Raw genomic sequence first — 72,089 nt, forward strand, 5'->3', positions numbered from 1 at the left:
TATGTTGAAAATGAACATCATTTTTACTTTCTGAAGTTTAGGCTGGAATTTCTTGAACACTCTTCTTAGAAGTCTAGCTAAGAAACTTATATCTAATGACAAGAAGAATTGTCCAGAGTATAGGATGCTTGAATTCTTGACCCAGCCTAACTTCAAGCAGCAGTGAGATCTTCGACAAGATCTTTGGACCTCAATTTCTTCGTCTGTAAAATGAGTGAATGGGACTAGCACAGGGATGGCAAGAATGTTGTCTGTGTACTGTCATCTCAGTTTCCCTTCCTTGGAAGATATTACTAATCAATTATGGAACTCCTTCTCACTGAGCCTAGACAGGGTCTCAGAATCCTTATTAATACATTTCTCCAGGCAGCTGCCTCCTACATGTCAGAGTTGTCATGTGGAAGACATCCATTTGCCTCTATTTGACCTTTAAGGTTCATGTAGCCCTGACATTTGCAAACTAACTACAAGTACAAAATGTCTGTTCATGTCCTTTCAGTTACACTTGAACACAAAATCCAAATACCAACAATTAGAAATAATAATTATATTGTCTGTATTAAGCCACAGGAATTGTTGGATCTCAGTAATGAATCAAATATCACTTCAATGAAAAAGGTACTTTTGAATCACTTATTGATAAAAATGAAATGGTGTTTGTAGCGCTTGGCAGCTGTCCATTTTTATTATCAGCTCAGAGACATAACTTAAATAGCAAGTTTGTTTGCTGTTTGCATGCCTACTCCTTTGTGAACAGTAGAGGGCAGCACAGTTGTTTTCAAGTGTCTTCATGGGGAGCCATTTGCGTATGTACATCAGCATTGGACAGAATGGATCCATAGATATGGGCTGTGGTGGGTTGCAGTGGAAGAGTAAAGAGTATATTCACATGTCAAAAGAGCCACCTTAATCGAATCTTCTAGATTCGAATTGTCCTCTTTAAGGCTTTCAGAAATTACCATTACCCTCCTTATAGCATGTTTACACGTTTTAGCATTTCATATTGATTCTTTTTATTTTAGTCTTGCTGGTGTTTTTTTCTCCTCTTATTGCTTGTCTCATGTGAGAGGCAGTTTTATTTAGGCCAAAAGAACACAGCTTTTGGCTTCTGAAGGTGTAGACTTGATTCCCAGCCCTCTCTTGCAGGATCTGTGACTTTGAGCCAGTCAGCCTCTCAAAGGATCAGGATTCTCCATTGTTAAGCAGAGACAGAAATGCAAAATCTTTCCTACCATCTCGTTGTTGTAAATATCAAATACAATCAGTACCTGTGAAAGCATTCTTTTTTTTTTTTTGCGGTACGCGGTCCTCTCACTGCTGTGGCCTCTCCCGTCGCGGAGCACAGGCTCCAGGCGCGCAGGCTCAGCAGCCATGGCTCACAGGCACAGCCGCTCCGCGGCATGTGGGATCTTCCCGGACGGGGGCGCGAACCCGTGTCCCCTGCATCGGCAGGCGGACTCTCAACCACTGCGCCACCAGGGAAGCCCTGAAAGCATTCTTAAATATAGGTTTTAAAAATAATTATTAATCTCTTATGTGCTATCATTGTTAATATGAACTTAGCTTTTAATTCAAATGGATTATAAACATAATTTTTAGAATTTCTTTTTGAATTATAGGATGGCACCTATAAATGGGTAGTCTTGGCAGCAAGGCATACTGGGGCATCCTCGGCATGGAGGGAGCAGGTTGGCACGAACTGGTGTAGCTGTAAGGGCCGAGTCCTGAAAGGGTGTGCCAAGGATGCATAGGTTATTGTGAATGTTTATCTTATCCTGAATAAAGGCTCCTATTGATATCTCAAACCTATCGCACCTAACATCTCTCTCCAACAGATATTTGGTAATGCCCACTTTACTTTCAAAGATAACACAATTCATAGATAGTAAAATCTAGCTACACATATCATTTCACACAGAAAATAAATTAATATAATGCCTTAATTTTAATGAAAAGGGCTAGCAAATATAACTTAAAATAACAATAATCCCATTGGATGTCCTAGGTATTTTTCTATATTGAGTGACAAGCAGTTTAATAACACAACTGCTGACATCCAGTGCTGCTAATGAGATATTTCTTTAATTCTAGGACTGAGTAGCTTGAGCAGGTCAAAGAAGAGGCAATGTCTTCAGGCATTTTGGTGCATAATGAAGTTTACTAAAATCTTTACTTTTAGGAGTGGCAGCTATGCTTCTCCCTGATAATTCATGAGAATAACAAATTGTGACAATAAGGCTGAGAAGCTGAGGGTTTGTGCAGCATTAATTTTAGTTTACTGTCTCATTGCATTTTTTGTCAGTAGCCTCATTTCCTCTCATTTGCACACTTAGCAATGAGTTTAACACCTTTATAACGGATTACATGCCCGGTGATGAAAGAAAAACCAGACATTTTCTCCCCCATACACTTAATACGTCTAAATTATACCTAAAGATCTACCTTTGGCGGCCACCCTTTATGAGCTCTAAGCATGTAACAAGATCTGAGTTATGAATCTGACTAGGTGGAGTTTTAAATCAATGCCAAAGCAGTTGTATGTGAAAATCTTTGGAAAACAGTTAGGACTTCATCTGAGTGGAAATGTTCCCTGGGGGTTTCAAATCTGAAAATTATTCTTCCATGTATGAGTTATACATGTGTCTATTTCCCTTGAGGACTTGTACTATGCATGTTATCTGTCTATCACCCTTAGCACTTAGATTTTCATCTAAAAAGTCACTCATTCTTTCGCATGTTTATCAAACATACAAGTATCTAAAGGTCTGCTTCCTTTGAGACCTTCACAGATGTGTTCAGAAGATAGACATGTATGTAAACAAATAAATAAAATGCTCTTTAGCAAGAGATACAAAAATTGGAGCACAGGGCCTCCCTGGTGGCGCAGTGGTTGAGAGTCCGCCTGCCGATGCAGGGGATACGGGTTCGTGCCCCGGTCTTGGAGGATCCCATATGCCGCGGAGCGGCTGGGCCCGTGAGCCATGGCTGCTGAGCCTGCGCATCCGGAGCCTGTGCTCCGCAACGGGAGAGGCCACAACAGTGAGAGGCCCGCGTACCACAAAAAAAAAAAAAAAAAAAAAAAAAATTGGAGCACAAAGAAAGGAATAATAAACTCTGCTGGGAGGTTGGAGAAGTGGTAATTTTGGAGCTCCATCAGGGAGAACAGTGGGGCATTGGCATGGAGGAAGAGGGGAAGGGCTTTCCTGACAGGGGGCACAGCTTGGATTAAAGCAAGTGGAACATGGTGATGCCCTTTAGAAGGCCTGTGAAATGCAGAGATAATTTACATTGTACAGCTGTGAGGCTGCTTTATCATATTAGGTTTGTGTACAAGCAAAGGCTGTCTTGTTCATGATGTGGAACGTCTTTCATGCTTTATGTTTGCTGTTTCTCAAACATGCTATTCAAACCCGTGCCTTTTTTCTCATGGTTCCTTCTGCCTAGAATATCTCCTACTCATCTTTTGGGGCTTAACTCCCCTGTAAAAACTTCTTCCCACTTTCTTGGCAGAAATTATTGCTCTCTGTTCCATGTTCAATTTGCTGATATTGCTATGCAGTTACCATATAGCTCATTGTTTATGATGAGTTTTTCCTTGCTAAGTTCTTCAACTTAGCAATTGTGAGTTCTGCAAGTGTTAAGACTGTATACTGTTTCCTTTTTGTATTCTTACTGTCTATCATACTGCTTGGCAAACTGTGCTCAAAAAATGTAGAATGAATATAAGAATGCCCACTAATGCTCCAAACAGAATACTTTTTAGAGGAGAAGCAGCTTGGTGCAGTGGGAAGAGGTCTGATGAGGATACTGGAAACAGAAATCTAACTTCACGTTGCTTCTTGGTGCTAATCAGCTGTCTGCCAAGAGGCCTGCCCTTTAACCTTCTGGGGCTTCCTTTACGCTCACATGGATAGAGCAATACCTTATCAGCATAAAGCCAGCAGAAGTGAAATGATCTCTTGAGGTTCCTTCTAACTCTAACAGCTGTGATTTTAAGACCTATCTGATGAGTCGACTTTATATTTACTCACATTTTCTTCATTTTCCTTTGAAGTGGCAGGAGGTTTTATTATTTACCTGCTTAACTGTTCTTATCAATTATACATGGAGGTTTTTTTTTTATCATTAGGTATTAGTGAAGGGAGCTGAAATCCTAGGTTTGTGCTCTGAAATAGTCATAGGGTTAGAAGGGATGTGGGATCATCTTTAGAATATCTCACTGTTTCTAGGCAGTTCTCAAACTATGATCTTATGCAAAAGCAATCGTATGTTGTTTTCTCTGCACTGGTGTTTTAACATTATATGTCCAAGAACTTTCTTTTTGAGTTGAATTTTTAATGAATTGATTAGCAGACAGATGACCAAAATCTAGGAAAGTGAGAATAAATCATTTTATCAGTATTCACAACCAAAGTCCTTTGAAATTCACAAGGCTAAAGGAAATAATTCAGGAATTCTTTTTCATCTGATTTTCATTATTAGGAAAACATGTTTAAACAAGTATATCAGGTAAGAAGAGATGATTTTGTAAAACATGCAGTTCATCAATGAAGTATTGAAACAAAGCAAATATTAAAGATACTGCTTTCCAATATGTACAGCAGTAATGTTATCTAACTGTTCTGATATCTGGGCAGATTATGACTCTGTTCTTTCCTTGAAATGCATTTTATTATTAAGTGGTATCATGAACAGAGCCCTGTAGTAATTAACATATACACTAATGGTATAGTTTCCTAACTGTCAGGAGTCATGGGTATTTGAAAGAGGCAATGGTGATGAGAGGGTGAGAATGGGACCTGTGGCTTCAGGGCATTTAGGTGTTATTCAGAACTTTGGAGAAGGTGATGGGCAGTGAGGATAGCAGGTCAGAGCCCACAGAGGGCTGACTGGGCAGGAGGGTGGAGGAGACCATCTTTGGCTTCACTGCATTCAGTGGTATATGGCAGGTTAACCTGACTGAGAAACTATTGGTGTCTTTGTTTTTTTTTTCTAATTTTATTGAGAAATAATTGTCAGACATCACTGTATAAATTTAAGACATATAACCTGATGGTTTGATTTAAATATACTGTGAAATTATTATCGCAACAGCTTCAGCTAACATCCATCCACTCATTTAGATACACTATAAGAAAGAAGAAAGAAAAAAAATGTCTCCTTATTATGAGAACTCTTAGGATTTCCTCTCTTAACAACATTCCTATACATTATACAGCACTTTTAACTATAATCATCATGTTATATATTAAATCCCGAGTACTTGTAACTGAAACTTTGTACCTTTTGACCACCTTCCTCCAATTCCCCCTCCCCCCCCCTCCTGTGGTAACCACACGTCTGATCTCTTTTTCTATGAGTTTGGGTTTTTTGTTTTTGTTTTTTTAGACCCTACATATAAATGAGATCATACAGTATTTTCCTCTCTGACTTATTTCACTTAGCATATCTTCGTGGTCCATCCACGTTATTGCAAGTAGTAGGATTTCATCATTTTTATGACTGAATAATATTCCATTGTGTATTTATACCAAAATTTCTTTATCCATTCATCCATCATTGGACACTTAGGTTGTTTCCATGTCTTGGCTATTGTAAATAATGCTGGTATGAACATGGAGTGCAGATATCTTTTCAAGTTAGTGTTTTTGTTTCCTTTGGATATATTCCCAGAAGTGGAATTGCTGGATCATATGGCAGCTCTATTTTTAATTTTTTGAGGAACCTCCAAACTGTTTTCCATAATGACTATGCCAACTTACATTCCCACCAACAGTGCACAGGGTTCCCTTTTCTCCAGATCCATGCCAGCATTTATTTTCTCTTGTCTTTTTGATGGTGGCCATTCTAACAGGTTTGAGACGATATCTTATTGTGGTTTTCATTTGCATTTCCCTAATGACTAGTGACGTTAAGCATCTTTTCATGTACCTGCTAGCCTTCTGTATATCTTCTCTGGAAAAATGTCTATTTATTACCTTTGCCCATTTTTCACTTGGGTTATTTGTGGTGGGTTTTTTTTTTTCCTGTTGATTTGTTTAAGTTCTTCATTATTTTGGATATTAACCCCTTATCAGACATACGGTTTGTAAATATTTTTCCCATTCTGTAGGTTGTCTTTTCACTTTGTTGATGGTTTCTTTTGCTGTACAGAAGCTTTTTAGTTTGACATAGTCACACTTGTTTATTCTTTATTCTGTTGCTTATGCTTTAGGTATCATATCCAAAAAATCATTTTCAAGGCCCATGTCAAGGAACTTTATTCCTATGTTTTCTCTTAATAATTTTGTGGTTTCAGAACTTATATATTTAAGCCTTTAATTCATTTCAAGTTAATTTTTGTGAGTGGTGTAAGCTAAAGGTCCAGTTTCATTATTTTACATGTGAATATCCAATTATTCCAGTACCATTTATCGAAGAGACTGTCTTTTCTCCAGTGAATATTCTTGTCTCCTTGTCAGATATTAGTTGACCATATAGGCTTAGGTTTATTTCTGGGCCCTCGATTCTGTTCCGTTGGTCTATCTTGGCTGTTTTTATGCCAGTACCATACTGTTTTTATTACCATAGCTTTATAGTATATCTTGAAATCAAGAAATATGATGCTTCACGCTTTGTTCTTCTTTCTTAGGATTGCTTTAGCTATTCAGAGTCTTTTCTGATGTCACATAAGTTTTAGGAGGGTTTTTTCTACTTCTGTAAAAAAATGCCATTGGAATCTTGATAGGGATTTTATTGAATCTTTAGATGGCTTTCAGTAGTATTGAAATTTTAACAATATTAATTCTTCCAATCCATGAACACAGGATACTTTCCACTTATTTCTGTCCCTTTTGATTTCTTCCATTAGTGTCTTATACTTTTCAGAGTAGTGATCTTTCACCTCTTTAGTTAAATTTATTCCTAAGTATTTTATTTTTTCTGAATGCTGTTGTAAATGGGATCAATTTCTTTTTTCTTTTTCAGAAAATTCATTGTTAGTGAATAGAAATGCTACAGAGTTTTCTATGTTAGTTTTGTATCCTACAGCTTCACCGAGTTGATTAGCTCTAACAGTTTTTTGGTTGAGTCTTTAAGATTTTCTGTATATATAATTATGTCATCTGCAAATAGAGACAAGTTTACTTTTTCCTTTCCAATTCTGTTACCTTTTATTGCTTTTTCTTGCCTGATTGCTCTAGCTAGGACTTCCAGTACTATGTTGAAAAGTAGGGGTAAGAGTGGGTACCCTTACCTTATTCCACATCTTAGAGGAAGACCTTTCAAAGTTTCACTATTGAATATGATGTTAGCTGCTTCTCTAACCCTTCTAATACAATCTCTCTTGGTTCCTGTGGTGCAGGGGGTGCTTCAGCCTCACCTCTGTGTTCTAGGATTCTCTCAGTGGTGTCATGTTCTTGAAGAGTTGTTAGTTATTTTTGTGAGGGGGACAAAAGTCAAGGACACCTATGTCACCACCTATGGTGATGTTATGCCCCACTACTGATGTCTTGAATGAGAGAGACCTGTCTTTTTTCTTTTTTCCTCTCCCTCTCAAAAGAGAGTAGCTAAGTTACAGACCTTGATATTCCCTTGCCCCAAGGGAGAGTTTAGAAGTTTTTGTTTTGGATATTCCAGTGTTCTGTAGAGATAAAGAAGGCTGGGCTCCCTCACCTCCACTGGGTTTCTAGGCTTTACCACCCTGCCCCCCTGCTCTACTAACCCCTCATTACCTGGGCCAGGGTCTAGCTAGAGTTACCCTCAGCTGGCTCTGATCTTTTCATATGTGTAATTTAAAATATTTCAACATTTTTATGATTAAAACCCAATACATTATTATTTTAGAAAATGTGGGAGATAGAGACCAGGAAGTATAAACAAGAAAGTAAAAGCCATCCCAAATCCCACTGCTGAGAAATAACCACTGCTAATATTCTATGCATTTTAACATAATTGAGATCATAGTTTGTATATAATGTTTTTCACTGAACATTAAATCATAAGCACCTATTAAGCCTTTAAAAATGCTTCTTAAGTATTTTTTAAATAGCTGCTTTACATGAAAGAATATCCAGAGTTTATATAACATATCTCCTATTGTTGCATATTTAGGTTGTTTTAAGATATTCCTGTGTATATATTCTGTCAAGAAGAATGGTTTTCCACCTAAAGTTTCTTCTACTCACTAGATTATATTAGTAGGATAATCTCCTAAAATATAATTATCACGTTGAAGGATAGGAATATTTTTAAGACTCCTGATACATAATATTTTCATAGAACTGTTGTGGTGCCATATCCTATTTAACCTTTTGAGTCTCTTCTTTCCACACTTCACAGATAACATGCAAGATATTCTGACACCGTAGGAATGACTTTGGCCCTCTACTCTAAGCCTTTGGTGCCAAACAACCAATCAATGAGGGCCTTTGGCATTGATTTAGACCTTGAGATAAGAATAAGAAATGAAATGTATAGTTGTATGTTATAGAAGTTTATAATCCAACTGAGATAACAAATGAGGCATATGGAAAAATTAACAAATAATTTAAAACAGAATCTCTGTAATGTTTCTTTGTAAGCCACCTCTCACATTTGGAATCTGAGGTCTCTACAATATAGGTCTCTATTATTAGTATGATCCCTGAGCTGAGCCTGGGCCTCCAACTGCTCTGGGTTTCAAGGGCAGGAATTTATTGTCCTTTCTTCTCAATGAATGGCATCTTGATACACTAACAGTTTCTAATCCCCACCATCTTCTCCTGGATAATCACAGTAATGATGATGCCTAGTATTTACTGCGCATTTACTGTGTGCCAGGCATAGTTAAAATCTTTATGTGCATTATCTCATTTTATCAGGCCAAAACCCTGGTGAAGTGATAGTATTATTTCTATTTTATGAATGATAAAACTGGGACTTAGAGTGGTTAAGAGGTTTCCCCAAAGTTACACAATAGACAGGGACAGAGCTATTATAACATCCCAGGTCTGTCAGTCCAGGGCCCATTATGCTGAACACAATGTCATACAGCCTCTCTTATTGGAAGGGCTGAGAGGCTGAGCTGTGACTGGGAAATGTTCCTAGCGAGACCCTCTAGCTAGAGCCCAGCTGCTTTCCACAAAGGCAGCTCCAGACAAACGATTTTCCTATTGCTTGTGGCCTCGGCCTCAGGAGCTGTTCTCCTTGGTGTCTCTCCATGGGGGTGTTACTGGTTGACGTTGCTCCCAGGGGACTCTCCTGTCAGGGCAGTCTCACAGACTCTTTTTTTTTTTTTTTTTTTTTTTTTGTGCAGTATGCGGGCCTCTCACTACTGTGGCCTCTCCCGTTGTGGAACACAGGCTCCGGATGCGCAGGCTCAGCGGCCATGGCTCACGGGCCCAGCAGCTCCGCGGTATGCGGGATCCTCCCGGGGGCACGAACCCGTGTCCCCTGCATCGGCAGGCAGACTCTCAACCACTGCACCACAAGGGAAGCCCCTCATAGACTCTTTGATGTCTATTGGAGTCTGGCTTTCTGGGCTCTCAACTGCACATTTGAGTGTACTCTTAGCATCACCTCAGGGGAACATCAGCACTGCACCCACAGCTCTGCATCAGTTCACAGCCCTTGGGAGGAATGAAGGAAGCCACAAAGGCCCCTGTCCTCAAGGCCTGAGTGCCCAGACCCTTGGTTCATGGTGAGCACTTGTTTTTCCCCAGGATGCCCTCTACAGAATTGCAAAGCTTTAGAATATTAGAGACCCTATTGTTCTCTCCTTGCAGTATTAAAATCCAGTCCTCTTAGATTTGACAATAGCCCCAAATTCCTCTTCTTGTGCCCTCCCTGTGGGCTTGCAGAACGTATGGAAATCAAGCTGCAGGAATATTTTCCCAAGCTAGATATGCAAACTCAACTCTTGCCTGGATCCCATGTAGGAGGTACTAGGTATAAGCTTTATAGGAACTCCAAGAAAATGCCCATAAAGGCTGCAGTGACCAGGGAAAATTCCTTGTTAGAGGTGAAACCAGAGGTGAGCTTTGAAAATGGCTAAGATTAAAACAGCTGAGCTGTTCTGGGAGGACGTTCTGAGTGGGAGGACTCTCATGCGAGATGTCAGGATAGAAGAAATTGTGTTTACCAGAATGTGAGAAAGCGGGGCTGACAGCAGATCCATGCTATGGGCACAGAAATTATTTAACCTTCTCTTTTGTTGCTTACACCCCACAGCTGCTCTATGTAATGCGCAGTTTACAAGGCCAACGCTGAGCATCTCCAGGTGTGACAGCTCTTATATTAGGTGCTTTTCCTAGGCAGATCTTGGCAGCCCCCTCTGAATGTTTCTTTTGCAGGAAGGTTAGCTAGCTGCATACTCAGTACTTTCTAGTTGTTATTGAGGCAGGTGTTTAGGTTTTTACTTATTGTGATTTTGTTGTTGTTGGTTGCAGATATCAGAAATTCAAAATAGCTCAGATATCAAGGGAAATGTACTGGTTTGTGTAACCAACTGAAAAGTTCAGCTTAGGTTTCAGAGGTAGCTTGATTAAGGAGCTCAAAGTTTCCTTGTTTTTATCTTGCAACTCTTCATTCCTCTGTTTGGTCTACTCAGAGTCTGGCCATGTTGATGGCCCTGGAAGCTTCAGCCATTCTTCCTTATGGGTCCAAAAAGAACTTTTTCTTCCAGTCAGTTAGAAAAAGTGTCATGGGTCTGAGTCTCACTGGAATGAATTGTATCTGTTGCCCAACTCGAAACCAATTACTGGGGCAAAGGAGATAAGGTACTCCGATTGGTCAAGCCTTAGTCATAATCTCACCCTTGAAGGTAGAGATGAAGTACATTCACCCAAACCATACATACTGAGACTAGACCAAGTGTGGTTCCCAAAAGGAAAATTGGGATGATGTTAACATACAGAAGAAAATATATGCTAGGTGGTAAAAACAAAAGACCATCCTCTAGTCTAGTGAGTCTCTGAATCCGCAAATATTAGGCTGAAGAGTTTCACTGGCCCAAAGGATTAGGTGTTTTCTTTGGAGGCACTTTGGTTCTGCCTGTATTACCTGGCAGGCCATATAGCCACGCTGCTCCTCGAGGGATATGCCTGCCTCACGTGGCCACTGTAGACATCCTGGAACTCAGTGAGAAGGTTGAAGAGTCGCTTTGATCTCAACTGAGAGGAAGTGATGAATACTCTGGATGCGCATTGGATCTTGTGAGAAGGAAAAGAGGATGAGTTTATAATCTGACTTGACTTTGTTGGAAGTGAACAAGCAAAGCTGCTTAACTCAACCTTTCAGAGGCATTTTTGTCAAAGGCAGGAGAGCACAGTGATTAAGAACATTGGCCTCTGAAGTCAGACTGCCTGTGTTTGAACCTAGTTTCTTAATCTCAGTAAGCCTCCATTTTCTGCCTCTACAAAGGGGTAGCCTGAGGGTTCAGAGAAATTATGCATGTAAAGTACTCAGCACAGTGCATGGCACATACTCTAGTATGTATATGATACATGTGAACAAATGCTCTTTGCCCTCGCACATAATGTCACAACAGCTGACGCGCAAGAGTCTGTCTATCCAGAGACCAACAAAGTGCAGGGCATATTTTCTCTTGCTGGATATGAAGTCCTTTCTTTCATCTCCATTTGATTTCCTGAGGGGCAAGCAAGTTTGACTTGACTCTTTCTAGTGCTCTGTGCTCTGACAGCTACTGGCTTCTGGGCGTCACTGTCACACCCCCTTTCCCCTCCTACACCAGTGAGTCCCTGAGTCCTGCCTATTCTGTCTCCGAAATATTTCTTGAGTCTGACCTCCCTCTTCACTTCCTCTGCCCCTGCTCTAGCTCACATGCTCTTCTCTCCTGCCTGGTTAATTCAGGAATCTCTACCTTATTTTACTTTCTCTTGTCTCTTCCCATCTGGTCTGTTCCTTTCCTTTGCTATTTTCCCTTGCCTACAGAATAGTGTCCTGACTCCTTAGCAAGACATTATTTAAAATCCTTTTCGGTCTGATTCCAGCCTACCCTTCCATCTGCAAGAATCTCCCCCATAAAACATCCATAGCCACTGATCTTCATGGTTCCCTGAAAACTCCCATGCCCCAGCACCCGTGAAGGCTTTTGCCCATGCAGTTCTCGCTGCCTGTCTGCCTTTACCTCTTCTCTGCTTGGCTAACTTCTGCTTATCTTCCAAAGTTCAGCTCCTCTCCCCTGGGTCCCTAGCCTTGTGCTTTCATAGCTAGATGTACCGGCAGCATTTAGCACACTGTTTAACAATTGGCTGCATACCCGTCTCTATGCTTATATGCACCATAAATTCCTGAAAGAAAAGGGATATTTTTATGCACCCAGGGCCTAGAAAAGTGTTCAAAAAAGAGCATATTTTCTACAATGAATATTGTCCTTAGGCTGTAAACCAGGAAGCATAAAACACACTACTATGCCTTTCTCTTAATATAGCACCATTTTGTGTAGTACTTAGGACTTTTTCTTTCTACCTTTTTTCAATATTTTTTATTACACAGTAATAAATATGGGAATTTATTCTTATTAAAAAGTATATTAATTTCCTCCCCCAAAGTAACCACTGGTTTAGCTTGATGGGTACCCTTCAGGATTTTTCAAAATTATTTATTTATTTACTTTTAATAACAGCTTTATTGAGATAGAATCCACATACCATAAAATTCACTCTTTTAAAATGAACAGTTCAGTGGCTCTTAGCATTTTCACAGAGTTGTGCAACCATTACCATTATCTAATTTTAGAACATTTTAATCACCCTACTAGGAATCACTCCCCATTCCTCTCTCCCACTTCCCCGCCCCGCCCACCAGCCCCTGCCAACCACTAATCTACTTTCTGTCTCTATGGGTTTGCCTACTCTGGATACTTCACATAAATGGAATCATGCAATAAACCTTTTGTGCCTGACTTCTATCATTTAGAATAATGTTCTCAAGATTCATTCATTTTGTAGTGTGTGTTAGTACTTCATTCTTTTTTATGACAGAATAATTTTCTATTTATGGATATACCATATTTTGTTTATCCATTCATCATTTGGTGGACATTGGGTTGTTTCCACTTTTTGGCTTTTGTGAATAATACTTTATGAACATTCCTGTATAAGTTTTTTTTTGTTTTTTTTTGTTTTTTTTTGTTTTTTTTGTGGTACGCGGGCCTCTCACTGTTGTGGCCTCTCCCGCTGCGGAGCACAGGCTCCGGACGCGCAGGCTCAGCGGCCATGGCTCACGGGCCCAGCCACTCCGCAGCATGTGGGATCTTCCCGGACCGGGGCACGAACCCGTGTCTCCTGCATCGGCAGGCGGTCTCTCAACCACTGCGCCACCAGGGAAGCCCCCCTGTATAAGTTTTTATGTTGACATATATTTTCAATTTTCTTGGGTATGTACCTAGGAGTGGAATAGCTGGGTAATATGGTAACTCTATGTTTAACTTTTTGAGGAACTGCTAAACTGTTTTCCGCAGCAGATGTCCCATTTCACATTCCCACCAGCAGTGTATGAGGATACCAACTTCTCTAAATCCTTGTCAACACTTGTTCTTGTCTTTTTTACCATAGCCATTGTAGTGAGTGTGATGTGATGTCTCATTGTGATTTTGACTTTTATTTCCATAATGACTAATGATCTTGATCATCTTTCATGTACTTATTGCCATTTTTGTTTCTTCTTTGGAGAAATGTCTATTCAAATCCTTTGTCTAAAATTTTTAAATTGGTAATTTGTCCTTTTATTGAGTTATAAGCATTCTTTATATATATTTGATATAAGTACCTTATTAGATATATTATTTATTAATATTTTTTTCACAACCTTCTTATATACATGTAAATAAATGTGTGTTTATTTTTGTGCATATGTTTGTATATGTAAAGACTTAAATTTAAAGGTTTCTCTTTTTTGTACATGTGGGGTTATATTGTTTGTATTGTCATGTAGATATCTTCCTGGGTCATTGTACATATCAATCTACTTCATTATTTTCAATTTTTGCATAGATGTACATGTAGCCATTCCCCTGATGATGGGCATTTTGATGAGCCTTGATATTTTTATCATTCAAAACAGTGCTATAGTCAGCATCTTTTTTTGTTTAAAGGTCCTTTTCTGCACAGGTGCAAGTATCTCTCTAGGATACATTGAAGAGGGATCACTGAGTTTACGGGTATCTGCATTTTTTATTTTAATACATACTATCAAAATGTCTGTTAGAAAGACTGTACAAATATGTTCTCACAGGAACATTGCATGGAAATATTGTTTGTTTGCATACTGGCCAAGATTGAAATTTAAGCATTTTTGCCTAGTTGATGAGCAAAAATGGTACCTAACTGTTGTTTTAATTTGCTTGAAATAGTTTCAATATCCTGATTTTCATAATTCCATTATTTGATGTTCAGAATAGAACCCGTCTTTCATCTAATTCTGTAGATATTCCATTCACATGGGAGCCCCTACGTGACATGGAAAGGAAATGATAGATGGGCTGGAAGAGTCTGGATTTATACTTTAGCTGTTATGCATGGTGAGGCCAGCTGGAGAAAAACATGGTTCTTAAAAGACTTTCCATTGTTTGGGGCTGACCAGACTTTTAACCACAATCCAGAGACTTTTATCTTCACCAAGATGTGACATTTTATTTTAATAACGTGATTGACAGTTCTCCCATTTCTAGTGAGTTTTCAAAAAGTGTCTTTTGTCAGCAGAGAGCTTTTATTAGCTAATGTAACCCTGCTGTACTCCATGTTAGCAGAGAGAGAAAAGAAGTGTCCTTGGGTACTGAATATGGAAAGTGTGCAAAAACTCTCAAGGGCAAAGAGGTTGTTCAGCCTTTTGAGGCTACATTTGTCACTCTGTGTTGTATCTTAACTAAGAATAATAAAGTTCTCCAAAGCTAGTGTCCAGAAGGTAAAGCTTTACAAGATTATGCCTCCAATCTGACAGTTGTATAAAAAGAAATTACAGAGGATTAATATGGAGAGACCAGGTAGAAGCGTGGCCTTAGCTGTGAGCATAATAACTTGGATAGGCTCAAGTATGAATGCCTCTGGTCTGATCCCCTGAAAACAGGGAGTTAGGCAAGAAAATCTAGGAGTGAGAGTAATAGGCTTGGCTATGAAATGGGGTAGCTAGCTGGTGAGGGCTTACTTTGAACCATTACTGATAAGTGAGCAGCACCAATAGACTGGAGGATCATGGGGCAGACATACAGTCTGTGGGCTCTGGGCACAAGTCAGGTGGAGAGTCAATGGTGTGGTTCCAATAATCAGTCCTTTGATGTAAGCCTTCAGTCAGTAGTGGGGGAGACTGGGGTTAGGGGCTTAGACAGGTGTCAGGACACTAGAAAACAGATTGGAATTCTGGGACAGGTCCACTGCAGTGTGGGAACTGATGTACTGTCAGGACAGAGCTGTCTGACCTCACCCAACATGGTAGGAATGGAGAAAGTTGCATCTCCAACAGAGTCTGTACAATACTTCAACTGAATGACTTAATTTCTAAAGCCATGAATGGTTAAGGTAGGACAGCTAATGCCTCTTCTGCTCTGTTAGGGACTGACTCACAAACTGAGGAGGGCACCTAATGGATACCTGTGGACTTCATGCTCAGAGCAGAGAGTCACCAGAGAAGGCAGGAAGGATATTCTGATAACACTGGCCCTGAGTTCCCTGATATTACTATAGATTTTCTCTCATCTTTGCTGGGAACCGGTAGGTAGTGGTGCTTGATGTCTATTAGATCCCAATTCAATTCTGAAGTCCATAATTCAGTGAGGATAGATATAAAAAAGGGTTCTTTTTTCATCAGAAGGGTAATTACCTAGTTATCAGTGTGTTAGAAGGATGAGAGCTTATGGATTTTCATAAAATCATAAGTTCATAATGGGCTGGGTGAAGTCATTTCGTTCTGTCTTCAAGGAGGGATGAATTTAATTCACCCATGATGGATGGGATGCTGTTTCACAAGAATCTCTAAAGAGAAAGGGTTGACAACCATTAGTATTTTAACAATTTTCAATTGCAACATTCCTTCTGTCTTAGTGAATATGTTGGCATAGAATGGAAGCCCATAATATTTTGTGTCCTCTTTGGGTAGAGAGAACAGTATTATAAGTGTCTTTCATTTTCATTAATTCAAAGAACACTTATTGACTACCTACCATGTGCTAGATTTGGGTGATACGGTAGTGAAACAGTAGGAAAGACAGATTTGATTCTTGTTGGCATTTAGCTAAGAGACATGATGGATAATAACCAATAACCAAATAAATATGTGATTACAAACTGTAGTAAGTGATGTGAAGGAAACAAGGTACTGCTGTAGAGAAGAGCAGGAGGAAACTTTATGCCTAGTTTAGATGGGTGATTAGCAAAGGCCTCTTTTTATAAGTGACATTTACTGCAAGCCCTGCGGTATAAAAGGAACAAGCTTTTTAGAATGTAGAGAAGAACATACTTGACAGAGGGAGCACCATGTGCAGAGGTTCTCAAGGAGAAAGAGTGTTGTGTTTGAGGAATTTGAGGTTAGTTTGGCTAGAGCAGAGGGGTCAAGGGAGAAGAGGGCATGCAGTGAGGTTAGAGAAGGAAATAAAGGGCCAAATAATGTCTGAACTTGTGGACAATGATGAAGGTTCTGATTTTATTCTAAATGGAATGTTTCTAAAAAATCACCCTGGGTGCTGTGTGGCAAACAAATTAGCAGTGAGAATATCAGAACAGAGAGACCAGTTAGGAGACCATCCAGGAGGGAAATGTTGGTACTTTGGACTGTATTGGTGGCAGTAAAAATGGATAGAGACTTTTTTTTTTTTTTTTTTTGGCGGTACACGGGCCTCTCACTGTTGTGGCCTCTCCCATTGCGGAGCACGGGCTCCGGACGCGCAAACTCAGCTGTTATGGCTCACGGGCCCAGCCGCTCCGCGGCATGTGGGATCTTCCCGGACCGGGGCACGAACCCGTGTCCCCGGCATCGGCAGGCGGACTCTCAACCACTGCGCCACCAGGGAAGCCCGATAGAGACATTTTTGAGATGTACTTAAGGAGTCTCACTGATGGGTCGGATGTAGTGTAAGGTAGAGGAGATACAGATTCTACGCTGACATCTTGGTTTCTAGGTAGAAGAACTGGAAAGAGTAGTATAGTAGATGGAGAACAATTAAGGAGGAGCAGGTTTATAATGGGAAGGATGGGAATTGAAAGTTTGCATTTGTACATGTTAAGTTTGAGATGCCTGTGAAACACACAAGTGGAATTGTTGATTCAAAGTCTGGAGTTAAGAGAAGTTGGCAGTGGAGAAATACATTTGGGTGACACTAATCTGTCCATGGTAATAAAAGCTATGGGAAAGGATGAGATTGTGAAGGGAAAGAGGAAAGAGAAGGAAAGGGTCCCCAGGTATGAACCCTGAGAAACTCTGACATCCCCCACGGCCTTGGGAAACAAGGAGTTGAGTAGAGACGGCACCAGACTGAAAAGCCTGTGGGTTCTGATCCCATTTCTGTTTTAAACTTGATGACCTTGAACAAGTCACTGCCTCTCTCTTGACTGTCAGTATCTATTTCTTTAAAATGAAGAGTGTGAGCCCTCAATTCTTTTCAATTGCCAATATTCTGTGATTCAGCTCTCATTCACTGTTAGGCTCATTTCCCAATTACTTTGGCCATTACCTGTTACTTCCTTTACTTACCTAGGTTTAGCATATCCAGAATACCCTTTTCTAATTTACTCTTCTAATTTTGGGTGCATTAAGTTACCCTAAATCTTTGCCATCCCCTGCCAACTTGTGCCTCTTTGGGCAGTTTGAGTTGTTACGTTCCAATTCAATTTGGGCGTGGGGAAGTCTGTAGCACTGTGGAGACTGATATTGATAGGCTTCCTTTTTCATTGAAAATTAGTCCCTTTATTTTTACTATTCCTCTTCAACTCAATTTTCTGGTCTCTTTTAAATCAGCTTTAGAGATTTGAGGAATGACAGGGGTTAATGTTTGTGTTTTGTCCATATCATAAAGCAAACCAAATTGACTGCCATTGCTCAGTACCCAATAGGACTTACAACCCAGGTGAAAATTTGGGTTGAAAGATGTATTCCCAACTGCAATGCAGTGGATGTGTTTGTAGCAAATGAAGTTTCAGAACATTGCTTAAGGATCTCAGGGTAGTATCTGTCCTAGATATTTTTTTCTTAACAAATTAACACTGTCAAACTACTCATGTTGGAATGATTTTTCTTAACAAAGTGCCTTTGTTGCCCAGTTATGATGCTTTATTGTTGATTTTTCTTGTGAGATGATTCTCCCTGTTGCTTTTGCTTTTGTCTCACAATGTACCATCTGAACCTGCTGAGAGTGTTGGAAAAAAAAAAGAAAAAAAAAAGAGTTCAAGCTGAAACACAAGGTTATTGGTTAGTGAAAAATGATAGATAAAATAGCAATTAGAAGTCTCATTAACAGACGTTCTTTTTTACTAAAAAAAATACTCTGAAACTGGCATTGGGTCATCTCAGGAAAGAAGGAATACAATTATTAATAGTGATGACAATCTTCCTGACATAGGTAAGGCCTTGTCAGCAATTTATTTCTTCTGTGTGTCACTCTTTCCACGATTTGAGGCTCTAGTCATGGCTGATATGGTTATTATCGTAAAGGGATAGAAGGGGTTAGATTAAATGAAAACAATCATTCCCAGTTATGTCTTGGGTGATTCAACTTAATTAACAGTAGTGTTAAATGTGTAATGCAGAAAGTGGTGAGAAGGTGTGAGCCAGTAACATGATTGCGCTTGGATGAAATGGAACATTACCAATCTAATTGTATTCTTCCTCATGCTCCTAGAGTTCTACATGTAAACCCTTTCAAATTCTCTAAAATACAGCCAGCTGAGGTCAGCCTCGATATCTGTGTTTATATGAGCCAAACATTTCCAAACTGTTATATGATTTTGGCTGTATAATTTTTCCTTCCCTCTTCCCACTGTAATGAGTTGAATGTAGCCCCCCATCAAAGATATATCCAAGTCCTAACCCCTAGTACCTGTGAATGTGACCCTATTTGGAGAAAGAATCTTTGCAGATGCACTTAAATGAAAGATTTGTAGATGAAATCATCCTGGATTAACTGGGTGGCCCCTAAGTCCAATGACAAATGTCCTTTTAAGAAGAAAAGATATAAACACACAGGTAAAATAAGGTCATGCGTAGACAGAGGCAGAGATTTGAGTGATTTGTCTGTAAGCCAAGGTACACCAAGGAAGACAGAGCAGAGATTGGAGTGATTTGTCTATAAGCCAAGGAATGCCAAGGAACATCAGAAACTAGGAGAGAATTATGGAATTGAATCTCCCTCTGGGCCTCCAAAAGCTTGCTGACACCTTGATTTTAGATTCTTGGTCTCTAGAATTGTGAGATAATACTTTTCTATTGTTTTAAGCCACCTAGTTTGTGATAATTTGCTACAACAGCCCTAGGAAACTAATATACCACCTTCTATTAAGCATTCTGTAGGAGGCAGCCTGCTCTAATAGAAGGGCATTGGACTTAGAGTTAGGAAACATAGGTTCTGAGCTTAATGCTGTTACTAGTAGCTGTGTGACCCTGGGTGTGTCACAGTCTCTCTCTGTGCCTCTGTTGCTTCATCTGTAAAATGAAGATTTGGACTTCCCTTTCAAGTCCTTCTAAGTCTAGCCTTATTCTCCCACTGTTAAAAAAATTAAGAAACTGTATAAAACATAAAATAATGCTTTTTGGTTATTGGACAACAGGCAGTGTAGGAATGTGTTCACTGGGAGAAGCAAAAAAAGAAAAGACCCCTACGATTACTCTAGCTTTTGGCTTGCAGGCACTTTCTGCGCTGTGCCTCAGAGAGGGTGAAAAGCAAAGCCTGGCAGTGTTGCTGAGCTGATGAGAAAAATGTTGGAATTTGTGGATGACAGGGACACTGAAATTTGTGATAAAGAGCGTCAGAGGGAAGCGAATTATGTAGAAAAATTGCTCCAGAAATCTGCATAGCATTTACCTGAATCTTTGCACAGTACTAAGATATAAATGCATATGGTGAAACTACATAATGTCGGGCAATGGAGTGACTTGGTAGTTGTGAGCTATGTGGCTTCCACATATCACATAGCCTGGGGACTATTTCATTTCCAACCAGTCATATTGGAGAGACTTCATTGAACACCTGGCATGTCATTAGAGACCCCAGAAGGGTTATGTCTTAGTAGTAGGACTAAACTAGCTTTAAAGTAAAGGCTGCTCTTGACCTACCTTAACAGAGCAGAAAAATAAGCCTTGAAAAGATCAGGCTCATTTACCAGTAATGTTAACTGCCTTTCAGAACAGACTTCAACACTCCTTAAAGGAAGACAACAAAATCCAGATACTCAGTAATATAACTTTCATAATATCATTGATCTAATTAAAAATTACTGGATATTCTAAGTAGTAGGAAAATGTGACTTATAGCCAGGAGACAAATCAGTTAGTTGAATCAAACCTAGGAATGATAGAAACAATGGAATTATAATAGATAAGGATTTTAAAACAGCTCTGATAAATATGCACAGAGATTTAAATGAAAATATGAATGTAATGAAGAGATAAATGGAAAATGTAAAAAGAACCAATAGAACTTCTAAAACAGAAACAATAGCAGAAATGAAATGTTAACTGAATGAGTATAACAGCAGATGAGGACCCCCCAACCCTCCCTACCCGCCAGAAAAAGAGACCATAGAACTTGAAGACACAGCAGTAGAAACTATTTAAACTGAAGCACAGAGGGGAAAAAAGTTCTAAAAATAGTGAGAGAGTCTCAGTGAACTCACGGGATCATAAACGGTCTAACATATGTAATTGGAGTTCCAGAAAGAAAGGATGGGACAGGGACATAAAAAGATAATGGCTGAAAAATCTCCAAATTTGAAGAAATCTCTAAGTCCCTTGATCCAAGAAGCTCAATGGGCCTCAAGCAGAATAAACACAAAACTATGCCAAAGCATATCGTAATGAAATTATGGAAAATCAGTGATTTTAAAAGTCTTAAAAACCGCTAAAAAAAAATGACACCTTACACACAGAGGAACAAAATAAGAAAAATTTCTTACTGGAAACAATGCAATCCAGAAGAAAATAGAATGGCATCTTGACTATGCTGGGCAGAAAACAACCATCAACTTAGAATTCTATATCCAGTAAATATATCCTTCAGAAATGGATGTGAAATAACGAAATTTCCAGACAACAAAAAAAAAGCTGAAAGAATTAATTGCCAGCATATTTGCACTTCAGTAAATGCTAAAGGAAGTTTCAGGATGAAAGAAGATAATGCCAGATGGAAACTTGGACCTACAAAGAGAATGAAGGGTTCAGGATATGGTAAATATGTGAGAAAATACAAAAGACTCTTTTCTCATGTATATATTTCTTTGAAAAATAATTATAGTAAAAATAATATATTATGTAGTTTATAACACAGGAGTAAAATATGATAATAGCACAATGGATAGGAGGGAGAAATGGACGTATTCGGTTGTGAGAGTCATACATTATATGTGAAGTGGTTTAATTTCATTTGAAGGTAAACTATGATAAAATGAATATACATCCTGCATTCCCCAGAGCACCAAAGTTGTCTTATAAAAGCCTCCTAACTAATCTCCTTACTTCCATCCTCAATTCTGCAGCTAAGTAAGATCATATCACACCTCTGCTCAAAACTCTCCACAGACTTCCCACATCAGAGCAAAGGCTAAAGGTTTATAAATTTATACTTAATCTTGTCTAACATGACTTCTCCGACCCCATCTCTAACCTCTGCCCCCATCACTCACTCCATTTCAGCCGCACTAGCCTCCTTGCTGCTCTTTGAACCTGACTGGCAAGGTCTCTCCTTGGGGTCTTTGCACTTTCTCTTTATTTGGCTCTCACCCTGCTCATCCTAAATAGCTGGCTTACTCTCTTCTCTCCTTCAAATCTTTTTGCAGACTTACCTTCTCACTAGTGTCTTCCTTGAACACCGATTTAAAATTGCAAATCTGCCATTTGCTCCCCTTGCTCTCCCCATACTGCTTCCTTTCCCTACAGTACTTATAATACTTCTGTTTTCTTTGTTGTACTTTTCCTTGGCTTAATTTTCCTTGTAGTACTTTTTATTTTCTAAGGTATCATACACTTCACTCATTTGTTTTATTTATTGTCAATCTCTCTCCGCAGAGTCCATTACCATATAACCTTTATACGAGCAGGTTTTCTTTTGTGTCTTTTGTTTTGTGCACTGGTGTATCCACAGGGCCTAGAATAGTGCCTGATATATAGTAGGTATTCAATAAATATTTGATTAAATGACAGGATCTGCAACCTAAAGCTTGGGCACTCCTGGAAAAGCACTAGGACTCCTTTTCTTTGCCATCGCTGCCCCAGTGTGTTGGGCCCTGTACACCAGCATATAGAGTATGGCACTGTCCCTGCCTTCTTCAAGCAGTTTCCCCATCATCTCCCTGTCCTTGTTTTCCTCAAAGCTTCAAGGGATTGGGAAGATGTTCCTTATCACAAAAAGAGAGACTTGAGAGCCCTGCTCTAGGCATTTTTGTTTGCCCTGACAGATATGACAACCTGTTTTTTGTTTGTTTGTTTGTTTTATGTGTGGTAAAGGATATGTTAACTAACTTTATTGTGGTAAAACATTTTGCAATGTATACATGTGTCAAATCATCATACTGTATACCTTAAACTTGCACAATGTTATATGAGAACTGTTTTTATCTTTAAAGCATTTGAGGGTCTGGAAAGTAGTCACTCTGAGAAGGCCAGGTTTTCTCTATTTCAAAGGGAACTTGTGGTCTTTTTTGGATTTTTATTTTTGATTTCTATCTTTTGGAAAAGTCGGCACCCACAGCTCTGTTGCACTTGAAACTTGGAATCTTTTATCCCTGAAGGTAGGAGGATAAAAAGGAGCTCACCATGGTCTACTAAGGAGACTTTCTTATGCTTAAGGCAGCTCTGGATGTAAGCAAAGGCAAAATGACCGCAAGACTCTTGCTTTTTCCTGGACCAGGGTTGAGGAAAAGATAGAGCCTAGTTTGCCCTACACTAATTTATTTTGCAGACACAGCATTGGAGGGGCAAGACAGTCTTCAGAGAGAACCTGTTTCGCAGTCTGCCTCTTTGCCCCAAGACTTGTGCTTTGGTGGGAAAGCCCAGAGCACTCTGATCACAACCTCAGTCTAGCAGCCAAGTTCCTTGATGTCTAGGGCGCTGAAAGGAAAGGGCAGCACAAGACTAATGGGCAGATGTTGAATGGTCTAAGGTACAGTTTGTGGCTAAAGCCTACTTCACTGGAAATGCTTAAATATCTTTTAGGTAATGATTTTGAACCATATCTGAAGGTTAAGAGATTAGGTGGCTATTTCTTCTTTTAAACGGATTTTATCTTTACATGTGTCCAGAAAATGAATAGTGGTAGTTTCCATTAGTAAATTTAATTTTCTTTTGAGTTGATTATCCAAATAGCAATGCTTCTCCATTTCCTTAACATATTAAGTGTAGCTAACCCACTTGGTTCATTTCCATAGTGGTAATGAGTAAAACTTTCTGGGGTCAGGACTTCTGAGTGTCTGCTGACGACAAGAGGTGTTAGCTGTTTTGCCAACAGGTGGCAAACTAAATTATATTCTCCCTTTCTCCTTCTTGACTCTTTCCCCAGCTATCCTGGAAGGATAACCATTTGTGAAATAGAAATTCAAAAACAGAGTAAGACAAAATCTGTGTTGGTCTGTGTTTATAAGAGGGAGGAAGGGCTTCAACTAGAAGGTAAAGGGTGCAATCAGGTTGGTGACTGGGGTGAAGGTATCACATGTCCCCTTTGTTTTAACTAGGGTCTTGTTTTAAGATCAGAGATGCGTTTATCCTGAGAGATTAATTGTCCAAACAATTTATAAAAGGTCACAGATGATTTCAATATGCCTCTCATGCTCTAATTTTATTTTTTACTCAGTAATCTCTTGGTTGAAACCAATAGACATCCAACTTTGATTAACTTGAAAAATAACAGGGAATTTGTTACTCTTATGACTTTGAAGTTAAGGGTTATAATGGCTTCAGGCACAGGTGGATCCAGGGGCCCAAGTGATGTTCTCAAGACTTTTATCTCCCTCACTTCTGTTTTTCTTGGTGGATCTCTTATTTTTCTATAGAATATAGGCTTTTTCCGTGTAGCAGGAAAGATGGTACTAGCAGTATTTGATTCACATCCTTCTGGATCAGTGACTCAAAACTCAAGCTCTTCCTGTATCAGCTGTAAATCTAAAATTTCTTAGGGGGAGAACTTTGACTGACTCAGTTTCATCACATGTCCAGTTCTGAGGCCAGGTGGCAGAGTATTTTGATTCTTAGTTATTATAGTCACACATTTAAATTTGGAGAGACATTGTTTTGTTAAGTTTGGGTAGTTTAGTTTGATTTTACACTTAATCTTTATTTTGTTCTTTTGCTTATCTTTTGATTTCTTGTACATAAAATATCACTTTAAAAAAACATTTTTATTGTCTGAATTACATGGTCATGTAAATAAGTGCTGACCCCAATACCAAGGTTTAATAATTTTATCTCATTATTATGATTTGCATAATACTACAGTGGCATGTCCTTTGAGAAAAGACTCATTCATTGAATGCAGACAGGTAGGTATGAATGAATGAGTGAAAGATATAGGACATGTCTGAATTCCCATCTTTTGGAATCCTTTATTTACTTAATGTGCAATCTGGACAAGTTCTTTAAACTTGCTGAACTTGTTTTTCTCAACTGTGAGTAGGGTTATTTTGAGGACTTAATGAGGTCATGCATGTAAAATAGTAGGCTCAGTGAATCAGGTCCATAGTATGTATTCAATAAACTGTTAACCATTGTTGTTGTGGTTATTGTTATTATTGTTTTTATGGTTAAAATATAAAAGTCAACTAAATTTTGTTTTGATTGTGGATAAGCATACAATACCGCCTAGGGAACACTTTGGTGTAATGATATTTGACCTGGGAATTTCTGATACAACAGGATTGAGCCTTAGTCTTCTATTTGTGTAATTAAATCACTGGTCACTCTCAGTGCTGCAGGCTTCACACAGGTGGAAACAAAACATGAGGACCACTAGTAGGTCATTATGATCTTTCAGATCTCCATGAGTAGGTATAACTCGCTTATGGCTTTGATTTCAAAGGTTGATTTGGGTTGTTCAATTCTAATAATAACAGTCAAATATTTCCACTTGGAGGGCAAATGGCGTGAAAGAGCAAACGTATCTGTGTACCTTTAGGTAGATGAAAGTGTACATATAATTTGACAAAAGTCACTTCATGGATAGAGTTGTAAGGTGATATTGGACTAGAAGCAAGCATTTGAACACATAATAGACGTGGAATTTATTCTGCCAGTATCTTAATCTTTCTGTGGATAAAGACTGAATGTTAGCTGATATCCAGAGAAGAAAAGAAACAATTATTAAAACAGAACTCTTTCCACCCCAATCTGTTCCTCTTGTAGTCTTATCCATCTGTGTGATCGGCTCAAGCCAGAAACATGATCCCTCTCTGTCTTCCCTTCATCTCACCCAGTCCAGAGGCTAAGATCTAAGATCTGTCTTCAAATATATGTTCTGATCAGACAACTTCTCTATTTTTCTTTTATCATCCTAATCCAGACCTGGTCACCTCCAGCCTAAATTATTTTGATAGCTCCTAAGTGATACCTCCTACTTCCACTTTTGTCTTCATGCTGTCCCTTCTTTGCATAGCCACCTGCAAGTTCTTTAAAATCTTCTAGTGCCTCTCCATTATTCTTAGAATAGAATCCACATTTCCTCTCTTGGCTCACCTACTCTCTGACCTCATCTCCTACCACTTTCCTCCCCACTAAATGAGCTCCAAGCACAGTCACCCTATTTCTATACTTCTAGTACACCAAACTCAAGCTTGTTTTTGCCAAACTGCTTTGATACTTGCTGTATCTTCTGTCTGAAATTCTCTATGTTTGGGTTATTCCCAAAGCACCCTCCTTCTTGTCATTAGGTCTCAGCTTGGAGAAGCTTTCCTTGACAATTCTTGACTATGGAAGCAAAACCAGCACCCCCTCTCCTAACCATTTTCTGGAACATCCTTCATAACTTTGAGCACTTACCATGCTGTGCAATTCTTTTGGTCATTTATCATTTGTTCTCTTTTTAAAGACACCAGAGCAGTGATCTTGTGTTTCTGTTTTGTTTGCTACTGTAACCACAGCACCTAGAAGGCATCTGGGATATTTATTGAAGGTGCTCAATAAATATCAGTTGAATATTTCCAGGCATCTAACAAGGCAGAAATCATCACTACCTTCATGAAACATATGCTTCTTTAGTCAGTTACACTCACACTTTGTGTGTGTGTGTGTGTGTGTGTGTAGCTGCATTGGGTCTTTGTTGCTGCGCACAGGCTTTCTCATCGTGCAGCGCACGGGGGCTACTCTTCATTGCGGTGCGTGGGCTTCTCATTGTGGTGGCTTCTCTTGTTGTGGAGCATGGGCTCTAGGCTCGTGGGCTTCAGTAGTTGTGGCACACAGGCTCAATAGTTGTGGCTCGCAGGCTCTAGAGCGCAGGCTCAGTAGTCACGGCACACGGGCTTAGTTGCTCCGCAGCATGTGGGATCTTCCCGGACCAGGGCTCGAACCTGTGTCCCCTGCATTGGCAGGTGGATTCTTAACAACTGCGCCACCAGGAAAGCCCTCACACATCTATTTTTTAAAAAGCATCATGACTTTTTTAAAGTAATCAGTTTTGAGAATATATGAAAGTAACTTGGTATTCCTGGTATTTGAATTAAATTCACATTCCTATTTTCACTGCTTGATCTTCCTTCCTGCTGATTTTAGTGATTGTTCTGCCGATAGGCTAAGCAATGTGTTAGAACAATATAAAGGCTGTCATATTTTACTGATGTTGGTTATGTGGATGATACTTAACAGAAAATGAAAAGCTCTGTAGGTTTTCTACTTTTCAAAATTTGCTTTCAGTAAGTCAGAGATCAGAAAGATTTTTAAATAAATCTATTGAACTAATAATATGAGAACTGAAAAGCGAGCCAATATGTAGTTTTCTTCCTGGCTTTGAAATGGTCTTTCATTATTCACAAATAATCTTTCTGAACATTTGAATGTACTTCATGAAAATAGGTTTTGAAATAGTTCTCAAATATTCAGTTTGGGGGTCTTTCAGAAGTGAACAACAATTTTGGTCTCATCATTAATGTGTACTCATTACAACAATTTAAAATGTATTTTTTGATGTGGTTTTAATTCTTGATAGTTCAATCTGAGGTACTTTTCACATGTTTAATAGTCTTATCTTACCACAATTTGGTAGCAAAGTTAGAGCAATCATTTTTATAAGTCATTGTTGCTTTAATTTTTATTTTAAATTGCACAGGGATTTTTGTTAAGATTTGTTTAAAACATTGCCTGATTCTTTTGGGGGCATTTTGGTCAAGTCATTGAAATAAAATAATAAAAAATAAAATACAATATTGAATGCATACTAGATGCCAAGAGCAGTAATTCAAGTTCTCACATGCTAGCACTTTAAGGTAAATATTATTACTTATTAGCCTCATTCCTCAGAATAGAAAACAAATTCTCAGGCAGGTGAAATAACTTGTTCAAAAGTATATAACAGTATGGCAGAGTCAGCATTTAATGCAAGATCTAGGCAGTTCTGAAAGTTTTTGATGATCCCACAATACTAATGTCCCTTCTTTAGGGTAAGTATCATCTTACATGTTCTTCATGACCATTTGAAATACTGGTGATGAAAACTAGAGAACACAGGAAGGGAATCCAGTGCAAGACCATTAACCTCAAAGATAAATTAATTGGAAAATTCCTAACTTGGGATACTTATTTCTAATTTGACATACATGTGCAGCCATGGAATTTCATAGCAGAAGGGTACCTTAGAGATGATTTACCACTTCTAACCCAACTTCATTTTGCAGATAATAAGGTTGAGGCACTGATACCTTAGGTTCCCACTATGACAAAGAGATGACCTGACTGGGTTAGAACCAGGCTTTCTGGGTCTAAAAAGAAGATCTTTCAGCTACTGGAAGACCACATTTTTCTGTCATACCAATACTCTTGAACTACTCTTTTCTGCCTATGATACCACTTTAGGATAGTCAGGCATATAGCTAGATTCTTTGCAACACTATATCATTTAATTTCCATAACATTGTTGGGATAGATATTATAATTCCCATTTTACTGTGGTGAGCCCTGGAACTGCTAAATAACTTGAATGGCAAAATAGCTTGCAGTGTCAATAGTTGAATTGGGAGTCCAGCCTAGGTCTATTTGACATCAAGCTGTAGTGGTCTCTAAGAGCAGTTTAGAGGTAGCAGTCTGACTGGAAATGGGAAGTGGGGCAGGGAGCTTGAAGGTGCATGATTGAGGAAGATCACCAAGAATCCCAACAAACCCTTGATTTAGCACTGCCAACGACTCCTTATGCTGACACCAGATACCCAGGATTCTATCCTGTGCCTGATTTCAAGATCCTGTTCTTTTGATTGTTGCTGATTATAACTATTGTGAACATATTTTAGGCTATTTGCAGAAAGATGAGTAAATTAATTTTGAATCTGTAAGTGATCAAGTGTGTTATCAAGAAGGGAGCTGAAGAGCAAGCTCTACTACCCCTCTAAAAAGTAACCCACTTGAATGATATGTGGGAATATTTTCATTCCTGTCTTTTATTAATTTCCCTTTTTTTTTCTTGAAGTTGTGTTCTCAAATCTTAATCCTCTTAACAATAACTTTATGTGCCTGTCATGTTCTGTACCCATGGCTTCCTTGTATCCTCCATCCACCAATCAATGGGCTTTGGGTGCTTCCAGGACTCAGCTTCTTTGGATCTTAGCCTGACCTGCCCTCTCTGTTATGTACAATGCTTCAAATCTCTGATTTTTTTTTTTTTTTGTGCCTCATCCTACCATATAAAAATGGCTGTTTAAAACAAACCATTTTAGCCTTCTCAAACTGTAACGTTAGCACATACTGAAGAAGGAGTCCGTAGTAGAACAAATGTAAAATCACTGTGGCTTCAGTTGATCAGAATCAATAAAGTAATGAACTTATAACAAGTGCCAGTGTTAAGAACTTTGGTGACGTGATAGGTAGATTAGATAGATAGATAGATAGATAGATAGATAGACAGTTGACTTAGTTTTCATTTAGTTAGTTCTGTTTCTATTGAAACTGACTTAACAGTTTGAATGGCACTAACAGAGTCCTCTGTACTTGGACTTTTCTCAAGGATAGACATAAGATGCATATTTGTACTCCAGGTAAGAATGCTACCTTTAGAATTGGTGTTCAAGGACAGCTAATTGAGAAACTGTGTTACAAGTTCTGCTGGTTCTTTTGGAAATAAAGATTCCATCGATAAGAATGAGGATGATAATGGTGATGATGAAGATGGAGATGATAATGGTGGTGAAGATAATCATACCTGCACTGTGCCTGGGTACTCTCAATTTCTTATATAATTCTTATAACAAATTAATGCAATAAGTTCTATTATTACCCTTATTATAAGATGAGGAAACCAAGACAGTTCAAGTTTACATTACTGTTCACTCTTGGTGTAGTGCGTTCTATTGGTTGTAACAATGCATAATGATATGTATCTGTCATTGTGGTATCACGCAGAGTATTTTAACTGCCATCAATGTCTATTCACCCCTCCTCCAACATCAACCTCTGATCTTTTTACTGTCTCTAGACAGTACTTTTTCTAGAATGCCATGTAGTTGGAATCATATAGTATGTAGCCTTTTCAGATTGGCTTTTTTCACTTAGTAGTATGCACTTTTGTTCTTCCATGTCTTTTCATGACCTGAGAGCCCAATTCTTTTTCAGTGCTGTATAATATTCCGCTGTCTCTGTGTACCACAGTTTCTTTAGCCATTCACTTACTGAAGGACATCTTTATTGCTTGCAAGTTTTGGCAATGATGAATAAAACTGCTATAACCATCCATGTGCAGGGTTTTGTGTGGATATGAGTTTTCAACTCCTTTGGGTAAATACCAAGGTATGTGATTGCTGGATTGTATGGTAAGAGTATGTTTAGTTTTCTAAGAAACTGCCGTACTGTCTTCCAAAGTGGCTGTACCAGTTTGCATTTCCACCAGCAGTGAATGAGAATTTCTGTTGTTCCACACCTTTGGCAGCATTCGATGTTGTCAGTGTTCTGGATTTTGGCCATACTAATAGGTGTGTGGTGGTATCTCAATGTTGTTTTAATTTGCCTTTCCCTGATGGCAAATGATGTGGAACATCTTTTCATATGCTTAGTAACCATCTGTATATCTTATCTGGTGAAGTATCTATGAAGGTCTTTGGCCCATTTTTTAATTGGGTTGTTTATTATCTTATTGCTGAGTTTTAATAATTCCTTGTGTATTTTGGATAACAGTCCTTTATTAGATGTGTCTTTTGCAAATATCTTTTCCAAGTCTGTGGCTTCTCATTCTCTTGACAGTGTCTTTTGTAGAGAAGAAGTTTTAAACTTTAATGAAGTCCAGCTTATCAATTATTTCTTTCATGGATTGGGGCTTTGGTGTTGTATGTAAAAAGCCATGAATTCCTTTATATTGTAGTTGTCCACTTCATATTTAGGTTTGTGATCCATTTTCAGTTAATTTTTGCGAAGGATGTGTAGTCTGTGTCTATTTCTTTTCTACTTCTTTTTTTCTTTTTTTACGTGTGATGTCCTACTGTTCTCGCATCATTTGTTGAAAAGACTGTCTTTTCTCACTTACTTTACTTTTGCTCATTTGTCAAGATCAGTTGACTATATTTATGTGGATCTGTTTCTGGACTCTTTATTCCGCTCCACTGATCTACCTATCCATTCTTTTGACGGTATCACACTGTCTTGATTAGCATAGCTTTCTTCTCTTTCAATAGTGTGTTAGCCATTCTGGGTCTTTTGTCAACTGCTTTCATATGCCTGTTTTCCTTTTGTTTTATCTTATTTTGCTCTATTTTTGGCATTTTAAAAGCCACTTTAAAACCCTTTTAAAATAAACATGACATAAATGATAAAACATATTTACACTAGAATTCAGTATTTACATTTCACATTATTATTTGTGAACTATTTAGAGATACATTTAATACTCTTAGCTTGAAAATAGTCGCCTTCCCTGAGTAAGCAAAAAGAATGTTCATTGCACTTAATTTAGTATCTGTTTCTAGCCACAGGGGATTGTGAAATGGGCGGAGGGGGGTAACAGAATTGGTTTTTCATTTTAAAAATAAGTTGCATGTCCTTGCCACTCTCTCACTTTGTCCCAGCTCACCCTTACCCCTCCCCGTGTCCTCAAGTCCATTCTCTACGTGTGCATCTTTATTCCTGTCCTGCTCCTAGGTTCTTCATAACCTTTTTTTTAAATTTTTCTTTTATTTTTAGATTCCATATATATGTGTTAGCAGTTAGCATACGGTATTTGTTTTTCTCTTTCTGACTTAACTTCACTCTGTATGACAGACATGGACTTATTTTTACTACCAAGTGTAAAATAGCTAGCTAGTGGGAAGCAGCCACATAGCACGGGGAGATCTGCTCAGTGCTTTGTGACCACCTAGAGGGGTGGGATAGGGAGGGTGGGAGAGAGACGAAGAGGGAGGAGATATGGGGATATATGTATATGTATAGCTGATTCACTTTGTTATAAAGCAGAAACTAACACACCATTGTAAAGCAATTATACTCCAGTAAAGATGTTAAAAAAAATAAGTTGCAGGGTTATGAACTGTGTTGTATTAATTTTACTAAACCTGTTAACGGTCTACTTAAAATGTAATAATTTTTCATCTTTAAATATGTTGAAGAGTTAGATGCAATGTCTGAAAGCATTTATAAGAAAAAATTTCAGTTTTCCTTACAAATATAGTGGGCAGCAATGTATAAGTAGTAAATGTATCATAATTTAGGCAGAAGAGCTAAAGGCTATTTTCTGTTTCAACTGGAAGTTATGAAGAGTTGGATTTTCCCTAAGGAGCTAATTATTTGCTGAGATCACTATGGTAGCAGATTTTATAAGAAGTTCGAGATCTGTGTAAATAGCTATAAAAAACTGTAGATGTCATTTAAATGCAACACTGAAATCATATAAGCTAGTTTTTAAGAAATGGCTGAATGTATAAATGATTAGTTTAACTATAAAGAATTTTTAATTAAAAATTTTATAGTCCCTATGAGGTAATATTGGAAACTTTTCTGATTCTCTAGTTCCTTGGCCTACTGTTAAAAAGATAATAACATTTTATAATTTTCCAATTGATGTATAAAGTTCATAGTCTTTCAGAAGATGACATCTTTATCTGCAAGATACTAAAAGTTGTAGTAATGGTCCTCCATAGTGCAAAGTATATTGACACATTTTTAAAATACTATCTTTGGGAATATTGCATGGTATCATATGTGTTTTCATGAGGTACTTATGTCCTTTCCAGAGTATGTGTCCTGTTAGTGGACATTTCTGTTTCTTGCCCCTCAGACCAGCTTCCATTGTCTCTTCCGGTAAGAAAACCAGATTTTTGTGTGGGAGGGAAATACTCCTCCCTCCCAATCAGCCTGTATAGTTTGGATGGGCGTGAGTCCACCTTGTGACTCTAAAGGGCATGAAAATCCAGATTGGACCAAAGAGAAAACTCACATGCTATGTCAGGGATGGGTGCATGACCCAAATCAGGTCATGATCAGGGAGCATCAGTCTTGAAACATTTTACTGGAACTTCTGGAAAGAGGTGCTTTTGTTTCACTAGGTTGCTAGGATAAGACAATGTAAGTGGGAAGCTTCTGTTTCTCATATTTGCCACGATATGGTTATGGATATGGATATGGATAGAGTCTTCCTGAGGTTACAGATAGAGCCTTTCTGAGAATACTGAGGTAGCAGAGCCCTAAAATGGAAAAAGAGTATTCTGATGGTCTTTTTGATCCCCTAGATCTAGCTATGCCTATAGACAGATATACCCCTGGATTGACTAGCCACTTGAGCCACTATTTTACCTTATTTTTCTTTTCTTTTTTTTTTTTTTTTTTTTGTAGTTTCTGCTTTATAACAAAGTGAATCAGTTATACATATACATCTGTTCCCATTTCCCTTCCCTCTTGCATCTCCCTCCCTCCCACCCTCCCTATCCCACCCCTCCAAGTCAGTCACAAAGCACCGAGCTGATTTCCCTGTGCTATGCGTCTGCTTCCCACTAGCTATCTACCTTACGTTTGGTAGTGTATATATGTCCATGCCTCTCTCTCGCTTTGTCACAGCTTACCCTTCCCCCTCCCCATATCCTCAAGTCCATTCTCAAGTAGGTCTGTGTCTTTATTCCTGTTTTACCCCTAGGTTCTTCATGACATTTTTTTCCTTAAATTCCATATATATGTGTTAGCATATGGTATTTGTCTTTCTCTTTCTGACTTACTTCACTCTGTATGACAGACTCTAGGTCTATCCACCTCATTACAAATAGCTCAACTTAGTTTCTTTTTATGGCTGAGTAATATTCCATTGTATATATGTGCCACATCTTCTTTATCCATTCATCGGATGGTGGACACTTAGGTTGTTTCCATCTCCGGGCTATTGTAAGTAGAGCTGCAATGAACATTTTGGTACATGACTCTTTGAATTATGGTTTTCTCAGGGTATATGCCCAGCAGTGGGATGGCTGGGTCATATGGTAGTTCTATTTGTAGTTTTTTAAGGAACCTCCATACTGTTCTCTATAGTGGCTGTACCAATTCACATTCCCAACAGCAGTGCAAGAGTGTTCCCTTTTTCCACACCCTCTCCAGCATTTATTGTTTCTCGATTTTTTGATGATGGCCATTCTGACTGGTGTGAGATGATATCTCATTGTAGTTTTGATTTGCATTTCTCTAATGATTAATGATGTTGAGCATTCTTTCATGTGTTTGTTGGCAGTCTGTATATCTTCTTTAGAGAAATGTCTATTTAGGTCTTCTGCCCATTTTTGGATTGGGTTGTTTGTTTTTTTGCTATTGAGTTGCATGAGCTGCTTATAAATTTTGGAGATTAATCCCCTGTCACTTGCTTCATTTGCAAATATTTTCTCCCATTCTGAGGGTTGTCTTTTGGTCTTGTTTATGGTTTCCTTTGCTGTGCAAAAGCTTTGAAGTTTCATTAGGTCCCATTTGTTTATTTTTGTTTTTATCTCCATTTCTCTAGGAGGTGGGTCCAAAAGGATCTTGCTGTGGTTTATGTCATAGAGTGTTCTGCCTATGTTTTCCTCTAAGAGTTTGATAGTTTCTGGCCTTACATTTAGGTCTTTAATCCAGTTTGAGCTTATTTTTGTGTATGGTGTTAGGGAGTGATCTAATCTCATACTTTTACATGTCCCTGTCCAGTTTTCCCAGCACCACTTATTGAAGAGGCTGTCCTTTCTCCACTGTACATTCCTGCCTCCTTTATCAAAGATAAGTTGACCAGGGCTTCCCTGGTGGCGCAGTGGTTGGGAGTCCGCCTGCCGATGCAGGGGAAGCGGGTTCGTGCCCCGGTCTGGGAGGATCCCACATGCCGCGGAGCGGCTGGGCCCGTGAGCCATGGCCGCTGAGCCTGCGCGTCCGGAGCCTGTGCTCCGCAATGGGAGAGGCCACAGCAGTGAGAGGCCCGCGTACCACAAAAAAAAAAAAAAAAAAAAAAAGATAAGTTGACCATATGTGCGTGGGTTTATCTCTGGGCTTTCTATCCTGTTCCATTGATCTGTCTTTCTGTTTTTGTGCCAGTACCACACTGTCTTGATTACTGTAGCTTTGTAGTATAGTCTGAAGTCAGGGAGCCTGATTCCTCCAGCTCCGTTTTTCGTTCTCAAGATTGCTTTGGCTATTCGGGGTCTTTTGTTTTTCCAAACAAATTTTGAAATTTTTTGTTCTAGTTCTGTGAAAAATGCCAGTGGTAGTTTGATAGGGATTGCATTGAATCTGTAGACTGCTTTGGGTAGTAGAGTCATTTTCACAATATTGATTCTTCCAATCCAGGAACATGGTATATCTCTCCATCTATTTGTATCATCTTTAATTTCTTTCATCAGTGTCCTATAATTTTCTGCATACAGGTCTATTGTCTCCTTAGGTAGGTTTATTCCTAGATATTTTATTCTTTTTGTTGCAATGGTAAATGGGAGTGTTTTCTTGATTTCACTTTCAGATTTTTCATCATTAGTGTACAGGAATGCCAGAGATTTCTGTGCATTAATTTTGTATCCTGCTACTTTACCAGATTCTTTGATTAGCTCTAGTAGTTTTCTGGTAGCATCTTTAGGATTCTCTATGTATAGTATCATGTCATCTACAAACAGTGACAGCTTTACTTCCTCTTTTCCAATTTGGATTCCTTTTATTTCCTTTTCTTCTCTGATTGCTATGGCTAAAACTTCCAAAACTATGTTGAATAAGAGTGGTGAGAGTGGGCAGCCTTGTCTTGTTCCTGATCTTAGTGGAAATGCTTTCAGTTTTTCACCATTGAGGACGATGTTGGCTGTGGGTTTGTCATATATGGCCTTTACTATGTTGAGGAAAGTTCCCTCTATGCCTACTTTCTGCAGGGTTTTTATCATAAATGGGTGTTGAATTTTGTCAAAAGCTTTTTCTGCATCTATTGAGATGATCATATGGTTTTTATCCTTCAGTTTGTTTATATGGTGAATCACGTTGATTGATTTGCATATATTGAAGAACCCTTGCATTCCTGCAATAAACCCCACTTGATCATGGTGTATGATCCTTTTAATGTGCTGTTGGATTCTGTTTGCTAGTATTTTGTTGAGGATTTTTGCATCTATGTTCATCAGTGATATTGGCCTGTAGTTTTCTTTGTTTGTGACATCCTTGTCTGGTTTTGGTATCAAGGTGATGGTGGCCTTGTAGAATGAGTTTGGGAGTGTTCCTCCCTCTGCTATATTTTGGAAGAGTTTGAGAAGGATAGGTGTTAGCTCTTCTCTAAATGTTTGATAGAATTTGCCTGTGAAGCCATCTGGTCCTGGGCTTTTGTTTGATGGAAGATTTTTAATCACAGTTTCAATTTCAGTGCTTGTGATTGGTCTATTCATATTTTCTATTTCTTCCTGATTCAGTCTTGGCAGGTTGTGCATTTCTAAGAATTTGTCCATTTCTTCCAGGTTGTCCATTTTATTGGCATAGAGTTGCTTGTAGTAATCTCTCATGATCTTTTGTATTTCTGCAGTGTCAGTTGTTACTTCTCCTTTTTCATTTCTAATTCTATTGATTTGAGTCTTCTCCCTTTTTTTCTTGATGAGTCTGGCTAATGGTTTATCAATTTTGTTTATCTTCTCAAAGAAAAAGCTTTTAGTTTTATTGATCTTTGCTATCGTTTCCTTCATTTCTTTTTCATTTATTTCTGATCTGATTTTTATGATTTCTTTCCTTCTGCTAACTTTGGGGTTTTTTTGTTCTTCTAATTGCTTTAGGTGCAAGGTCAGGTTGTTTACTCGAGATGTTTCCTGTTTCTTAAGGTGGGATTGTATTGCTATAAACTTCCCTCTTAGAACTGCTTTTGCTGCATCCCATAGGTTTTGGGTCGTCGTGTCTCCATTGTCATTTGTTTCTAGGTATTTTTTTATTTCCTCTTTGATTTCTTCAGTGATCACTTCGTTATTAAGTAGTGTATTGTTTAGCCTCCATGTGTCTGTATTTTTTACAGCTCTTTTCCTGTAATTGATATCTAGTCTCATAGAGTTGTGGTTGGAAAAGATACTTGATACAATTTCAGTTTTCTTAAATTTACCAAGGCTTGATTTGTGACCCAAGATATGATCTATCCTGGAGAATGTTCCATGAGCACTTGAGAAAAATGTGTATTCTGTTGTTTTTGGATGGAATGTCCTATAAATATCAATTAAGTCCATCTTGTTTAATGTATCATTTAAAGCTTGTGTTTCCTTGTTTATTTTCATTTTGGATGAGCTGTCCATTGGTGAAAGTGGGGTGTTAAAGTCCCCTACTATGAATGTGTTACTGTCGATTTCCCCTTTTATGGCTGTTAGTATTTGCCTTATGTATTGAGGTACTCCTATGTTAGGTGCATAAATATTTACAATTGTTATATCTTCTTCTTGGATCGATCCCTTGATCATTATGTAGTGTCCTTCTTTGTCTCTTCTAATAGTCTTTATTTTAAAGTCTATTTTGTCTGATATGAGAATTGCTACTCCAGCTTTCTTTTGGTTTCCATTTGCATGGAATATCTTTTTCCATCCCCTTACTTTCAGTCTGTATGTGTCTCTAGGTCTGAAGTGGGTCTCTTGTAGACAGCATATATATGGGTCTTGTTTTTGTATCCATTCAGCCAATCAGTGTCTTTTGGTGGGAGCATTTAGTGCATTTACATTTAAGGTAATTATTGATATGTATGTTCCTATTCCCATTTTCTTAATTGTTTTGGGTTCGTTATTGTAGGTCTTTTCCTTCTGTTGTGTTTCTTGCCTAGAGAAGTTCCTTTAGCATTTGTTGTAAAGCTGGTTTGGTGGTGCTGAACTCTCTCAGCTTTTGCTTGTCTGTAAAGGTTTTAATTTCTCCATCAAATCTGAATGAGATCCTTGCTGGGTAGAGTAATCTTGCTTGCAGGTTTTTCTCCTTCATCACTTTAAATATGTCCTGCCAGTCCCTTCTGGCTTGCAGAGTTTCTCTGAAAGATCAGCTGTTAACCTGATGGGGATTCCCTTGTGTATTATTTGTTGTTTTTCCCTTGCTGCTTTTAATATGTTTTCTTTGTGTTTAATTTTTGACAGTTTGATTAATATGTGTCTTGGCATATTTCTCCTTGGATTTATTCTGTATGGGACTCTCTGTGCCTCCTGGACTTGATTAACTATTTCCTTTCCCATATTAGGGAAGTTTTCAACTATAATCTCTTCAAATATTTTCTCAGTCCCTTTCTTTTTCTCTTCTTCTTCTGGAACCCCTATAATTCGAATGTTGGTGCGTTTAATGTTGTCCCAGAGGTCTCTGAGACTGTCCTCTGTTCTTTTCATTCTTTTTTCTTTATTTTTCTCTGCATCAGTTATTTCCACTATTTTATCTTCCACCTCACTTATCCGTTCTTCTGCCTCAGTTATTCTGCTATTGATCCCATCTAGAGTATTTTTCATTTCATTTATTGGGTTGCTTATCATTGCTTGATTCATCTTTAGTTCTTCTAGGTCCTTGTTAAATGTTTCTTGCCTTTTGTCTATTCTATTTCCAAGATTTTGGATCATCTTTACTATCATTATTCTGAATTCTTTTTCAGGTACACTGCCTATTTCCTCTTCATTTGTTAGGTCTGGTGGGTTTTTATCTTGCTCCTTCACCTGCTGTGTGTTTTTCTGTCTTCTAATTTTGCTTATGTTACTGTGTTTGGGGTCTCCTTTTTGCAGGCTGCATATTCGTAGTTCCTGTTGTTTTTGGTGTCTGTCCCCAGTGGCTAAGGTTGGTTCAGTGGGTTGTGTAGGCTTCCTGGTGGAGGGGACTAGTGCCTGTGTTCTGGTGGATGATGCTGGATCTTGTCTTTCTGGTGGGCAGGACAGCATACGGTGGTGTGTTTTGGGGTGTCTGTGCACTTATTATGATTTTAGGCAGCCTCTCTGCTAATGGGTGGGGTTGTGTTCCTGTCTTGCTAGTTGTTTGGCATAGTGTGTCCAGCACTATAGCTTGCTGGTCGATGAGTGAAGCTGGGTGCTGGTGTTGAGATGGAGATCTCTGGGAGATTTTCGCCGTTTGTTATTATGTGGAGCTGGGAGGTCTCTTGTGGACCCGTGTCCTGAAGTTGTCTCTCCCACCTCAGAGGCACAGCACTGACTCCTGGCTGCAGCACCAAGAGCCTTTCATCCACACGGAAAAAGAGGAAAAGGGGAAAAAATCATAAATCTTGTTCTCAAAGTCCACCTCCTCAATTTGGGATGATTCGTTGTCTATTCAGGTATTCCACAGATGCAGGGTACATCAAGTTGATTGTGGAGCTTTAATCCGCTGCTCCTGAGGCTGCTGGGGGAGATTTCCCTTTCTCTTCTTTATTCTCACAGCTCCTGGGTCTCAGCTTTGGATTTGGCCCCGCCTCTGCGTGTAGATCGCCGGAGGGTGTCTGTTCTTCGCTCAGACAGGATGGGGTTAAAGGAGCAGCCACTTCGGGGACTCTGGCTCACTCATGCCGCGGGGGAGGGAGGGGCACGGAGGCGGGGCTAGCCTGCGGCGGAAGAGGCCGGCGTGACGTTGCACAAACCCGAGGCGCGCCGTGCGCTCTCCCGAGGAAGCTGTCCCTGGATCCCGGGACCCCGGCAGTGGCGGGCTGCACAGGCTCCCCGGCAAGGGGGCATGGATAGTGACCTGCGCTCGCACACAGGCTTCCTGGCGGCGGCAGCAGCAGCCCCAGCGTCCCATGCCTGGCTCGCGCCCGTCTCTGGAGCTCCTTTAAGCAGCGTTCTTAATCCCCTCTCCCCGCGCAGCAGGAAACAAAGAGGTAAGAAAAAGTCTCTTACCTCTTCAGCAGGTCCAGACTTTTTCCCGGACTCCCTCCCGGCTAGCCGTGGTGCTCTAACCCCTTCCGGCTGTGTTCACGCCGCCAGCCCCAGTCCTCTCCCTGCGCTCCGACCGAAACCCGAGCCTCAACTCCCAGCCCCGCCCGCCCAGGCGGGTAAGCAGACAAGCCTCTCAATCTTGTCTGTGGCAAGCTCCCACAGCTGGTGAGTGCCGGTCGGCACCGATTTTCTGTGCGGGAATCTCTCCGCTTTGCCCTCCGCACCCCTGTTGCTGTGCTCCTCCGCTACTCCGAAGCTTTCCTCCTCCGCCCCCTGCAGTCTCCGCCCGTGAAGGGGCTTCTAGTGTGTGGAAACCTTTCCTCCTTCACGGCTCCCTCCCACTGCTGCAGGTCCTGTCCCTATTCTTCTGTCTCTGTTTATTCTTTTTTCTTTTGCCCTACCCAGGTACGTGGGGAGTTTCTTGCCTTTTGGGAGGTCTGAGGTCTTCTGCCAGCGTTCAGTAGGGGTTCTGTAGGAGTTGTTCCACGTGTGGATGAATTTCTGGTGTATCTGTGGGGAGGAAGGTGATCTCCGCGTCTTACTCTTCCGCCATCTTCTAAATTCTCCCTTATTTTTCTTGAATAGTGGTGGTGTCTTTAACCAAAAAGGCTGGAAGGTTCAGACTGGATCTTCCATAGTCCACTATATTGTGGGTTATAGTAGGTTATTTAATAATAAGGTACAGTTTTACTAAGGTCCAGCCTATGCGTTTTTGTGGAAGGGATCATTGAGGCAATTATCCTGACAATTCAAGGAAAAATATCCTCAGTTACTTATCTATTTCCCACTGAATTCTTTGCATGTTTAAAGGTTTAAATAGCCAAACAATCTATCACTGACTAATATTAATCTTGAGCAGACAAAAGAGGAAGAGCAGGAAGATAAAGCATAAAGAACACTAGGTGAAGTGTGGGAAAATAAATTATGCTGGACAGGATTAAATGGAAATATTCAAAAAGAATTAAGAGGAACTCTAATGGGCACCTAGCTTAAGACACCAAAGTCTGGACCAGTAGACATTCCAAGCCTACTTTGGGAAGCTTTTAATTCCTCTCCATTCTCCTTAATATGGTTTTACATCTTGGTAATACCTTAATTTTTTTTAATCATCAGCATGACTTCCTACAGACCTTTTTGTTTTAAACCATTTTTACAGTATCCTGTGGTGATGAGAATTTAGTACTTTAGTTGCAGCTGGGATTGCCCCTATCTTTGCTATGCAGGATTTACATAATTTGGGGGTTATCTATAATTATGTCTTTTAAATATTATGGAAGGCACATAAGGAGTCTCGGTGATTATCTTTGCTTGACCAAGAGAAGTTGAAACTATCTGGATTCATCTGGGAACATTTTTCAGTTCTAACGGATAGTGCTATAACAGTGTGACTCTTCTACAAGACAAGATCATTAGATCTTTGAAAAGAGTCAAAAGCTCCACTCTTTGCCTCTCTTGATAATGGCCCCTCGTCTGCTTTTTATGGAATGTGGTTTGTGAAGGTTATAGTTGGGGGAAGGGCACAGAACTGGGAGTGGGTTGGAAAAGATGGGCTGGAAGAGATGTTACTATGTGTAATGGAAGCTAATATATATTATATGGGTTATAATATATACCATCTATTATCTATACATTTATATACCTATAGTAAAAAGTGCGTGTGTGTGTATTACATATTACTCCTTTGGGTAGGGTTTATGATGTGACCTTGTCTACCTATATACAGTAGTATGAAGAAAGTCTCTTAAGTACCTGACAGCCAGATATGCCTCTTTTTTTTTTTTTTTTTTTTTTTTGTCTCCTGACCTCTTGGGAGGTCAAAACTACTGAGCAGTGCCTGTTATTGGTAACAGGTTCTATTCCTTGCTTTTTTACTATCTGGCTCTGTGACCTTGGACAAGGTACCTTATTTAATCTGGATATTTGCTACAAAGGTATTTTCAGTTAAATTTTTTTATCCTCTGAGAGTACTTTTAGGTCATTCTAATATTAACACCAGAAGTATTTGGGGCTGAAAAACATGGGTAGTCATATTATTTCAGTTTCTTTAGGTTTTTCTCTTGCTTAATTATCTAATGTTGCTCTTCATACCCTTGGGGAGCACAACATACTTCATTAACATAGCCATTCTAACTGGATAATGAATCTATTATTCTGTCTGTTTATCAAGTAACATTCTAGTGGGTCATAGTGCCCTTCTGAGACACTTTGTTTACTTTTGATACAAGTTGTCCTTTATGTAACTCCCACCTTGAATTTTCTCACCTTGGTGATTCTCCAAATTTGAACAATAACAGTTTCCTTTAATGTTGCCACTTATTATAGAGATATACCATGTCCTGACAATAACTTGTACAGCTTGATGACGTTTGAAAAGAGCATAGTCTTTCCTAGAAGAGTACCATCTTCTGGATGCATCATTGATTTTTTTTCCTCCCACAATTGTTTCTAACCAAGTGTACTGCAGATTTCTTATCAATGGTATCAGAGATATATGGGAAACCCAGTATTTTTTCTGAGAATATTATTTGTGTTGTCTCTCTCCAAAAATGCAAGGGAGAAAAAGAGACTCTGTACCTTCATATAGTCTTTGAGACAGAGTAGAAATCTAAAGAGTTGTAGCACAATTATATGTTCTAGCTATATCAACATTAATACTGATTAACAATCTTAAATTTCGAAAGAAGGAAGTGACACTTTCAAAGTTGATGTTACTGAACTAGCATCATAAATTAGTAATTACTATGACTTCACGGTTACGAATGATACATATTTAAGGACAATTAATGAACAGAATCCATCTGTGTATTGTATGCAAGAGTTAACATTAGCTAGGATAATATAATAAATAAATAAACTACAAATGAAAATCAATTCTTCCCATTCTTGGAACATTTTTATTTTATTTATTTATTTATTTTATTATTTTTTTTGTGCTGTATGCGGTCCTCTCACCGCTGTGGCCTCTCCCGTTGCGAAGCACAGGCTCCGGACGCGCAGGCCCAGTGGCCATGGCTCATGGGCCCAGCCGCTCCGCGGCATGTGGGTTCCTCCCAGACCGGGGCACGAACCTGCGTCCCCTGCATCGGCAGGCGGACTCTCAACCACTGCGCCACCAGGGAAGCCCCTTGGAACATTTTTAAGTGGGTGTCTTTGGGAGTCTCTCTTATTTAGTGTTCCAGTGACAAATTGAAAACAATTAGTGTCTAATTCAAAGCCACAAAGATCAGTTTGTAAGTAAGTTAACATAGATACCAATCTAGGCTAGTATTAGGGTTTTTTGTTGTCGTTTGTTTGTTATACGGAAGGCTTGTGGTTCAAAAAGGAAATAGTCTTTGGCTCTTTTCATTTTTCTTCCCTATACTTGGGAAAGTTCCTCATATTTCTTCAGGCTTATAAGAGCTGATACCTATTTTAATGATTTTATGCAACATGAAATAACAAGGAATTCAGGGGTGAATCTTTAAAAAAAGGAACTTATGATATATAGACATAAAAAGTATGATTTAAATGCATCTTTTGTAGTGCTGTTTGTTTATATTGTGAATATTGCTAATTTAATAAGTATTTTATTTTTTAGCTTGTGAATTCAGTACAATGTTTAAAATCATTTTCTATCTTTATGTGAATATCTGTGCATATGTGTTTTTCTGTAGGATCTGTCTGTGTAAACAAAATAATATGTATTTAAAACGTTACATAAATATATTAAAAAGTGCAGATATTCGTATAGCTCAATGAATTTCCACAAAGTGAACACACTCGTTTCACCATCACCCGGATCAGAATAAGACTTTATCAGCACTCTTTTTTTTTTTTGCGGTACGCGGGCCTCTCACTGTTGTGGCCTCTCCCGTTGCAGAGCACAGGCTCCAGACGCGTAAGCTCAGCAGCCACGGCTCACTGGCCTAGCCGCTCCGCGGCATGTGGGATCTTTCCGGACCGGGGCATGAACCTGTGTCCCCTGCATCGGCAGGCAGACTCTCAACCACTGCGCCACCAGGGAAGCCCTGTTCATTTATGTTATATTTGTGAAATTCATCTATATTGTCGCATGTGGTTGTAACTTGTTCATCTTCATTGTTGTGTAGTATTTCATTGCACAAATACACCACAATTTATTTATCTGTTTTATTGTTGATGGACATTTAGGGTGTTTAGCTATATAAATATTGTGCTGTGCCCATCATGTACATGCCTTTTGGTGCACAAATATGTATTCATTTTTGTTGGATAAATAAATAGATAGCAATGAAATTATTGGGTCAAAGTGTATGTGTATGTTCAGTTTTTATAAATACTGCTGAACAATTTTCCAGATTTATACTTAAAAACAATATGAAGGGCTTCCCTGGTGGCACAGTGGTTGAGAGTCCGCCTGCCGATGCAGGGGATACGGGTTCGTGCCCCGGTCTGGGAAGATCCCACATGCCGCGGAGTGGCTGGGCCCGTGAGCCATGGCCACTGAGACTGCGCATCCGGAGCCTGTGCTCCGCAGCGGGAGAGGCCACAACAGTGAGAGGCCCGCATACCGCAAAAACAAAACAAAACAAAAAAACAACAACAAAAAAACAATATGAAGATTGTAGTTCCTCAACTTCATCAATTCTTGGCATTGTCAGTCTTTTAAGTATTGCCATTCTTGTAGTTATATAGTAGTATTATATTTTATTGTGATTTAAATTTGCACTTCTTGGATACTAATAAAATTCAGCACCTTTTCAAACATTTATTGACCATGCAGATATATTCTTTTTTTTTTTTTTTTTTTTTTTTTTGCGGTATGTGGGCCTCTCACTGTTGTGGCCTCTCCCGTTGCGGAGCACAGGCTCCGGACACGCAGGCTCAATGGCCATGGCTCATGGGCCAAGCCGCTCCGCGGCATGTGGGATCCTCCCAGACCGGGGCACGAACCCGTGTCCCCTGCATCGGCAGGCGGACTCTCAACCACTGCGCCACCAGGGAAGCCCTATTCTTTTGGAAGGTTTTTGTTCAAGTTTTGTGCTCATTTTCTTCTATTTTATCATTATCATTATTATTTTTGCAGTAGACCTTTTATATATGCTTTTTACAAATGTTATGTATACTGCAAATAAAATTTCCTGCTCTGTGGCTTGCCTTATAAATATCTCTTTAATGAACAGAGGTGTTTAATTTTAATGTAGTCCAATTCATCAATCTTTTCCTTTATGGTTAGTGCTTCCTGTGTCCTGTTTAGAAAATCTTTGACTACTCCAAAGTCATGAAAATATTTTCCAATGACTTATCCTAGATCTTTATTGCATTACTTTTATATTTAGATCTACAATTAAATCAAGTGGTTGCATATGTGTGAGACAGTTCCTTTTCTCTTTCATTGGTATATTTGCTTGTCCTTAGGTCAAAACATGCTATCTTAATTACTATAGTTTTTTTGTAGGTCTTCATGTCTGGTAGTATAAGTCCTCCAGCTTTGTTCTTCTTCAAGATATTCCTGGAGGGAGGATTGTAGGAAGATAGCAGAGTAGGAAGCATCAGGAATCTGTCTCCCAACCTAGACAATAATTATACTAGCTGAATCTGTCTGCTGTAACTATTTTGGAACTCTCAGGTGTACTGAAGTCTTGCATCCTCCAGGGTAAACTTAGATGTTAAATTGTGGCTAATTTTGATCCATTTCAGCTCTTAGCACAGTAGTAGCTACACATCCTCCACCCTTAGCTATATAGCAGGCAGCTGGGCAAGTGTTCCGGGAGCAACCTGCACACAACTTTTGGAAGCCATAGTGAGCAAAAAGCACACTGTCTTCCAAATATCGGGGATCTGTACTCTCATTGCTGATTGCTGCTTCTCATCACAGAGGTGCAGACAAAGGGGTAAGTGGCCATTGTTGCTGTACCTCCGCTCATTGTTGCAAGGCCCTCCCTTTCTGGATGAAGTGACTTCCAGAGAATTTCAAGAGCCCTTCCTCCCCTGCCCCTTTCATTTTTCCTCTTTGTCCTCTTTTGGGAGCCAGATATTAAATAGTGGGACATTCAAAAGGAACCACATAGAAAGGGAAAATTAGAAAGTGATCCCACATGCCCAGGGGAAGGTGCACATTCATAAAAGATCGGAGAAGACCTTAAGTTTACACTTCAGGCTGATACTTGGCATATAGAAAGCCTACAGCACTAAAACACACAACAGGCACAAAGAAAAAAAAGAAACAGCAAAACTTGGGGATGGGTGAGAATCTAATTTCCAGAGGTATCACATGATTAAATTCAGATGTCCAGTTTTCAATAAAAAATCACAAGGCATACAAAGATTCAAGAAATTATGGCCCATTCAAAGGAAAATAAAAAACCAACAGAAACTGTCCTCGAAAAATATATTCCTGGGTATTCTTGGCCTTTTGAATTTCTATATAAAATTTACAAGCAGCTTATCAATTTATGTTTTAAAAATACTTCCTGAGATTTTGATTGGGATTACATTGAGTCTATAGACTAATTTATAGAAAATATTTTTATAATATTAAGGCTTTAGTCCATGAACATTGTATAGTTTCTATTTAATTAGATTTTCTGAATTTATCTTAATTATTTTCCATAGGATTTATTTTTAGAACACATTTAGATTATTAGCAAAATTGAGTAGAAAGTACAGAGAGTTCTCATACATTCCCTGCTCCCTCACACTCCAAACCTCCCCCACTATCATCATCTCTAACCAGAGTGGTACATTTTTTACAACTGATGAATCTACATTGACACCCAAAGTTCATAGTTTACATTAGGGTTCACTCTTGGTCTTTGACATTCCGTGGGTATTAACAAATGTACAATACATGTGTTCCATTATCATATCAGGCAGAAAAGTTTCACTTTTCTGTGAAAACCCTCTGTGTTCTGCCTCTTCATCCCAACCTCCCTTCTAAACCTTGACAACCACTGATCATCTTACTGTCTCTATAGTTTTGCCATTTCAAGAATATCATATAGTTAGAGTCTTACAGAGAACAGTCTTTTCACATTGTCTTCTTTTACTTGGTAATATGCATTTACATTTCCTCCATATCTTTTCATAGCTTGATAGCTCAGTTCTTTTTAGCACTGAATAACAGTCCATTTTTGGATGAACTCTAGTTAATTTATCCATTCACCTATTGAAGGGCATCATGGTTGCTTCCGAGTTTTGACATTTATGAATAAAGCTGCTATGAGCATCCACATGCAGGATTTGTGTGGACATAAGTTGTGAACTCATTTGAGTAAATACCAAGGATCATGATTGCCAGATTATACGATAAGAGTATGTTTAGTTTTATAAAAAAAACTTTCAAACTCTCTCCCAAAGTGTCTGTACCATTTTGCATTCCACTAGGAATAAATGAGAGTTTCTGTTGTTCCACATTGTCATCAGCATTTGGTGTTGTCAGTGTTTTGGATTTTGGCCATTCTAATAGATGTGTAGTGGTATCTTATTGTTGTTTTAATTTGCAATTCCCCAGTGACATGATATTGAACATCTTTTCATATGCTCACTTGCCATCTGTATATCTTCTTTGGTGAGGTGTCTATGCAGGTCTTTGGCCCATTTATAAGCAGCTTGTTTGGTTTCATATTGTGGAGTTTAAGAATTCTTTGTGGTTTTTTTTTTTTTGTTTTTTTTTTTGCGGTACGCGGGCCTCTCACTTCTGTGGCCTCTCCTGTTGCGGAGCACAGGCTCTGGACGTGCAGGCTCAGCGGCCATGGCTCACAGGCCCAGCCGCTCAGCGGCATGTGGGATCTTCCCGGCTCGGGGCATGAACCCGTGTCCCCTGCATCGGCAGGCGGACTCTCAACCACTGTTCCACCAGGGAAGCCCTCTTTGTGTATTTTGGATAACATTCCTTTATCAAATGTGTCTTTTGTAAATATTTTCTCACAATCTGTGGCTTGTCTTCTCATTCTCTTGGCAGTATCTTTCACAGAGCAGAAGTTTTTAATTTGAATAAAGTCCAGCTTATCAATTATTTCTTTTATGGATCAAGCCTTTGGTGTTGTATCTAAAAAGTAATCACCATACCCAAAGTCATCTAGATTTTCTCCTATATTGTCTTCTGGGAAATTTATAATTTTGCAGTTTACATTTAGGTCTACAATCTATTTTGTGTTTTTTTTGGGAAAGGTATGTGTCTAGATTCTTTTTTTTTTTTTTTTGCATTTGATGTCTAGTTGTTCCAGCACCATTTGTTGAAATTACTATCTTTCCTCCACTGTATTGCTTTTGCTTCTGTGTGAGAGATCACTTGACTGTGTTCATGTGAGTCTGTTTCTGAGCTCTTCATTTTGTTCCAGTAATGTATTTGTCTATTTTTTTATCAATAGTACACTGTCTTGATTACTGTAGCTTTAGAGAAAATATTGAAGTTGGGTAATTTCAGTACTCTGAATTTGTTCTTCCTTTTCAATATTATGTTGACTCTTCTGAGTCTTTTGCCTCTCCATATAAACTTTAGAATCAGTTTGTCAATATTTATGAAATAACTTATTGAGATTTCAGTTAAGATTGCAGTTAATCTATGGATCAATTTAGGGCGAACTAGCATCTTGATAATATTGAATCTTCCTATCCATAAACATGGAGTATCTGACCATTTATTGGTTATTTGATTTCTTTTGTCAGTGTTTTGTAGTCTTCCTCATATAGATCTGGTACATATTTTGTTAGATTTATACCTAAGTATTTAATTCTTTGTGGTGTTAATGTAAATGTATTGTTTTTTATTTCAAATTCCTCTTGTTCATTGCTGGTATATAGGAAAATTATTTCCTTTTGTATGTTGATGTTGTATCCTGCCAACTTGTTATAACAGCTTTTTAGTTCTGTGAATTTTTCTGTTGATTTCAGACTACTCATGAGCCCATCAAAGCATTCTTCATTTCTGTTAGTGTTTTTGATCTCTAGCATTTCTTTTTATTCTTTCTTTGAAAGAATATTCTTTCCTTTATTTTGGCTTGTCAAATATTTCATCCCATTTTTTTCCTTGGGTCTTATCACTTACTTTGAGAACTCACCTTTCACCATTATTATTGTTTCTCTGAAGGTAATATGTCATTTTTCTCTAGTAGCTCTTAAGATGTTCTCTTTGCTTTTTTTCTTTTATTAGCAGTTTTACCATGATGTGTCTAGGTGAGATTTTCTTTGTATTTTTCTTTCTGGGAGTTTGTAGGACTTCTTTTTTTTTTTTTTTGCGATACACGGGCCTCTCAGTGTTGTGGCCTCTTCCGTTGTGGAGCACAGGCTCCAGACGCGCAGGCTCAGCGGCCATGGCTCACGGACCTAGCCGCTCACACGGCATATGGGATCTTCCCGTACCGGGGCACGAACCCATGTCCCCTGCATCGGCAGGCGGACTGTCAACCACTGTGCCACCAGGGAAGCCCTGTAGGACTTCTTGAATCTATTGGTATAATGTCTTCCATTAGTTTTGGAAAACTCTCAGCCATCATTTCTTCACACATGGGAGCCCTATTTTGTTCTCTTTTCTATTCCCTTGTAAGAGGCAGTTACACTTCTGTTAGAGCACTTCACCATGTTTTCTGTAGTGTATTAAGGGTGGCCACATATTCTTTGCTCCTCTTCCCAGGAAGGGGTGGAGTCTATGTCTTTTCCAGCCCTACCCCCCTTGAAATCTGGACTGGCCCCGTGACTTGATTTGACTAAGAGTACCTCATCACTGCAGACAGTGGTACACGAAGTATGGTACCTGGACAAGCAGTATCAGCATTACCTAGACCTTGTTAAAAATGCATATTATTTTTCTTATCCCAGACTTACTAAGTTAGAAACTCTGGAGATAGGGCACAAATCCTCAAGGTGATTTTGATGCATGCTAAAGTCTTCAAATTACTGTCCTAGGCAGTAGTAATTGGTCTAAGAGGTTGTCAGATGAATGAAGTCCTTGCCTATGACTGTATGAACTCTAGAAGGAGGATGCTGTCTTTTCCTGATGGCATTGCTACCGTGGTATGATGTAACCCCGGAGCTGTTGGCAGCCATTGTCTTTCCCTTCGTAGTAGAAGTCCCTATGGAGCAGGACAGAATGAGACTGGTCCATAGATAAGATAATGTCCATACAACTTTGTCTGAACCCTGAATCCAACTGTGCCTGAAGCTCCAGACTAGCCCTTGAGTTAATTATGTGAACTTTTTTCTTTTTTTCTCAAGTTAATTTGATTTGATTTGTGCACTTCCAACTACAGAATCTTGGCTAATACACAAGTAAATCCCCACTTCCTCTTTCAAATGATGTCCCATGCAGAGCCCCCAAAGTATAAAATAGATAATTGGAGGTCTGCTCTGAATGGAACAGAAATAGAATCCCTCAAATTGTGTCATGTGGCTTTTCCCAGGCCTCCCTTAGCAACTCCTGGAGACTATGCAGAACAACGCTAAAGCTCTAGGCAACATACATTAAAGCCCACTTGCAGTAGACCTTTTCGTGGCCTATGACATAACCCCTAGTTCCACCTGATTTCAACTGCAGCTGTGATGCAAATTTGCTTTATGTGGCCCAACTCAAGCATCCTGCTGTGTCTCTCTGCTTTTTTGTCCCTGGGATTCTCTTAAGTCACTTGGTTTGCTTAGCATAGACATAGGCAGCCTGAAAATTCAGGAAAATTTATGCTTCTGGGGGCAACCTTCTACAGGGATGATACATAAATGTCCTGGCTTTCCAACCTGTGGAGACACATTTCTTTGGCACATTCTCTAATTCTAGAGGGGCCAAGGGATTGGACCCTAGGAGTCCACAGTAGTAACAAGATTTATGTTGCTTGTTTTTTCTCCTTCCCTGCCTCAACTTCCAGTTTCTTTGCTCCTATTTCTTGGATTACTTCCAAAATAAACCACCTGCATTCAGTCCTTTTCTCATGCTCTGCTTTTGGGAAAACCCAAAGTAAGATATCAATGTTTTAAAGTATAGAACTCAAGTTGGGACGTATGGTTTTGAATCCCACCTCTGCGAGTTAGGTTATGATATAGGTCTAATCATTTCTTTTCTCTAGGTCTTAGTTGCGTCATTTGCAAAACAAGGAAGGTGAATTAGCTGCTTACTTAGTTTCCTCTAGCTCTGACTTTTTAGGTTCCTTCTGGCTCTGACGTTCATATAACTCTATGTACTGTTTTAGAAACTGAACAGTTACACGTAAAACTAGAATGATGAGTATAGTCAGGTCCTTGTGGTTTTTCCCTCTTTTCTAAACACCATTTCTGTTTTTTCCCATTTTCCCCCCACAGAAGTATCCAGATGATCTGATTCACCGTTGATTGGTCTTTGTAGATATAGACCCAGAAAAACAGCCATAAATACCCAGTCCCACACAGACCACACACAGCTATTCTGACAGGTAAGAAGGTCTCAAAACCACTGACATTCAGAGTCTCATGTTTATGTAGGACATAAAGTCTGAACATAAAAGCAAGTATTGTAAGATGAATATGATCAACTATCTGGATGACTAAATGCAGCATGATAGCCTAAGTACTTTAGGGCTAGAGCCAAAGGTACTTAACAAAAAATGGCTTTGGGCTTCCCTGGTGGCGCAGTGGTTGAGAGTCCGCCTGCCGATGCAGGGGACACGGGTTCGTGCCCCGGTCCGGGAAGATCCCACATGCTGCAGGGCAGCTGGGCCCGTGAGCCATGGCCGCTGAGCCTGCGCGTCCGGAGCCTGTGCTCCGCAATGGGAGAGGCCACAGCGGTGAGAGGCCCGCGTACCGCAAAAAAAAAAAAAAAAAAAAAAAAATAGGGCTTCAATTTCATATTGATTTTTTTTTTTTTTTTTTTTTTTTTGCGGTACGCGGGCCTCTCATTGCTGTGGCCTCTCCCGTTGCAGAGCACAGGCTCCGGATGTGCAGGCGCAGCGGCCATGGCTCACGGGCCCAGCCGCTCCGCGGCATGTGGGATCCTCCCGGACCGGGGCACGAACCCGTGTCCCCTGCATCGGCAGGCGGACTCTCAACCACTGCGGCCACCAGGGAAGCCCTCATATTGATTTTTAAAAAATGAAATGTTACAGCTGGGGATCCAGCTATGGATTTCAATCTACTTTTTCTTGTAATTTGAGACAAATTGAAATCTATGATAATGAACCTAATCAGGAAGGGAAAGTTTATTCTTTTCTTCATTCAGCAACTTGAAATGATCAATTTGAAACTTTATTGTTGTTGTTTTTACACAGTGGTGGCTTCCAGTGGGGCCTTAATACAATGATTGTGTTGATTCCTCTTGGGGAAAAAAAGAAAGGGAAGAGACACTTGCTGTTTTAAAAGGAAGCAGGGGGCTTCCCTGGTGGCGCAGTGGTTGAGAGTCCGCCTGCCGATGCAGGGGACACGGGTTCGTGCCCCGGTCCGGGAAGATCCCACATGCCGCGGAGCGGCTGTGCCCGTGAGCCGTGGCTGCTGAGCCTGCGCGTCCGGCGCCTGTGCTCCGCAATGGGAGAGGCCACAACAGTGAGAGGCCCGTGTACCGCAAAAAAATAAAAAATAAAAAAATAAAAATAAAAGGAAGCAGGAATGTGGAGGGTAGGGCACAGAGGACATTCCTGCATACTATTGTCAGGTGAGACAGGTTTCCCCGTGCTCACCAATGGCTTCCCTCAGCGCGGCTGGTCTTACACAAGAGGGCTTCCTACAAATGTTGTTTAAGGGGTTCATGAAAGGCTCCTGTCTTTCAATATGCTTTGTCCATTTGGTCTTTGACGCATGAAATTTCTTTGAGGTCAGAGCCCTTCCTTTGCCAAGTAAAGAAAAACTCTAGTGGAAAACACCTTTGTGAAGATGTAGTGGATAGAGTCCTAAGTTGGGAGTCAGATACAGAACGCTCACCTCTTCTCTGTAGACAGTTAGCTCTATGAACTCTGATAGGTCACTTAACCTTTCTATGGCTTGGTCTCTACATCTCTAAAATGAGTGTGTTCATAAAGGATGATTTCTGTCATTCTTTGCAGCTCCAGAATCTGGATTATTGATGGAAATTCATGCTAGTATATAACTAACAGATAGATATTTTTTCCTTAGAGTAGATTTAATGAGAGAGGGTGAGTATCAGGGCTTGGAGAATTTGAAAGTGACCATAGGTAGAGAAAGGATAAATTCTGCTTCTTTATAATTTTTACCTCTCGTCCTATGACCACCCCATCTGCAACATTGCATAAAATGACAAGACATACATAGGAGGCTTGGACTAGTCTAGAATTAACGGCTTTCACTGAAAGACAGACTGAACTAGGTTCTAATCCTGGTCTGACCCTTATCTATCAGTGGTCACAAGAAGTTGCCTAACAGCTCTGAGCCTCAGTTTTTACACCTATAAAATGGGAATAATACCACCTCCATTGTGGGGTATCAGGTATCCCGGGAAGTGATGGTCAGGCGGAAGTGGTCAGTAGGGGGGAAGATTACAAGGTTTTGTAAGCCAGCTTTGTCCTCTGGATGACATTGTGTCACCCTGGTACAGAAGAAAGTCGTAGAGCTCTGCTATCTCCAAGGTATTTATGTGAAAGATGGAGGATGTCATCAGGCATGCTAATGCTTTGGTAATTACACCAACAGTTAACTTACATTATTACTACTCAATGCTGTGTCATTGCCAAGATGGGATCCAATGTTGATGTCTTTAGAGCTTGCAACATTTTCCAAAAGTGGCAATGCATCATAAATCTCATCAATTTCACTTGGTATATGGACTCATATCTGGGCACATGAAAAGCAAAAGCACAGTTATGGATTATTGTGTAACACGTCTGCTGTGTTTACATAGAAAAGAGTCTGAAATAATTAAAACCATTTCTTTGACGAGAATAGTATAAACTCAAATGCTTGCTTTGTATTAACGTTCATGATGTTGTCAGAAAAGCTTATTAGTTTCTTATATTGTAATTGGTTTAAGTGTACAGCTTCAATCGTAGAGAAGAGCAAAATATCTCAGAACATATCTTTAGTTGATTCTGGCAATTCATCTTTCCACAATGTGCTCTTTGTATCTTGAAGATGATTTGATGATAAAAACTTTTATAATCCCTGATATTTTATTAAAAGGTTCTTTAATTCTTCTTTAGACCAATGACTCCCAATCTTTCTAGTGATATGTGACCACCCTCAAACCAAGAGCAGCTGGAAATTCATCTTAACTCTGAGGATGATGGATTTAGAGCAGTTTGGACCTAATATGTAGACCACTTAAATTTAAATGCTGCAACCTTTCAGCTATGGCTATTATAGAATCAATAACATTTATTCTTCCTTTCATTTCTACACAGTAGGAGTAATATTCAGATTTCCTGCAGCTTATTCTTGTAGAATAGGGGATTGAGATGCAGATTACTTAAACCTACTATGAAAAGTTAATGTGGGAAAATATTCAAGTTTCCAGTAATATTTCCTTCCTGTTATATCCATTTTATTTTTTTTTTAACATCTTTATTGGAGTATAATTGCTTTACAATGTTGTGTTAGTTTCTGCTGTATAACAAAGTAAATCAGCTATATGTGTACATATCCCCATATCCCCTCCCTCTTGCACCTCCCACCCACCTTCACTATCCCAACCCTCTAGGTGGCCACAACGCACCAACCTGATCTCCCTGTGCTACGCAGCAGCTTCCCACTAGCTTTCTCTTTTACATTTGGTAGTGTATATATGTCATTGCTCCTCTCTCACTTTGTCCCAGTTTACACTTCCCCCTCCCCATGTCCTCAAGTCCATTCTCTACGTCTGCGTCTTTATTCCTGTCCTGCCCCTAGGTGCATCAGAACCATTTTTTTTTTTTAGATTCCATATATATATGTTAGCATATGGTATTTGTTTTTCTCTTTCTGACTTACTTCACTCTGTATGACACACTCTAGGTCCATCCACCTCACTACAAATCATTTAATTTCGTTTCTTTTTATGACTGAGTAATATTCCATTGTATATATGTGCTACATCTTCTTTATCCATTCATCTGTTGATGGACACTTAGGTTGCTTCCATGTCCTGGCTATTGTAAATAGTGCTGCAGTGAATATTGTGGTACTTGTCTCTTTTTGAATTATGGTTTTCTCAGGGTATATGCCCAGTAGTGCGATTGCTGGGTCATATGGTAGTTCTATTTTTAATTTTTTTTTTTTTGCGGTACGCGTGCCTCTCACCGCTGTGCCCTCTCCCGTTGCGGAGCACAGGCTCCGGACGCGCAGGCCCAGTGGGCACGGCTCACGGGCCTAGCTGCTCCGCGGCATGTGGGATCTTCCCGGACCGGGGCACGAACCCGTGTCCCCTGCATCGGCAGGCGAACTCTCAACCACTGCGCCACCAGGGAAGCCCTATTTTTAATTTTTTAAGGAACCTCCATACTGTGTTCTCCATAGTGGCTGTATCAATTTACAGCCAATAGTGCAAGAGGGTTCCCTTTTCTCCACACCCTCTCCAGCATTTATTGTTTGTAGATTTTTTGATGATGGCCATTCTGACCAGTGTGAGGTGATACCTCATTGTGGTTTTGATTTGCATTTCTCTAATGATTAGTGATGTTGAGCATCCTTTCATTTATTTCTTGGCAATCTGTATATCTTCTTTGGAGAAATGTCTATGTAGGTCTTCCACCCATTTTTGGATTGGGTTGTTTGTTTCTTTGATATTGAGCTGCATGAGCTGCTTGTATATTTTGGAGATTAATCCTTTGTCAGTTGCTTCGTTTGCAAATATTTTCTCCCATTCTGAGGGCTGTCTTTTCATCTTGTTTATGGTTTCCTTTACTGTGCAAAAGGTTTTAAGTATCATTAGATCACATTTGTTTATTTTTGTTATTTCCATTTCTGTAGGAGGTGGGTCAGAAAGGATCTTGCTGTGATTTATGTCATAGAGTGTTCTGCCTATGTTTTCCTCTAAGAGTTTGATAGTGTCTGGCCTTACATTTAGGTCTTTAATCCATTTTGAGTTTATTTTTGTATATGGTGTTAGGAAGTGTTCTAATTTCATTCTTTTACATGTAGCTGTCCAGTTTTTCCAGCATGACTTATTGAAGAGGCTGTCTTTTCTCCATTGTATATCCTTGCCTCCTTTATCAAAGATAAGGTGACCATATGTACGTGGGTTTATCTCTGGGCTTTCTATCCTGTTCCATCGATGTATATTTCTGTTTTTGTGCCAGTACCATACTGTCTTGATTACTGTAACTTTGTAGTATAGTCTGAAGTCAGGGAGCCTGATTCCTCCAGCTCCGTTTTTCTTTCTCGAGATTGCTTTGGCTATTCGGGGTCTTTTGTGTCTCCATACAAATTGTAAAATTTTTTGTTCTAGTTCTGTGAAAAATGCCATTGGTAGTTTGATAGGGATTGCGTTGAATCTGTAGATTGCTTTGGGTAGTATAGTCATTTTCACAATATTGATTCTTCCCATCCAAGGACATGGTATATCTCTCTGTCTGTTTGTGTCATATTTGGTTTCTTTCATCAGTGTCTTATAGTTTTTTGAGTATAGGTCTTTTACCTCCTTAGGTAGGTTTATTCCTAGGTATTTTATTCTTTTTGTTGCAATGGTGAATGGGATTGTTTCCTTAATTTCTCTTTCTGAACGTTTGTTGTTAGTGTAATAGGCTGCAAGAGATTTCTGGGCATTAATTTTGTATCCTGCAACTTTACCATTTTCATTGATTAGTGCTAGTAGTTTTCTGGTGGCATCTTTAGGATTCTCTATGTATAGTATCATGTCATCTGCAAACAGTGACAGTTTTACTTCTTCTTTTCCAATTTGGATTCCTTTTATTTCTTTTTCTTCTCTGGTTGCTGTGGCTAGGACTTCTAAAACTATGTTGGATAACAGTGGCGAGCATGGATATCCTTGTCTTGTTCCTGATCTTAGAGGGAATGGTTTCAGTTTTTCACCATTGAGAATGATGTTTGCTGTGGGTTTGTCATATATGGCCCTTACTATGTTGAGGTAGTTTCCCTCTATGCACACTTCCTGGAGGGTTTTTATCACAAATGGGTGTTGAATTTTGTCAAAAGCTTTTTCTGCATCTATAGACATGATCATATGGTTTTTATTCTTCAGTTTGTTAATATGGTGTATCACAATGATTGATTTGCATATATTGAAGAATCCTTGCATCCCTGAGATGAATCCCACTTGATCATGGTGTATGATCCTTTTAATGTGTTGTTGGATTCCGTTTGCTAGTATTTTGTTGAGGATTTTTGCATCTATGTTCGTCAGTGATATTGGTCTGTAATTTTCTTTTTTGTAGTATCTTTCTTTTTTGTAGTATTTTTGTCTGGTTTTGGTATCAGGGTGATGGTGGCCTCATAGAATGAATTTGGGAGTGTTCCTTCCTCTGCAGTTTTTTGGAAGTGTTTGAGAAGGATAGGTGTTAGCTCTTCTCTAAATGTTTGATAGAATTCACCTGTGAAGCCATCTGGTCCTGGACTTTTGTTTGTGGGATGATTTTTAATCACAGTTGCAATTTCATTACTTGTGATTGGTCTGTTCATATTTTCTGTTTCTTCCTGGTTCAGTCTTGGAAGGTAATACCTTTCTAAGAATTTATGCATTTCTTCCAGGTTGTCCATTTCATTGGCATAGAGTTGCTTGTAGTAGTCTCTTAGGATGCTTTGTATTTCTGTGGTGTCTGTTGTAACTTCTCCTTTTTCATTTCTAATTTTATTGATTTGAGTCCTCTCCCTGTTTTTCTTGATGAGTCTGGCTAAAGGTTTATCAATTTTATCTTCTCAAAGAATCAGCTTTTATTTTTATTGATCTTTGCTATTATTTTCTTTGTTTCTATTTCATTTATTTCTGCTCTGATCTTTATGATTTCTTTCCTTCTGCTAACTTTGGGTTTTGTTTGTTCTTCTTTCTCTAGTTCCTTTAGGTGCAAAGTTAGATTGTTTACTTGAGGTGTTTCTTGTTTCTTGAGGTAGGCTTGTATAGCTATAAACTTCCCTCTTAGAACTGCTTTTGCTGCATCCCATAGGTTTTGGATCGTCGTGTTTTCATTGTCATTTGTCTCTAGGTATTTTTTGATTTCCTCTTTGATTTCTTCAGTGATCTCTTGTTTATTTAGTAACGTATTGTTTAGCCTTCATGTGTTTGTGACTTTTTTTCCCTGTAATTCATTTCTAATCTCATAGCGTTGTGATCAGAAAAGATGCTTGATATGATTTCAGTATTCTTAAATTTACTGAGGCTTAATTTGTGACCCAAGATGTGATCTATCCTGGAGAATGTTCCATGTGCACTTGAGAAGAAAGTGTAACCTGCTGTTTTTGGATGGAATGTCCTATAAATATCAATTAAATCTATCTAGTCTATTGTGTCATTTAAAGCTTGTGTTTCCTTATTAATTTTCTGTTTGGATGATCTGTCCATTGGTGTAAGTGAGGTGTCAAAATCCTCCACTATTACTGTGTTACTGTCGATTTCCTCCTTTATAGCTGTTAGCAGTTGCCTTATGTATTAAGGTGCTCCTATGTTGGGTGCATATATATTTATAATTGTTATGTCTTCTTCATGGATTGATCCCTTGATCATTATGTAATGTCCTTCCCTGTCTCTTGTAACATTCTTTATTTTAAAGTCTATTTTATCTGATTTGAGTATTGCTACTCCAGCTTTCTTTTGATTTGTATTTGCATGGAATATGTTTTTCCATCCCCTCACTTTCAGTGTGTATGTGTCCCTAGGTGTGAAGTGGGTCTCTTGCAGACAGCATATATATGGGTCTTGTTTTTGTGTCCATTCTGCGAACCTGTGTCTTTTGGTTGGAGCATTTAATCCATTCAGTTTAAGGTAATTATCGATATGTATGTTCCCATTACCATTTTCTTAATTGTTATGAGTTTGTTTTTGTAGGTCCTTTTCTTCTCTTGTGTTTCCCACTTAGAGAAGTTCCTTTGGCATCTGTTGTAAAGCTGGTTTGGTGGTGCTGAATTCTCTTAGCTTTTGCTTGTCTGTAAACCTTTGATTTCTCCATCAAATCTGAATGAGATCCTTGCTGGGTAGAGTAATCCTGGTTGTAGCTTCTTCCCTTTCATCACTTTAAATATATCGTGCCACTGCCTTCTGGCTTGTAGAGTTTCTGCTGCGAAATCAGTTGTTAACTTTATGGCAGTTCCCTTGTATGTTATTTGTTGTTCTTCCCTTGTTGCTTTCAGTAATTTTTCTTTGTCTTTAATTTTTGTCAGTTTGATTAGTATGTGTCTTGGCGTGTGTCCTCTTGGGTTTATACTGCCTGGGACTCTCTGTGCTTTCTGGACTTGGGTCGCTATTTCCTGTCCCATGTTAAGGAAGTTATCAACTATAATCTCTTCAAATATTTTCTCAGGTCCTTTCTCTCTCTCTTCTCTTTCTGGGACCCCTATAATGTGAATGTTATTGCGTTTAATATTGTCTCAGAGGTCGCTTAGGCTGTCTTCATTTCTTTTCATTCTTTTTTTTTTATTCTGTTCTGCGGCAGTGAATTCCACCATTCTGTCTTTTAGGTCACTTATTCATTCTTCTGCCTCAGTTATTCTGCTATTGATTCCTTCTAGTGTATTTTTCATTTCAGTTATTGTATTGTTCATCTCTCTTTGTTTGTTCTTTAATTCTTCTAGGTGTTTGTTCTTCAGTTCTTGCAGGTCTTTGTTAAACATTTCTTCCATCTTCTTGATCTTTGCCTCCATTCTTTTTCCGAGGTCCTGGATCATCTTCACTCTCATTATTCTGAGTTCTTTTTTTGGAAGGTTGCCTATCTCCACTTCATTTAGTTGTTTTTCTGGGCTTTTATCTTGTTCCTTCATCTGGTACATAGTCCTCTGCCTTTTCATTTTGTCTGTCTTTCTGTGAATGTGGTTTTCGTTCCACAGGCTGCAGAATTGTAGTTCTTCTTGCTTCTGCTGTCTGCTCTCAACAGTCCTAGTTTTCCAAGTTCTGATTAAAATGCCTATAGGGCACACAGATGTGGATGTCAAATAGGTAATTGGATAAATCACTTTTGAGCTAAATCTAGAGGTCAGGGCTAGAGAATTATTTCATAGAGACTGTATTTAAAACCAAAGTTCAGATGAGGTCATATGGTAGAATATTTGGAGAGAAAAGAAGATGAAAGTTAAGTTTGGTGTACTCACACTTGAGTGATTGAAGAGAGGAGAGGGAACTAGCAAACGTGATTGAGAAGGAATGGCCAGTAAGGTGGAAGGCAGATTGGGAGAAATCAGGAGATGGGAATATTTCAAGAAGAAAGAGGTGAACAGCCATCCCACATGCTGCTGAAAGGTCAGGCCAGATGAGTATACAGAAATAATCATTTGAGTTAGAAATGTGGAAAACACCTTGATAAAAGTGGTTTCAGTGGAATTGGGGTGGGGGTAGGTGTGGGAATAAGCCTAATTGGAAAGGATTGAGAGGAGACTAGAAAGCAAAGGAGCAGAAATATATTCATTTAGATAGTTTTTTCAAGAATTTTGCTAGGAGGTAGAACAGAAATATGGATGGGTAGAGATGAATGGGGGGTTATACTACAGTAACAAAAAACAGCTAAAATCATGACAAAACTTGACTCTATATATACTGACAGCTACCTGTCAGTAGCTAGAGTCAGCCATGGCCCTGCACCATGGGTCTTCTGATTTCTGGACAGAAGCCGACAGAGCTCTCCCAACGTAGGATATCCTCCTTTGATGGAAGAGGGAAGGAGCAAGAAACAGAACTGTACTATGCCTCAAGCCTTCAGCTTGCACTTGTCATAATTTATGTTTGTTCACATTCTATTGACCAAAGCAAGTTACATGACTAAGCTCAGTGTCAGTGAGGTAGAGATGTATACTCCTCCTGCAGAAGGCCCTGCATTTCTCATGGTAATGGAAGGGTATGTGTACTTGTCCTCTAAGGAAGACGCAGTGATTGGTTGGGAGCAGTAATGCAATCTACCCCCTAAACATACACATTTTTTGGTGGGTGAAATAAATCATGTTTGTATGCTGTTAAAAATAATGCAAGAAATAGACACATTAATTACAGAAAAAAAGCCTGTGAGAATGTGAGGAAATAGGTGCATTTTTAGGAGCAAGGGCATCTTATTAATAGGAGGAAAGGCTTAGAGAGAGTATAGATATTAAAAGGTTGGTAGTTTTGCCATGTCTTTTATAATAAGACTTCTTCCTTTCTAAATTTTGCTTCTTTTCTGACTTTCCAGTAATTTCTAAGATCAGGGTACATGGGAGGTATATTTTGCAAAACTTGAATGTTTAGGAATCTTCCTTTGTTGCCTTCAACAAAAACAAATAGTTTGGTCCAGAGTTATTTTTTAATCTTCAATTGTCTAGAGACATTGCTACATTCTTGTAGTAATTAGGATTATAGAGGAGGTTAGAGCTAAGATCTTGTTATCTCCAGGACATGCCTCTTGCATGTTAGAGCAGCTCAGTACATACTTATTGAATGAGTGCATGCATGAACCCCACCCATCACATTTTGCAGGCAACTTTTTAATGACGAATTCTTTAATATTTTAAATTTGTTCATCTCTTTTAGCTCTGGGAGAATGAAACCCAGTTCCCTTTAATGAATACAAGGTATGAAAGGAAAAGATAAATCTTATAGGTATATGCTTTGAGAATGAAGTTCTTTAAAATGTAGATATATCAGGTACAATTAAAAACTCATATATAAGTTTAGCTTCTTTTCTGAGAACAGTTGAGGGAAAGTTACGTATCTATTAGGGTGGTAAACAGCAGGGCTTTTGCAGTGAAAACTGGATCTTCCTTATAATGTATATATTAAGAATATCAATCTTAGTAATAACTTCTACTAGATGAACACATATGAAGGATTTCATCTACCTAGAGTTAAGAAATGAACTCATTTCCTTCTCATAAAAATATCCTTTTCTTCATAGCAAAGGTATAAGGTAGTAGCTCAAGTAATTTTCACTGAAGAATGAGAATGCCTACTTAAAGTATTCTTGTATAGATGATTTTCTTGCTCTCTTCACTAAGCAAAGCCTTTTGGATTGGAGAGATGGCTATGAATGCTCAAGTGTATGGGCACTTCAATATGCAATGGAATTTTTCAGCAGATTCTGAGCTATTGAGTTGCCACTTGTCTTCTCTGAGAACCATGATTCTTAATTATGAGAAACCCATTTTGACAAAGATCAAGAATGGCAGAGACTTAAGTGGGAAAGTTAGCTGTCAGAATATCATCTGTCTCCCATTTTTCTGAATTCGGGAGAGTATTTTGGAACAAAGTCCCAATTTCATAGCTATTACTCCTTCACAGATAAATTGGCAGTGATTTGGGAGAGAGGCTCATGACATTTCTGCCCAGTAATTTTTAATCATGCTTTTAAAAATATCCACTGGGTTCATTTTTGAAACTTAGGTGTTGTCTCAGTCCCTAGAAAACTCAGAGACCTCTCTGAGAGACAGCAAGTCTTCTACTGAAGCTTGGACACAGATGGACCCAAGTTTGAAAACTGTCCTGCCACTTACTAGCTGACTGACATTGGGCAAGTTTCTTTACTTTGCTGAAGCAGGTTTAACTCTTCTATAAACAAGAATACTAGTACTTGTCTTACTAATTCATTTATTTACTCTTTTAATAAACATGAAGTACTTATTATATTCTCATACCTGAGTTGTGTGTACTAGGGATGCAAATAATTATAGCTAATGTTTGGTGAGTATTAACCAAGTGCAAGCCCATTCTAAATATATCTCCTTTATTTTTCCCATCAGCTTTATGAGTAAAATAGATACCCTAATGCTCATTTATCAGATAAGGAAGCTCTGCTTAGAGTTTAAGTAACTTGTCCAAGTTATATAAAGTAGAAAGCAGGGAGACTAAAATTCAAACCAAGACAGCTTTCAGTTGAGAGTGCATGTTCTTAACCACTGTACTATACTGTAAAGATGCAAAGATACAATCCCTGCCGCTACTGTGGTCACAGAGAAGAAAAGAAACAGTCATATTAAATGGATGTGCAAAGTATCCAGGCATTTTGGAGAAACAAGCCCTTAATTCCCTGGGATCAACTTTGGTTTGAAATCTAAGACCATGATAAATCTATGAAAGTTTAACCTGTAATCTTCGGGTTGCTGCTGATTTCAAAGTCACTGGTATCAGAAACACACATACATACTAGAGCTTTAGAAATGTCAGTATTTATCATTTTAAAGTCAGACTCTCTATAAAAATTCATGATGTCGCAGTGATAAGTACCAGAAATTTTACCAAATGTCTGCTTTTGGTAAATACTTAGTCCATGCCACCATTTACATTAAAGGATGATTGGACTATTTAAAAGATTCTGATATTGGTAATGACTGATACTATTAAGAATACACTTCACAGAAAATATGCTGATACTATTTTCATTAATCAAGTGCATATTTTAATAAAAATAGGAAAAGTGATTTTTATGGGCACATTATAGGAGAATGTGATGCGTGAACTGTACTGTAAAGGCACCAATAAACTAGAATGAAACAAACGAAAATGGTACATTTTTAATGACTTGAAGTTTGGGTCAGATAAAATGAAATCGGAAAGTTTTGAATTAATAGCACACCACAAGCTTGGAAACTTGCATGCAATCCAGTGTTTTATGCTATTAACTTGAAAGCAAAAATGGCTTCTGTAAAACATTGCCTTTTGTTAATTAGACAACTTCAGGCCTTTGAACATGAATCATTAACTGCTGATATTGCCCTAAGGACAAATGTTTATGATCTCTTGGGGCTTTTTTTTTTTTTTTTTTCCTGCGGTACACGGGCCTCTCACTGTTGTGGCCTCTCCCGTTGCGGAGCACAGGCTGCGGACGCGCAGGCTCAGCGGTCATGGATCATGGGCCCAGCCGCTCCGCGGCATGTGGGATCTTCCCGGACCAGGGCATGAACCCATGTCCCCTGCATCGGCAGGCAGACTCTCAACCACTGCGCCACCAGGGAAGCCCTGTCTTGGGGCTTTTAAATATAAAGAAGAGGGGAAAACAATGAGGAAAGGAAAGTGCTTATTTCTCAGTTTTAGATTATCCAGTTATTTTAAGTAGAGAAATATCATTAATAGGGTCACTTAAAATAGAACTAAGTGGGAAAATAGGAAGAAAGCATCTCAGTTGCCGCCATGAAATTTTATGACAATTAAAAAAATAAAAATTATGAAAAAATAGCTTTATTATTTTAATGGTGACAGGAGACTAATGGAAGTTCCTGTATGTGAGGAAAATATGACTTGTGCCAGCAACATCTATGTCACTACAGACTCTGGAACTCTGTTTGCAAGGAAACCCATCAGCCATTATTAAGGAATCCTGTGATGTTCTTGGCAAACACTATGTAGATTGAAAGGAAATTTCATTATATCTTTAAACATTTAAATAGTTGGATTCATAGTTCACTGATCTTGAACAGCCTGGCTCTCATTTCAGGTTTCTTTTGCTCCTTGGGTCTTTATTAATGGTGATTTTTGCATTTATTACATCACAGAGAGAGGGACTTTTTCCCCCTAAGTAGGTTTACTTACCACGTGCTGTTTTTTGTTAGTGAGGCTGAGTGCTTTATCCAGCAATCCAGACTATGTGATGGGAACATTTGCAGGATTATCTCTTTGATGCTCTGGTGTCACTATCCACTGTACACATGGTGGGGAAAGGGACATGTGTCCTAGTTTATTCTGCAAAACTATATATAAACAGGTCTAGCCCGCTTTCCTCTGCTCTCAGACTCCTCTGGGGCTTCTGCTAGTGGAAACAAAAAGTGTAGAGATTATAGGTCAGAACCGAGGTGTTGCACATTTTTTCACTGACATGGAGAGACATCAGCACCCAGAGATTAGAGACAGGGGTTTAAGGAGAAATGTAGTGAGGACGTCACAACAGAGAAAAATGACTCTTCAACACTCTATAAAATGCAAAAGGCCATGTTTAATGATTGGAGATATTTTTGTTTATTGCTTTGACAGCTTAAATTCCCTGGGCTTTCTCTGAAATTATGCAAGGGTCAGGTTGGATTTTTCTTTCAAACACTTTTTCTTCCCTTTCTGTCCTCCTCTGTGCTCTTCTGGCTCTTCCTCCTGTTCTGCTCCTAACAGCTGAGGGGCCAGTAAGTGGAGGTTGGAAGGTCTGACCAAGCTACTCCTTGCCCTCTCTTCCTTGCTCGCCTCTGTCCTTCAAGCCATGAATGAACTAATGGCAGCATATTTGTATCTTTTTTGCCTGACCATTTCATAGCATTCCTGTGTTAAAAACCTTCCGTTTGAGTCACCATTTCTTTCTGCTTCAGCATCCTGGCCCTGTAAACCTGCCTGTCCCATGTCCTCTTCCTCATATCTCACTTTCCTATGACCTATCCCTTGCCTCCATGAGAAGGTATTTTTCCTTTTTCTTTTTCTTGTTCTTTTTCTTTATGTGCTCCATTTTAATAAAAGTGGTGTCCCTTTTGCATTGGCTGGTGACATTTCATGATAGTCTTCAGGCAATAAAAGAGAGGAACACATTTTAAATGAAAGGACCAGGTATCATGTGCTCAGATTGCCTTTGTTGGGTACAAGCCATTTTGCATGGCTAATGGTCTTCTTTGTGCATGGTGGTTATTAGATGTTTAATGACCATTGCTATTAGAACTTTAGGTGGTCTTAGATTTGGGTGAACAGTTTGAAATCTGGCTACATTAGCTAAGGTCTCATTGTAGGAAGGCATATTTCTACCTGTTTCTAGATGAGAGCACAAGCAAGGTTTAGTTTTTGACTTGGATAGACCTTTTATTGGGGATGGGGGTCTTGGGGGAGTGTGGGTCTGTTTTGTCAACAATTCTTATTAATCGCATATTAAGCATTAATCATACAATAAGCGCTTGTGTATTTAGAAAGAAGGGAGATTCAAATGTCTGGAAAGACATACTGTTTCTAATTTTATTTACAGAGGCAGTGTGTATCTTTTTGATCACTGATTCTGGGATTCTATTTCTTTCTGTTTGTCTGAAGCCTAGGAAGAGACTCGGTCCATAAGGGACACTCTTTAAGTATTTGCTGAATGAATGAATACAAAATGCAAGCACAGAAAAAGAGATCCACTGTAAGCAGAATGAAGGTGCTCAGGCACTGTGAATGAAGCTGTCAGTCACAGGAAAGAGGGATGTCAACGTCTTCAATAGAAATAGTGAATAAATGCATAAAGTGTCTCTTGCTTTGTCTTTGTGACCTCTCAGTGCCTCAGTTTCTTCATGGATAAAATAAAGGGTCTGAGTTAGTTCAGTATTTTAAAAACTTTAGCTTTGTGCATGATAATCACCTTGTTGAAGTATAGGGTCTGGGAACCCATCCTCAGGAGTCTGATATCACTGGTGGTTCTGGCTGGATATCAGGAGTTTGCATTTTTTACAAGCCCCGTGGACCATTCTGAGAGCAGTGGTCCATGGATGATCTTTAAGTTCCTTATGTGCCTTAGAAACGCTCTTTGTACTTGTCCCAAGGTACTGACATCTGCTAAAATCCTTGATGTCCTCATATAGTCATCATTTATGGTGCTTCTTAAAACCCCTCATTACTCCCCATGTATACCCAGCAATTCCAGTCTTCGGAAAGTTGTGGCTGCAATGAAGCCAGAGTCCTATATACAGAAGACGGCCTTCCCTGCTCGAGGAACTTCTTCCCTCAGAAGGGGCTGTGAGTGGGAAGTATGGTCACTGACCACCCAGGTCAGTGCTGTCTTACTTGGCTCCCACATGTGCATCTCTTTTTGGAGACTGCCGTGCTCAAGGTCACTGAGGTATTTCTAATAGAGTTGAAGCCACAATGGGTTCAGCTGTTCAACTTTTGAAATGCTGTGCTTTATGTGAACAAAGGTGACAGACCCTACATGAACCTTTGCTGCTGTTATTATGGAAAAACTGGTACCTGTTTTCACCTCCCCTCATACCTTCCAAAATTCCTTTCAGTGATGAATATTCTTTAGCTGAGTTAGTGGATTATGGCACTCCTGACTTGAGCTCCAGTATACATGCCTTGAGTAAAATGACATTTATTTTCCTTCTGTTTCATTTTTTATATGATTTTTATAGGAATGCATTTTACAGTTCAATAGCCAGAAAAAGTGAATGAATATGGGTAATCCTGTTAAATATCTCTTTCCTCCTAGCGCACTGGAATTTCTTTTTAAATCTGATAAATCTTTCCAAACAGCTTGACATTCCTGCCATCTGTTCCTTAGGTCACTCTTATTTTCTGGCTGGTGAAGAGTGCTTGCAGCATTCTGCAAATGCCTCTGCCTTAACAGGGCCTTGTGAAACATTTATCGTGGTCCTTTCACTCAAATTGCAAATATTGTCATACAAGTTCATTTCCATGATGTGTTTTGGGAACCAGTATGTTGCCGAGTCAAGAATACAGTGCTTGGAACATTGTAGACACCCATAAATGCTGTTGAATGAATGCATTAATGCCTGGATGCTGGGTGTCAAGGAGTTTAAAGTCTAGTCCTGGCTATGCTACTTATGAGTTTTGTCTCCTCAGGCAACTGACTCAGCCTTTCTGAACCTCAGTCTCCTAATCTATAAATGTGGAACTCAGAGTAAATGGCCTCTTTCTGCTTAAAAAAAAAAAAAAAAAAAAAAAAAAAAAAATGCAGCAATTCTAATATAGCTATAATGATTTAAAAAACACCCTGGCTAGATGTGGTTGTATATTGAATGTTTGCCTCACTTCTGTGGATACTTTCAGCTGCATATTCAAAGTAACAAAATCCCAGACTGAAATGGCTTCAGCAATAAGGACATTTATTATCTTACATAACAGGAAGAAGAGAGGTAGCGCAGGCCTTATATTTCAGCAATTCAGCAACTCAACAATGTCATCAGGAGCCCAGGAACTTTCAGTCTCTGATCTGTGATCTCCCATGTAACTGGTTCTCCTAGTAGCTGTATGTAAATTGGAACATCATGCTTCTTTTTTCATATCCAGTGGGAGAGAAGAAAATCTCCTAGCCAACCACACAATATAATTTCTTCCCTTCAGGCTGTTTGGGCCAAGCAAAGACCTGTGTCTATCCTTGGATCAGCTGAGTCCTGGAGGACTTGAGTGGAGTGATTGGATTGGACTGGTCATCTGGGGTAGAGTGGACATTGGGGGCCCAACCACAATGTCTTCTGTACACTATTAACCATTATGCATTTGGTCTTGCAGTGCCAAGTAGAAGGCAAAATCTACTTTGAAGTCTTTATACATCTACATATTGCCGTTCAGTGTACACTTGCCATTGGAACTGTGACACACCAAGAACCCAGTTTCAGGGTGGTCACTATAGAGTGGGCACCTTTGATATATTTCAATCCATTCTTGGCACCTTATAAAAGACCCAGACGAAGTAAACAAAACACAGTCCCTGCTCTCCGGGAAAATAAAGTCTCATGGGAGAAGCAAGAAATAAATACCTGAAAAGGTAAATTAGAATACAAGGAAAGAATATGTCTAGTGTCAAAATAACCATAACCATAAATAACCAATTACGAGACACCTACTGTGTACCAGGCATTGTGGTTGGTGCTTTGCATATGTGATTATATGTGATTATATTTCATTCTTGGAACAAGCTTCATAGGTAGACAGTGACATCACCACTTGGCAGAGGAGAAAACTGAGGCTCAGAGAGATTAAATACCGTGCCCAAAGTTATTCAGCTCGTTAATGCCAAGGCTGAAATTTGAACCTAGAACTGTCTCCAACACCTTTGCTCATTTCTGCTTCATCATGCTTTGGGCAATAGTTGAAAGTTGGACCAGAAGCTTCCAACCAATTAAGTCTTTTTACTATCCTATTTTAGGATGATGGGCTAAAAGAGAGTGTCTTTAAGAGGGCTAAAGCCACAGAATAGAAAAAGGGGATTATCACTGGTTGGGTTCTTCAGAAAAAGATGCTGAAGTGGAGTTTGTGGTGCAGGGTGTTTACTGGAGATCAGCACTTGGGAAGGAACAAACAGAATTGGGCAGAGGAAGAAGGGAATGTGCAAGTAAGTATTGCTCTGCAGAGCATCCTTCTTCCAGCTGAACAGTGAGGCCTTTGTACCCCACTTTGCTTAGTCACTGGATACAGGCTACCCTGGAAAAGGTGTGAACTCAGTGAGCCTGTTCCCTGGAGCTGAGGCAGGCCCCGGAGAAGTGACAGCTGGAGGCTGTCTGCTGACCACACTCCTTGCAACTAGGAAGCAAGGCCTTTCTTGAAGGGGATCTGAGCAGTGCATTTCTGTGTCTATCATAGTGATGCTAAGGGCAAACTCTGACTATATCCCATTTCTGCCCATATTCTGGTTTGTGTCCAATGAGTGTTACTACAAGTGGTGACTGGAGGCCTATTTGACTGAAATGGGTAGGGGCCTGGGAATAATAAGACTTCAGATGTAATTTCCATGCTTGCTAAAATGCTTGTAGAAGGACATCTTTTAGTCTGGCCTCATTTATTTCAAACCAAGGTCTTATTTACTTCTCAAAGTTGCAATTTCAGAAATGGGCCACATTGTATCAAAAGGCAGGAGCCATGTTTTCTCATCACAGCAATGAGATCAGGCCAGACTAGGTCGCCAGATTTCATTGTTTTTCTGAAGTTAGTGGATTTCTAGAATAGGGCTCTACTAAGGTAATTATGGAATGTTAGCAGGCTTTTAAAGGTCAAAAGTTAGTCTCAGGTAGTATGTTAATTAGATTGATGTAGTAATCATTTCACTGTGTATATCAAATCCTGTTATATACCATAAATATATGATTTTTGTTTTAAAGGACAAATATGGGCTCAGTGATAAAGCCACTCTTGGTGTGGCTAATAAAACAAATACACATGACGCGATAAAGCATGGATCAGACAGGCTCAAATTTGAATTCTGCATTCCAACTTACTTGCTGTATGACCTTAGGAAAGTTTCTCTCCAAATCTGCGTCCTTGTTTGTAGAATGGATTAGCTATTGCTGTTATTGATGTCATTATTATTTTGGTTCCCAAACATTTTACTCTGTTGGTTATTCTCTGCCTGTACTGCCTCTTAAAATGTGGAATTCAGAAAGGAATATAATATGCTGGACCTAGTATGACCAAAGTGGCATACCGTGAGACTCATCCTTCCTTGTCCTAGACGGTACACACCTATGAACACCACACAGCCTGCGGTAGCACAGATAACAACCACACACACGTTGGCTCAGTTGTGATCAATACCCGCAGGTCTTTTTCTCACAAACTGCAGATAAGTCAGGTTTCTCCTTGCCTCCCATCCATCAAATGCAATTGAATTAACTGAAAAGTAGAAGTTTACGTTTATCTCAGTTAAATTCCATGCTATTTCAAACACGAGGGAGATGTTTCTCACCTATCACACACCCCAGCTGTACCAGTTGTCTGTGGTTTATGGTCCATGCAAAGCAGAGGGAAAAAGTTTACTGTTTACTTCTCTCATTCAGTGACCCTGGCTGACCCCCTGACTCATCTACAGAGGCATTGGTTGCCAAAGTGACGTGGAGGTGTCTTCTCTTCCGTATTGCCTGCTTGCATTTTTGTGTCACAATTAGGAGATACGATAAAGTCTACACCACACTCATGTGCCCATAGAACAGGGCTGGAGGAAAAGTGTAGACTTTCCCTTCTCACTCAGATATCATATGCAATAATATTCCAAGTTAATTTGCAGTGGCCAGCCAGGTCTGGAGTAGGACTTCCTGGCTCTCAAGGATGCTGGGGTCACTTTGAATGGGAGGTCAAGCCCAGTGCAGGTTAGTGGGGATATTTGCAAGCAAGCCATGTGTACCTGTGAAAGAATCCTCCCAAAGAGGTTTTGGGGCTGCCAATAGATTTTTGAAAATCTACCCCACTGAAAAATCTACCCCACTGAATGTAAATTGATACAGCCACTATGGAGAACAGTATGGAGCTTCCTTAAAAAACTAAAACTAGAACTACCATATGACCCAGCAATCCCACTACTGGGCATATACCCTGAGAAAACCATAATTCAAAAAGAGTCATGTACCACAGTGTTCATTGCAGTGCTATTTACAATAGCCAGGACATGGAAGCAACCTAAATGTCCATCGACAGATGAATGGATAAAGAAGATGTGGCATATATATACAATGGAATATTACTCAGCCATAAAAAGAAACGAAATTGAGTTATTTGTAGTGAGGTTGCTGGACCTAGAGTCTGTCTTACAGAGTGAAGTAAGTCAGTAAGAGAAAAACAGATACCATATGCTAACACATATATATGGAATCTAAAAAAAAAAAAAAAGGTTCTGAAGAGCCTAGGGGCAGGACAGGAATAAGGGCGCAGATGTAGAGAATGGACTTGAGGACACGGGGAGGGGGAAGGGTAAGCTGGGACAAAGTTAGAGAGTGACATGGACATATATACACTACCAAATGTAAAATAGATAGCTAGTGGGAAGCAGCCACATGGCACAGGGAGATCACCTCGGTGCTTTGTGACCACCTAGAGGGGTGGGACAGGGAGGGTGGGAGGGAGATGCAAGAGGGAGGGCATATGGGGATATACGTATACATATAGCTGATTCACTTTGTTGTACAGAAGCAACTGACACAACAATGTAAATCAATTATACTCCAATAAAGATGTTAAAAAAAAAAATCTCCCCCACCTTTTCTGCCCAGAATGTGTCATGCTCCTTCATAGGTAACATCAGGCGCCTGAGCTTGCCGGAAGGGGCATGAGAGCCCTTGATCCACCTGACCTGGGCCCCCAAGCATCAAGCGCAGTGACCACAGCTGGTTGAGGAGGGGAGCTGGCTTTTGTCAGGTTTCCACACCAGCTCTGTTGGAATGATAATTGCAGGGGCTGTCATTACATACCTCTTAATGGCTTTCTTAACTGTGCTGACTTAAATTTATTTAGTTTCAGGGGTTCTCTGAGTACTCATAACTATATTTCAAATAGTGATTTCTATAAATTAGAAATGACATTTTTCTTTAGCAGAAGAATTTCGATGAACCAGTTACTCAAAACCAAATTTAATCGAGTGCATTTTTTTTCCCCTGGGCAAGTGTGTGTTCCCTGAGCCTGCAAAGAGACACAAAGTTGCCATCAGATTGGCTGAATAGAGCTGATTGATGGGGCTGTCAGAATTTATTGCTAATTTGGTTGTTAAGCCTTGCACAGACTTGACAGCATTGGTGTCTTACATAATGATATTTAATGTCTGGTCTTGGGTTTGAATTTCAGTTTTCCCAGGTGTTGGTAAACATAAAGCTTTGCTCTGCATTTGCAATATATACCCTAAACTTACTTGATTTCCTTTGGTGGAGGGCAGTTTGCAAGTGTGGCAATAGTGTTAGTGTATGCTCTCTTTGGTATCATTATATCCATGTGCTGTGACTTATGTTGGGTTTGTGTGTGAACAAGTGACCACTTCTGATTGTGGCATGGAAAACTTAAGGATATGGAAAAAATGAAAGATACAATACCCTGTTGTTACTTCCTTGGGGGTAGGAATATGGTAAGGGTAGGAATTATGGTAAGAGAAGTACATGAATTTGCCA

Source organism: Hyperoodon ampullatus (genome assembly GCF_949752795.1).
Source record: "Hyperoodon ampullatus genome assembly, chromosome: 10".
Classification (NCBI taxonomy): Eukaryota; Metazoa; Chordata; class Mammalia; order Artiodactyla; family Ziphiidae; genus Hyperoodon; species Hyperoodon ampullatus.